General features: G+C 43.8%; 2 protein-coding genes across 2 annotated transcripts; both read right to left on the reverse strand.

Annotated features, from left to right (window-relative positions):
* Nucleotides 1–45706: 45706 nt before the first annotated feature.
* On the reverse strand, nt 45707–49238 carry LOC132592589 (dynein axonemal heavy chain 3-like). The gene is made up of 4 exons (XM_060278224.1): nt 48900–49238; nt 48149–48307; nt 47452–47637; nt 45707–46854 (listed from the first exon to the last, which is right to left on the reverse strand). The coding sequence occupies exons 1-4, from the start codon at nt 49074–49076 to the stop codon at nt 46681–46683; spliced, it is 696 nt and encodes a 231-aa protein (XP_060134207.1). The 5' UTR covers nt 49077–49238; the 3' UTR covers nt 45707–46680.
* Nucleotides 49239–50320: 1082 nt separating this feature from the next.
* LOC132592590 (dynein axonemal heavy chain 7-like) lies at nt 50321–52814 on the reverse strand. Its single transcript, XM_060278225.1, has 4 exons — nt 52645–52814; nt 51940–52125; nt 51184–51342; nt 50321–50664 (listed from the first exon to the last, which is right to left on the reverse strand). Exons 1-4 carry the CDS (start codon nt 52735–52737, stop codon nt 50419–50421), a joined length of 684 nt encoding a protein of 227 aa, XP_060134208.1. The 5' UTR covers nt 52738–52814; the 3' UTR covers nt 50321–50418.
* Between the last annotated feature and the right edge of the window lie 19275 nt (nt 52815–72089).

Raw genomic sequence — 72089 nt, forward strand, 5'->3', positions numbered from 1 at the left:
TCTGGGCGGCTTCCAACAGAATATTAAAAATAGAATCAAACATTAAAAACATCCCTAAACAGGGCTGCCTTCAGATGTCTTCTAAAAGTCAGATAGTTGTTTATTTCCTTGACATCTGATGGGAGGGCATTCCACAGGGCAGACGCCACAACCGAGAAGGCCTTCTGCCCATACCTGCCAAGTTCCTGCCGGAAAAATAAAGGATCGGACCGGAAGTAGCAGACCGGAAGTCGCGCTGCCGCCATTTTGGAACTGGGCAGAGCAGCATCAAAAGTAGCTTCTGAGCATGCTCCGCCCAGTTCCAAAATGGCCACCGCGCCAGAATAAACCGGGGAAAAACAAAAAAATCTGTTTTTTTTTCAGTTGGGAACAGCCGAAAAAATGGGGGTTTCCCAGGGAATACAGGAGACTTGGCAGCTATGCTTCTGCCTGGTTCCCTTTAACCTCACTTGCAGTGAAGGAACCGCCAGAAGGCCCTCGGAGCTGGACCTCTACCACCACATTGCTCCTACATCTTTCAATCTGTGCAAACCGCCAACAATAAATCCGTCACTTGAATAATAGAGTCATGCACATCCAGGGGTGACTTATCCACGTAAACGAACCGTCAATAGAACTTTTCATATCACCCAGTGTGCTTTTTTACAGGCATCAGTTCACATATTCACCAGTCAGTCATTTAGTTAGTTATGTACAGTAATTAAGTAATGTTGAATCCTGAAGGCATTGCAACTCTCAATAATAGCTTATGGGCAAGGGGGCGAAGCAAAGGAAGGCCGTTTGTGCCCTTCTCAGAAGCATCTGCTTGGCCACTGTGTAGGAAACATGTTTAGTGGTATGATATTTTGAAATGCACCAGTGGGCTCTGCCTCAGGAAGTCACAAGCTAAATCTGCAGGTGCCGCCACAGTCTTAAAATTTATTTGCCCATATTGTTTCCCCCACCTTAAAGTTACCCATGGCAGTTAGATGCAATGAGAGGTTCTTTATAACCAATCAACCAGCCTCCCCCCCCCGCCCCGCCCCACCATTATTTAAGAAAAGTAAAACTGCTGTATTCTTCCTTTGCACTAAGATCTTCTCTCCATCATTAACATGACCTTTGCCAGCAGGGGAGGAAAATGCTGAGTCCCACCCAACAAGCAATTGATGAGAAAGTAGAATCTTCCGTTCTGCCAATTACAGATAGTAATTGCTATGTAATGAAGTTAATGTTTTGTAGAATTTATAACCTGATATTAATGGAGGCTCTGTTCTATCCTCTGTCTTTCTACTTCATTTTCACCCAGCTTCTTCACAACAAAAGAAACAGGACAATATGGGAAGGCTCATTAATTCTATTCCGTTTTGATTTCCCACCCCCTTCTTCCCTCCCCGCACCCCAGTTCCCCAGGAGGTTAAACAAGAGCGATGTCATCAGGTCTTTCCATAAAGTCTGGTTCACGTGAGGGTGAAAGTTTGCCTCTACAGAGAAGCGACCACTGTATAAATACGCTCCTTTCACTTTCAATTCAGGCCGTTTTAATAGCAGGGCCATTTTATGGCTTTCTTGATCACCAATTACACCACCAAGAACAATGGTCCCAGAGCTTAAATAAGCTGGCCTCAAATTTGCCAATGTGTTTCGTAGCAACACTTTCTTTGAAAGTAAGAATAGCCTCATTACAAGGATGAAGATGGATCAGGGCTTCGAAAAAGCTCTTAACCCCAGGACAATATGCTAACCTAACTGCAACCGTCCCCCCGCCCGGCATCCCTCCCTCCCACCAATTCCTACTGTATTATTCTGACCCCAGGCTGCCCCCTTAACACTGTGTCTGACCTTTGCATTCTAAAAGGAACCACATAGGCCTCTGCTATCTTTAATGTCACTGCAGAATTTGGGAGGGTGTCTTTGACTTCGCTGACAATGGGATCTAGGAAAAATAAATCATAAGGCCGCAGTGCCACAAGCTGAGGAATTCCAGAGTAACTAGAAAGCATTTCCATGTTAATCTGTTTCTCTCTTAATGGACGACGGAAGCATTTAAATCAGGAAGTGCCACCTCCTATATCTTCTTGCTTAGGAAGTACAAGCTGGACGAGGATACGACACAAAGCTGATTAGATACCAATCCCTACCAAGGACTGAGAGAGCAGGTCCTGTTTTAATAGGTGAACAACACACAAATGTATCATTAAACTGCTGTAGTAAATAAAGTTGTTTGGCAGAAAAATCAGGAAGCCATGCTAACTAGGAATGGACAAATCTACGATGTCCCCATAAACATTCGCATGCATTTTTGTGCCCATGTGAACTTTTTTTTGTTCACAAATATGGAATTAGATATAGATGTGTTTTTGTGCTGAGAATTGCATCACAACATTTGGAAAGATAGCTGTGATTTGGCTTCCTTATAGGAAGATTTTCATTAAAATGCAAACTGGATGGACTTGTTCCCCCATTGATAAGACCCACACAAGTTAGGCTTCCACCAACCTTGGGCTGTTTAACTCACTTCATGCCACCAAGGCTGAAGAAATGCCCTGCATGGCAACAGCAGAAGGAGTAGGTCCTCAGCAAGGAGGGCTGAATCAGAGGGGATAGGGATGGAGGAGGAATTCCATTCAGTATACAGTTAAAGCTAAATCTAGCAAATTCAAACTGCCCGAAACAATATGCAAGCTGGAACACAGCTATCTGTCGCTACTTGCACTTATTTGACTATTGTGGTGTAGTTGTCTGACCAATCCATGTGTACAAAATCACAATTATTGAGGAGAAGTGCATTAAAAAATGAAAATCATAGAGTCATAGAACTGTAGAGTGGGAAGATACTAATGAAAATAACATAAAAATGACTTTCTAAAATGGTATAGAACTCCGGCCCAGCTAGCTAATATGATACCAGGATTGAACCCTAACTGCTGGCACTGTGAACAAGCCAAGGGATGGTTCTCCCATATGTATTGGGAATGCCCAGAGGTAAGGGGATTTTGGAATAAAATCCTTAAGGTTATTAATGAAGTTTTTAAAGTGAAGTTACCTATAGACTTCAATCTTATGACAAGGAAACACGGCCATAGAGAAAGGTGACCAGCACACCTTCAAAGCAATGATACTAGCAGGAAAGGCAACAATAGCTTTAGGTTGGAAAGATAGAGAAAAATGGACAGTAGAGGTCTGGACTAATTATTTGTTTGAATTTATTCAGTCAGAATTGTGGCAGTAACGTCACAGGAAATAACATGGAGGGCCAAGTCTACTATTATAAGGACCAGATGGAACCCCTATCTTCAATGGATAACAACTACTGGATCAGAAGACATTCAGTGGATATTAAAGACATTGTGCCCGTGGCTGAGGACAACTGTTTGAACCCTCCCAATTGATTATGTGTGGGTGAGGGGGTGGGAAGGGAAAGGAAAAATGGTACGGGAAATTAAAATTTGGAAGGAGAGAATATAATGTATGTAAAAATTCTCGTACTTTAATAAAAATCTTTTTTTAAAAAATGAATTATATCTCTGAAAATTGCAAAAAAGTACATTAGTCAAATTTGTTTATTGATGGGGAAAATTCACACTGAAACGCGGATATACACGATGCAGCAATTGTATCGTCTTTGTAAAAAATAAAAAAAGCAGTGTTCTGGTTGTGAGCGAGATGTGGCACACAGCCAGTAATTTATTGTTCATGTATGTACATATTAATAACTATCAATGCTCGCTGGCAAACTTAAGATGCGTGGCTCTGCCATCCAGCACAATGAATCATACCCAGGATTTAACTCATAATTATTTCTGCAAACAAGATAGCTTAATATTAATAAAGAGATGATCAAAAGCAGATAAAACAATGCCCAATGGAGAATTTAGATCAGTCTTTCCCAACCTGGTGCCCATCAGTTCTAGCCAGTATATCCCTACTGCCTGGGACTGGTTGGAGTTGTAGACAAACAACATCTCACTGACACGTGGCTGCCTTGGATTTTCAGACTTCCTGCAAACCATCCTTGTAAACAGTTAATTCCAGCCATTAAGGTGACTTTGGACAGTGTGCTCATCCTTGCTACGCAGAGAGCTTGATCCACAAACTCATTCCCCCATTTATCAGTCATTATCTACAGACCTGCTGTTTCAGGAGGAATTTTGGACATAAATCTGATGTGCACATCTAAATTCACATCCAAATGCAGGTCAGACTGTGGCTGCTAACTGTCCACCTTGAATTGCTTTCGATGGGATGCATTGAAAAGTGCATCTCTACCCAGATTTGGGGGACGCGGGTGGCACTGTGGGTTAAACCACAGAGCCTAGGGCTTGCCTATCATTAGGTCAGCGGCTCAAATCCCCACGACGTGGTGAGCTCTCATTGCTCAGTCCCAGCTCCTGCCAACCTAGCAGTTCAAAAGCACGTCAAAGTGCAAGTAGATACAGCGGGAAGGTAAACAGTGTTTCCGTGTGCTACTCTGGTTCGCCAGAAGTGGCTTTGTCATGCTGGCCACATGACCTGGAAGCTGTACGCCGGCTCCCTCGGCCAATAACACGAGATGCTGCAACCCCAGAGTCGGTCACAACTGGACCTAATGGTCAGGGGTCCCTTTTACCCAGATTTGGGGGCAACTATTCATGCATAACTGCTTTTTAAATTTGCAACTGGAATGGATTAGGTTAGTACAGTACATGTAGGTTGCAATTTATCTGGAAGTAAATCCCATTGAACTCATAAACTTGTTTCTAGGGTGACATGCATAGGATTGCATAGTTTGTATAGGACATTATATCCTATGGTTCACCACCACCCCATTACAATTTTCTTAACTCTTATCCAGGACTTTCCCCCCAAAATTTTGGATGACATCCCTTTTTGTTTGGGTTATAATTGTAAGAATATAATGATCTTTTTTTATTGCATATGGAATGATAAACCACATGGGTGTCAGTTTGCCCTTACATCCACATTTAAAGAAAAACACTCACAAGGTATCTACTTGTGTATGTCTCTTGTATCTTGAGCTCATTTCATCATAAATCTTTTCATTTCTCCAAATTCACAGTCACAGAGGGGTTTATAGATCTTTGACACCCGGACTGGCAGCTTGATCTGAAAAAATGTCTATGTTAACAAGAACTAGTTGGAGCTGAATGTTGTTGAAGGATTCTAACCTAGGACTGGCTAAGATTGCTGAAACAATAAACCCCTTTATATACAGTTCACCTTAGGAGAGATTTAGCAATGTTGTGATTTACGAAGGGCAGGCATCAACAATTCAGTAAGTGAAAGCATTTATACCTAATAGCTACTTTTCAGTGTAGTTTATAGTGGAAAGTAATGTTGCATTTCGCTGTGCCTGGGAGATGACTTTACTGAAGATTAGTTATACTTGCTGATGACTTCAAACTTCAGCAGGCTGAACTGTATCTCTACGCTTATCTGTACTTAACCTTATGTGCCCTTTTGCTGCTATCTGGGGTGTGCTTTTGGCAGAAAAACAGGACGCTGTCTAACCACACAATCATTTCCCATTGAAAATGAAACATGAAACTAGGCTGAGGCGCACACTTCACAGGGGCACATGAAGCAAACGTCCTTTATCTGCTATGTCCAAAAATCAAGGCCACCCATTGGTATGGGGAGATGGGTCACTACTGGCAATGCAAAGAAACAAAATAAAGAACATGGAATTTCAGCTTTTAACCATCTAGTTTTCCATGGCATCTGACTATTTGGAATAGAGCTGCCACCTCCATTTTGCCAAAAGCAGAACCTGGCACACCCTTTCGACATCCTTTCCTAGATTTTGGCAGACTCCTTTCTGTATGACATCAGTAGTTATTTCCCCCCAAAAAAGACTTAATTAAATGGTGCTTACACAGGTTGTCTGAGTTAGCAGTAATACCTTAGCAGGGAACCAGGAACTGAAACCTCATTAAAGAGATACTTTGTGCAATGGGGATTTAGAACTATTGCTGTTTTGGTGCTAAAGTAGCCCATTCTCCCAGGCAGATTCATATTAGACTAAGAGAACGGCAGGCAGCATATTTGCTAAACAAGCCCACTGGGAAAATAACCTTCTCTGTGGCTAAATTCCTCTTCCTGGCGCTCAAGTGTCAGAAACGTATAATCGAATGTCTTGATGTGGGTTACCTGCAGGAGGTTTAGTAGCGCGGTCATACCCCATTTATGTATCCCGCTGATGCCCTCAGTTTTATATATTTATATTTTTATGTATCCCTCTGATGTCTTCAGTTTTATATTTTTTATATTTTTATGTATCCCCCTGATGCCTTCAGTTTTATATGTTTATCTTTGTATTGAGAAATGTTTTTGTTCTGACTATCGGTCGAATAAAGTATATTGATTGATTGATATTAGGCCCAGGTGTGTCTGTCCATCTTGGTTTCTCTCGGTTTCTCCTTTTTCCAATCTTAAGTCCAGTTCTTCACATTTCCACTTTGCTTTTTTTTAAAAAAATGCCCTCATGAACATGAACCAGCATTTTATTGTGAATTTCTCCAAATAAAGCATTTTGCATGCAACTTTGTGAATGCAACATTTTTGCAAAGCATCCTTCTCTAATATATAAGGCATTTTGGTGTGTTGTTTCTAATAATATATGCTTTTTAAAGAAACACTTTATCCTAGTATATGCATGTCTGTACAGATTGTCTGGCTGGAGAACTGCATTTCAAAATTCAGGGAAGTGTGGATTTTGAAGGTTAGCTGCATTTGGGGTTGGCTAATTGGGTTTAGAAAAAGTTCTGATTGGGTAGGTTCACCTTTAAATGCAAAGTGAATCCAATTTCTACCCCATCCTTACTTCACAGCACACACATATGCACATGCTTTGAAATAATGTGTGAGTAGTTCTAGGTTAGCGCTTACTGTGACATGCACTGCATGTCCTCCCCCACCATAGCTGCCAAGTTTTCCTTTTTCTCGCGAGGAAGCCTATTCAGCATAAGGGAAAATCCCTTAAAAAAAGGGATAACTTGGCAGCTATGTCCCCCACTATCCCCCACTATCTGTATATCAAGTTGTCATGGGGTGAGAAGGGATGCTATGAATGTACATTGTTACACATGTAGCAATCCTCCATGTGACAGGAGGCAAACCTGTCCTATTGGAGATTGATATTAGAACAACAAAGGATAGGGTGCAAGGGATGCATACTTGTTAATTATTGGACTATGCTAAGGACTTAAATGGGATGTGGGTGGTCTAAACCACTGAGCCTCTTAGGCTTGCCAATCAGAAGGTCAGCGGTTCAAATTCCTGCGATGGGGTGAGCTCCCATTGCTCTGTCCCAGCTCCTGCCCACCTAGCAGTTCGAAAGCACGCCAGTGCAAGTAGATAAATAGGTACCGCTCCGGTGGGAAGGTAAATGGCATTTAGGTGCACTGCTCTGGTTTTGGTGTTCCGCTGTGCCAGAAGCGGCTTAGTCATGCTGGCCACATGATCCAGAAAAACTGTCTGGAGAGTGGACAAACGCCGGCTCCCTCGTCCTGTAAAGTGAGATGAGCGCTGCAACCCCAGAGTCATCTGCAACTGGACATAACTATCAGGGGTCCTTTACCTTTTCCTTTTTAAGGACTTAATAAGACTGGACTGCATTGCTAGTTTGTTTTAAGAGCACTGTGTCCCTTTGTATTTTGCAACATTTATTTTGTAACTGGTTTAAGACTGTTTACAGTAAAGCTTTCCTTGTGGTGGAGATCACATTCATTTCTACTCTGCACAAGGTCCAGACCAGGGATTCCATTGCAACAACTCTAACACTATCGTGATGGCGTATCACTTCTAACAAACAGCAAGTCCTTTCATTTGAGCAAAACCTCAGATATTCCTTTTGAATATCTTTGTGGTACTCTCAATAATCACTGCTCCTTTGAGGAGGAAGAACTCACGGAACTCTAGCTCAAGTATCTCTCCCCCAGTTGCTGTCTCCCCAAAGGTCAAAAGTTAGAAGATAACCTTCTTCAGCTGTTCAAGAAGCACAACATGGAATGCTCCATCAGATACCTCCGTGGTACTGTACAGTGTTTTGGTACAGTTATGCCCACAATGGATGACAGATTCATGACTCATTGGGCATTTACCAAGTAATCAGAATCCAAGCCCCATTAAACTGAATCTGAAATGAACTTGCTCCAAACATTTCTTCTCTGTGTACTTTGATGTTAAATATTCTTTAGGTAACCAGTCTTGTTGGCTTTCATGAGCGGCTTAGTGAAAATGTTTGCAATTCACCATGGTTTATTTTTATTTTATTGTTGCATTTTAGTAGTACGGTTGCTTTGCCGTGAACAACAACAACAACGGTGATAATACTTACTTATCAAACCTTTATTAGGCATTTTGCAAATAAAACCATAAAAGAGAAAATAACATATAAAAGCCTTGAAATATATATTAAAAAGGCAGCAGTTGGCTACATATATATAAAAAATCTGTGTTTTTCCTTGATAACCTGCTCCTTGGAGGACTGCTACCAAAAACTCGGCTACCCCCGCCGTTACCCTTTGGTCAACATCAGATAGGCAGAATCCCACACTTTCACCTTGCTGGGGTTCCAGACCACCCAAAAGAGGGGACAGCACACATTGACGGAGCGTACTGTACAATGGGCAATGAAAGAGAATATGCTCTACAGTGTCCGGGACATTCATAGAACATCTGCAGAATCTCTTGTTTCTAGGAATGTTTTGATATCTTCCCCTGACAAATGCCAAGGGAAAAACATTCAAACGGGCCAGCATAAAAGCCCCTACGTTGGGCTGGGATTATTAACTTAGTGACGTAATTGGCTCTGCTATCTAAGATATTTAAATCATAGAATATAGGGGAGCAAATTTTGTTTACAGCTGCCATAATATTTTGTCTCTCGACATCCTTTAGTCTAGTTAGGATATTATGGGAAATGTATTGCTCGTTAGAATTGTACAGGGGCTCCAGCTCGATGCCTAAAGATTCAATCTTTTTTTCAAGGTACAGATACCATCTTGATTTATAGGCGTCTTTGAGCAAATCGGCGAGCAGACTTGATGGGGAGCAGCGAAAATGGCAGCGTAACCAGTATTTTATTGAGGTGGTCCAAGCCCAATATTCCATTGGGTGATAATAATAATGTTGTATTATGCTTTCTTAGGCAAATTGCACAGAAATATATCAGGTGATAATTTTTTACAAGCTACTTCTCTGGCCTATGTAGAAGCAGGATTAAAAGGCTACAGATAAGCTTAGGTAACAGATATTTGAAGCACTGGAATTCTTAGGTCCTCATCTCACAAGTTTCCAAGGTGGTGTAGTTTTAGATGTGCATGGTACAGGGCCATTATTAGGTTTGATGAGGCCCTAAGCTACTAAAGATAATGGGGCCCTTTATATGTCCAGCTGTCCTTTGTCAACGACAAATTGTCACTGTTTTTTGTGTGTGTTGAATATATGCTATACTGTAATTTATGGACCTAATAGGTCCATGTACAACACAAAACACTGTTGCTGTATGTCGGTTTTATTTTGTTTGTTTTTTATCTCATACATCCAGGGTTTTTCCTTTAACTTTTTTTGGGGGGGGGGCAAGAGAGTGGGGCCCTAAGCTATAGCTTGTTTAGCTCATATGTAAATCCAGCACTGGCATGGTAGGAAAGGTCACTGCAATTTAAATATGGCAGACATATTTGGAAAAAAGAAACACAATGTGGGGTGCTATTTTAATATGCAATGCACAGAAACCTGGAGGGCCAAACATTGTGAACAGGTACTATTGGGCTGGTATAGAAAGGACCTACCTCACATCAAACTATAGCAGTGGTTGTGGGAATATAGATTTAAACTGAGGGAATAAGGCGTAGTTCAGACATCAGGGTTTTGTTTTTTTAATCCATTGGTGACCATCAGGAAACATTTACAATCCTACAAGCTAGTTCTCTGTTATTCACCCACAGCATCTCATTAGACAGGTATACTACCTCTGAACACGGGTGCTTCATTTAGCTGTCATGACCAATAGATCTGTCCTCCAAATTCCAACCAATTCACAACTCTGCTCTCTTTGATTTTTTGCTAACAGAGGGTGTTAATAAGAGTGGGGTGGGGATTTGCCCCAGGTATTGAATAAACTATTTTTTTTAAAAAATATAATTTAAATGAATAATGTTAATCAGAACATAACAATTTACATTCCATTTCCTTTGCCCTTTACAAAAAAGAAACATCTGGCAAGTTAAAGTGGATAAGAAGTATACACAGTCTGCAGCGCATGGTGCGCTCCGGGTAATAATATACTGCAGCAAGCAGTCATATGATGCAAAACACCTGCAGTACACAAACACAAATTAGCAGAAGCTGACCTAAACAATAATGATCTTATTACCTATCAGAGAGCCCTAATTTAAGGGTACTCCAATTAGAGTTAACCTAAAAGGTTAGCGGCTTTCAACTCTATTGCCTTTGTGATCATGCTGTCAGAGCTATTGTGGCATCATGGAAATTAAATGCACCATAAAGACACAGCTAATTATCGCTGAACTTGTCACTTCCCGTGTAGGAAAGTGTAATGCTTTCAAGACAATATTTGTGACCTGTTGTCTGACAACACTGTCTCTTGTTGACCTGTGGCTCGAATTCTGCCTTTTCCAGCTTCGCATCTGACTAGGTGGTTGCCACCTTGGTCTAACTAAGAGAGAATACAGTGTGTGTTATTTAAAGATTAACGGAGGAGATCAAGAATTCATAAAGGTACAACTGGTTTGTTTTGTTTTGGATGCATCTGATCTGAATCTTCTTCTTCTTCTTTGCAGATGTAGTGGCTGAAGTAAAAAGCACAGAAGAAGAAAACTGGGGGAAGAATGTCAAATGCAATGTGTGTGTGTGTGCGCGCACACACACACTTCCAGCTACAATTCCTGCTGTGTTACTATTGGGGTGGGGAAGCTAACATTTGCTACAATATACAGTATGCACAAGTATATCATGCATGCGCATTAAAGGTGCCGTTCCAAAAAAAAAGAGAGCAAAGTTCTATAATCTTCCTCTCTCCAATTCGAGCAGAATTTTAGCACTTCCCCCTACAGTTTCAAGGAGCATCTCCTGCAGCAAATTTATTAAGGGAGAAGAGAGAAGTGTTACACAGTTGTAAACCAAATACCGACGTGACGTTTAAGCACATCGCTTTAATACGCTGATCTTCCTGGAACAGAAGCCCATCTGCTCCCTTGACTTCCAAATGTGAAAATGTCTCGTTCTGTGGAATGACGGCAAATGATTAAGGTTACGGCAGCAGAACTGGGCAATTTGGGATTCATTCGAGAGCCGCTTAACCAGTTGGTTTTAAGTCCGTCAGATATGCCGATGATCTTATTAGCTTGTTTTGGGATGACAGCTCTAGAATAACCCACAGGGTGTTATGCGAGTTAATTCTAGATAATTTAAGGCCTGAGATATAAAAGAGAGCCTCCCAAAGCACTTTAACAAAACACATGGAACGTAATGCGGCACCTTATCTGCAAGGGAGATTTTGATATTTAGGAAATTCTCAGAGTGAGCCATCTCCTTTTCATACTTAATAAATATCTCCCCCGTTGGCTGCAGTGGATGATAAAAGTTGTAATACCTCTAAATGGTTAATCCCAGGATCAGACCTCTCAAGTGCTTTATGCCATGAGGTTCGGAGCAAGGAAAGCTGCGGCTAGCATCAGGACGCATTTCATATATAATATAACACACAAATTCTCCTTTTTTTTTATTTGGCTTTCTGCTATATCTTAAATGTTTTATTTTTCAGGGGAGAGATAAGGCCTGGTTCTTCACATAAAACTACAGCATATCCATTACTTAGTCTCTCTCTCTCTCTCTCTCCCCCCCCCCACCTCTGCTACAGGAAAAAAGGTCCTCTCTGAGTCTCTGTGCACAGATGTCTCCGATTAAATTGTATCTCACAGTCCTAACAGTGTTGAGTACTAGATGAACTGCCAGAAAGGCCGTAGGCAAGATCTAAATTGCTTTGGTTTCAGTACACAGTGAATTTGGCTCAGACAAGCTGAATCAGTACATTAAATGCGAATCCCTCGCAGATTTGAAAGCAGCCTTTAGCACAATTATTGACTGTGAGTGATGATTATGTCTAATTGAAGGAGACTTCTGCTACCTGTAGCTCAGTTGGAGTCCACGGGAGCCACGGCGAGGCTCTGCATCTTAATTCAATGTTCCAGCTTGGAGAGAAGCAATTGAGCCTAAATCCAGAAATGTATACACATGGTCGATAAACTTTAATAAACTTTAAAGCTTCAGTAACTAGGCTGACTGTATACAATTCAGGGGTGGCTTTCCCCCCCTCCCCTTTCCTTTTGTTTTAATCCAGGGAAGGAAAAGGACTAATGAGGGGCGTTCGGCTGCAGTAATGTATTAGTTCGTCTCATGCAGAGTCCCTATCAAGCCACGGGAAAATATATTGTTTCATGCTTGTCTTTGGTACAACTCATAAATCTGCCATTCTGTACACCATATTAATGCCCGACAGGTGGGAGATTACCAGTGCCGAGGAGGTGGGGAGCAGCTTTCAGCAAATTTGCAGGAAATCTTTGTGCAGGAAATAAATCTACTGGACAATGTTGGGTGCATGGAAGTCTTGCTATCCTCCACCCCCAACTAAGGAAATGAATATTAATAGGTTCTGTCAACACACATTTTGACAACACAGTTGAATTCAATCACACAGGGGTGGTTTTTTTTAAAGGGTGGGGGCTTGTCTAAAATGCCTTAATATCTTCCCCTAAAGGAATTTATTTTACTTGGTCAACAAAAGTGTGGGGTTCTTCCCTCCCCCAAAACTGCTGGGGGCAGTCAATGATGCAGAGTGGTGGCAGGCAAATGTACAATGTGACAGAGGTGGCAACTTGAAAAAAAAATATGGGGGTGTGTGACAAGTAAGCTCTGCCCTGCATAATCGATCACATGACAGAGTGCATGGACACTATTTGAATTGAATTCAAAGCAGGGCCGTCTTACCCATAGGCGCTAGAGGTGCGGGGCACCCGGGCTCTCAGGGGCACCAGGCCGAGAGTCCGGGGCCTGAGAGTTGAGTCCAGGGAAGAGCCCGTCCATTGGTTGGAGCACCATGGTGGGCTCTTCTGCTGCGGGAGGCTCTGTGCTGTGAGCTTGGGGGTGCCCAAGCCAGCGAGACGCTGAGGCGGCCAGCTGGCTCTACCCTCCTACATGCCTGGGACTGGGCAACCTGGGATGGGGGGGGGGGGACTTGCTGGGCGGATCTTGTACCCCGCCATCGCATATGCTTAAGACAGCCCTGATTCAAGCATTTTAGGAGGGGGTGAAGACTCTTCGGCCCTGAGGAGGTGGCTTCTATGTAATGTGATGAGATTAGGGCATGAGGTAAGTTTTACCACACTTTGAAGAAGAAGGAGAATAAGGGAAGGATATACCCAATGGATGCCAATTTCCCAAGTGTTTCTGGCAAAATGTAGCTCTGCGCTTAAGTTGTGTCCATTTCTTTTTTCTTTCTAAATAAGAATCCACAGCTTCTTCCAATCCACCCTCCTTGTAACACACTGGATCTTTTCTAGCCACACGATAACACATCAGTTTCTCCTGGTCATTGTTCACACAGCAGGGCTAGCGTCCCAGGGGGGCGACGTACACAGCGAGTGTCCCGGGGAGAGGGGCGGCAATGTCACCCCCCCTCAAGGATGACACCCAGGGCAGCCCGCACCCCCCTTCCTCTGCCAGTGGATTGAGTGGGATTTTGACAATTGTAGGAAAATAAACTGTGGCATAGCCTCGATATGATAGAGGTACTGTTAGAATAGAAATCTATTCTGGGTCTAGGAGTGTTTCCTAGTTTGGACAGAGTTATACTCCCTTTGGAAGATCAGGTTTATAGTCTGTGGGTTCTTCTTAAGTTTGCATTGCTTCTGGAAGTTACTGTTTACATTTCCGAGCACAATTCAAAGTGTTGGTGCTGACCTTTAGAGTTCTAAACAGCCTCGGCCCAGTATACCTGAAGGAACGTCTCCACCCCCATCATTCAGTCCAGACTGAATGGTCCAGCACTGAGGGCCTTCTGGCGGTTCCCTCCCTGTGAGAAGTGAGGTAACAGGGAACCAGGCAGAGGGCCTTCTCAGTAGTGGCACCCGCCCTGTGGAATGCCCTCCCATCAGATGCCAAGGAAATAAACAACTACCTGAATCTGAAGGCAGTCCTGTTTGGGAAAGTTTTAAATGTCTGATATTTTATTGTTTTTAATATTCTGTTGGCAGCTGCTCAGGGGGGCTGGGGTATAAATATATTATTATTATTATTATTATTATTATTATTATTATTATTATTACAGTACCTTTGCGCAGGTTCACTCACCTAGTTCCTTTTTCTGGAAAAAGCAGATCCTGTCATAGTTACAAATGACTTGGTCACATCCAAGTTGGGTTACTGGTCTATGAGGGGTCACTCTTGAAATGTATTCAGATACTTCCGCTAGTGCAAAACGTGGCAACCAGGATGTTCACTGGGGTCCACTTCACGAAGCACATAATTCTGGTATTGTGCAAGATGCAGTGGCTTCCCATTTGCTCACAGAAATTTCATCAAATATTCAGAAAAGTGCACAATCTGATTGATAGCTTTGGATATAAATCCAGGACCAGTGAATGAGATCAGTTCACCTCCAAATACGGACCAAATGAAATTCCCCTCCATCAAACAGTTGGGTGCTGGGCTTTTTCACGAGGGGTGCCAAGGCTGTTGAAACCATGCCGTTCCTCTGGCTTGTTCTCTTTCAGTCCTTAGATCAGGCACCCCCAAACTTGGCCCTCCAGATGTTTTGGGACTACAACTCCCATCATCCCTGGCTAACAGGACCAGTGGTCAGGGATGATGGGAATTGTAGTCCAAAAACATCTGGAGGGCCGAGTTTGGGTCAATGCAGTATTGTTTTTAATATTTGGTTGGAAGCCGCCCCAAGTGACTGGGGAAACCCAGCCAGATGGGTGGGGTATAAAGAATAAATTAGTATTATATTATTATGGGGATGTCTGCCTTAGATGAATGGTCAGTACCAAGGGTGTCGGCTCCTGGGAACCGAGGCACTATGGGCCCCCTGATCTTTTTTTGAGGGAGCTGGGCCCCCTCAGTGTTCAGAGAACCTTGCATGTGGTCTCTGGCCAGTATATTCTTATTTTGGCAGAGTTTGGGGTTCTTGTAACATGTTGTAACAATTGGTTTACTGTTGTTTCCATGGTTTGGGTGTGTGGGTATGTGGGTGTAGGTGTGTGAGAGAGAATTTGTTGCCTAAGTTTTTTCATCTTTACTGTAAGCCGTCTTGGGTGCACCTGAAAGGCAAGATGTAAGCCTTCGAAACAAAAAAATATATGATACCCGATAGGCAAAGTTAACATGGATTTTCATATGCAATTTTATTTTAAAACTTAATTTTTTAAAACTACTGATCTTATTTATATTTTAGGTTACCATGCTTTAAACTTTTTTTCAGTAATTTAAATGTATATTTTATTTTTGTACACTGCTTGGGGGTCTTTACGATGAAGCAGGATACAAATTCTGTTAAATAATTTTGAAAACAATTCAGATTGGAAGCAGCCCAAACAGGATGAACATCTAAAGTCAGATCAGTTGAACCCCAACCAGCAACACCTTTCTCTGGACTGTATTAAGTTCCATCTTGTTTACTCACATATATAATCACCAGCCCCACTTCTCAGTTAGCTATAAGGTTGGATAAGCTTGGCACTCATTGGCCATGGCTTGCATGGATTATTTGAAATTGTAAAATAATTGGGCAGTGTGGGGGGACTTACTCTCACTTGTCTGTAAAAGAATTTAGGCCCACTACCACCACTGTGAAATTTCCAGAAATTTCTCCCACTCCATTCCAAATTGGGCAGGATTTTCTTTTCATCCTCTCTCCCCACGAACGATTGAAATTGGCTCAACCGAAAATATTGGCTCAGCTATTTCAACCATGTTGCCTCCACTTGCATGCTACAAAGGCCATAGCCCAGTGTAAAGTACTTCCTGCAGCAATGCCATAGCTGCCCTGTTAGTGATTATTTCCAGAATTAATCCGAAATAACAAACGCAGGAGATATTATTCTCTTACGCTAATTGTTACTTGGCCTAAATCAGCCAAGAGAATTCCCCTCCTTTAAAAAGAAACAAAAGTAAGATCACCTTTCACAAACTATTCTAGCGTAGTTCAGCTATATCTGGAGAAAGCTGAGCACCATCACAAGCTGTTTTTTATGTTATTCCTCCCCATGAAAATGTGTCAGTTCAGTAAGCAGTCCCCCATTTGATAAAGGTTTTATGGGAAGTATTATGAGCTCTTTCATTTGAGCAAAGAGAAATGAATCACTGTTTTCTCCCTCTTTTCTCAGTGGCATCCAGGCTACCTTACGCTTGCACATTATGCAAACTTCAAGAAAGAGGCAGCGAGCATGTCAGGGAAACAGCCGGGATAACTCCGGAGCGCTGCAGTTTGCGGCAGCCTCTTTAATTTCGAGACAGGCACATTAGCCTGGATGTTAGCTTCCTTCCCCTTAATTGGATTGCTTGCATAAATTGCAATACAAGGCGATCATGCGCTGGCTACTTTGGGGCAAACAAACAAACAAATTCCAATCAGCCACGTTGAAGGAACCGTATGCATTTCATACAGAGAAAGGGGACGGGGGTGGAAATAATAATTTGACGACGATGATAAGGTGAGGCAGGGTAAAAGCTGATATTCTCCCTTTATAACAGATAGCCCCAAGTTGTAGAGGCCATTATACCATGCATTTTCAGAGCAAATGAACTTGACAGATGGCTGTGTCACCTAAACCCCTACCTACCAACTTGATTATGCAGAAAACAATACAATAGAAAAGAAATCATTACTGAAGGAACCTGGTTAGTCCACAGAGGGCTGAGCGATGCAGAAGAACAAAATTACAGTTGTGGAATTGAACAGCAAGAATGCATTTAACATAAAGTGGGTTACAGCGAGGCAATCAGTCATGGCTACGGCTATTGTCTGGGCTTGCTTGCATGCAATATGAAGTAATCTGTCATCTCCCACTGAATTGGTGTTTAGTTTATAGGAGAAAACTACAAAGGTTTAGCTAGGGCATGTTTCAGTAGCCTTAAGTAGCTCAATGGAATGAAATCGGGGAGAATTCAGGGTATCTTTTGGAGTCTTGTGGCATTTTTGTGAGTGCTTTATCATTATAATATCCAACATATGGATGGTCAGCTTATGGCCTACAGATATTGCACTCAAAGGAAGTTTACCTGGCTTGGGCACTACCCGATTTCATCATCATCATAGACTTTCATTGCGCTAGCCATAGGCCATGGCATCATTCAGAAAAATAACAAAAGGGAAAACAGCAATAGCCATAAAAATCATCAGGCACCACACATACAATATAAACCACGGTCACAACTACTAAGATGGTTTGTTGCCTAAAATAGAATAGCAAAAGATTCTCTAGTAAAATGTGCCAAATTAAATATCTGAATCCCCTTTGCAGTTGACCACTATTTTATCTAGTTCTTTCCTCCTGATCTTCTTAGCTGCCAACACATAGAGTGCTACTTTATAAGTTACAAAGTCATCAGAATCGCTCAGCAGCCATTTCACCCTTTCCACCCTATTCAGGCGAGTTTCATTCGGAAACAGGTTTTTTATGAATTGTTTTCTTGGGCACTGCAATAAATAGTGGCACAGGTCCTCCACACAGGATTGCCCACACAGACAAAGTCTCTCTTCATAATGTACTTTGCCGTAGCGTCCATCCAACACTGCCGAGGGCATTGATTGGAATTGTAATTCTGTGAAAGTGATTCTAAGCACAGTAAGTGGGACCTTTGACAGGTAACTGGCCTGGGTATCAGGGCCGGCCCTACGGCAAGGCTGGGTGGCACAGGGAGCCAGGGCGCCGGGCTTTCAGGGGGTGCGCCGCGCTGCTGAGCTTGCAGCAGCTGCGCTGCACCCTGCGCCCGCCATACAGCCATGCTTGGAAACAGGGGGGGGGGGGCGCTGGAGGGATCTTCGCACCACGGCGCCAGGGCACCAGATATGCTTGAGACAGCCCTGATGGGTATGCTCCATTTTAATAAGTGGAAACAATGGTGAACTCTTGGTAGAAGCCATCATGGTTAGATCCCTTTCTGCATCAGACCTAAATAGACAATCTCTTAAGTGCCTCTTATCCATCTTCATAGTCGCATGAAACTCTTGTAATTGGTATTGGGACAAGAGACGTTGGATACCATCCTTCCAACATTTACTACCCGATTTTGTTTGATGAAAAGTTCAAATTTCATGCCAGGAGTGGATGTCAAGCTGCAAGAGGTATAGACACACACCCACCCCATATTTAAAATCTATTTTAATAATGTTTATTGGGTTTTTTCCTCTAACAAAGTTCCTTGGTAAAACCTGGGGAAATGGCAGGGATGAAAGATGAGGGGGGATGAGTACTAAACAGAGTTCACTTCTATTAGCTTCCTTGTTGTTGTTGTTTAGTCATTTAGTCGTGTCCGACTCTTCGTGACCCCATGGACCATAGCACATCAGGCACTCCTGTCTTCCACTGCCTCCTAGCTCCAGTTTAATCAGTCTGATAGAGGCCCAAGATCATGTAGTTTTACACAGTTCTGCTTTAGTTCTGCAAATAGGAGTCCATGTGTCTAGATATTTTTCCTTCCTGTTGTCTTTACCAGAAGGCACAGAGAGCACAGAAAACTTAGACCAGGCATCCCCAAACTTCGGCCCTCCAGATGTTTTGGACTACAGTTCCCATCTTCCCCGACCGCTGGTCCTGTTAGCTAGGGATCATGGGAGTTGTAGGCCAAAACATCTGGAGGGCCGCAGTTTGGGGATGCCTGACTTAGACAGTTCATGGTAGCAACCTTTTTTTCCCTCAAGAGAGCAAAGAAAAATGAAGGTGCAACATTTTAAATCGGGTTGAAATGCTTGCAACATACATTCAGTGCCCTGGCAAAATAAAAATAAAAATGCATTGGTGCATTGAAGTTGTGACACCACCACTACCACACTTGAAATGGTACATTGGGTCAGGGGTTTGATATTTCTGATCTATCTAGCACCATAACTGGGATGTTGAGCTGTTAACTGGCTACTGTGAAGGGCTTGACAATGCGTAAAATTGTAGGTACTCTGTTTATTTTGTCGTAAACACCCCCCCCGAAAGAGTAAAATGGAGGAAAGGGTGTTTAAAATGGCCAAGGTGGTCCAAGATCAGGAATCCAAAGAAATCACCAATTCTCAGGAGACATATCTCTTCTGGGACCTTATCCTGGAAATTGTCCAATCCTTTCCAGAGTTTGGCATGCCCATCTCTCCATAAGATCAGGTTAGAAGTTTGTAAAATGTTGTACCAATGCAAGTCTAATTAAAAGTGGGGAAATTAGCCAAGACAACCTCTCCCCCCCCCCCGGAAATGAATGAGAGCAATCCTCCTGAGAGTACCTCATTTCAGTAGGATTGCACAGAAAAACCTTTGGTGGATTGTATCCTTACTATTGTTCCCCAGCCCTGTCCCTTGAAATGTGGCAGTTTAGAAATCAGAGATACTAAAACCATAAGCCTGTATATCCAACAAACTTTAAGTCTCATTGATTTCAGGAGGTGCGATTTAAGCTCACACTTAACTCCTCCATTTATATCAATGTGAATCCAGCAGGCTTCACTTTCACCCCGAGTCTTTATAAAGCATGACCTATGACTCACTTAGCAAGTCTAGAAAAGTGCCCTTGTTTGCAATATACCACCATAAAGCACTTCTCCCAGAAAACAAAGTTACAGTGGCAATGGGGTATTTTTTGGTTGTAAGCAACATTCATTTGTCACTGTTGCATCTAGCTGCTCTATGTATAGCTGACTGCAGAAGTTTTATTAATTGTGTGTCTCCCCCGACCCAAACATCAGCGAAATTGTTGAGAGCCTGGAAATGGCCTTAATAATCAATTCATAAATCCACACTTCTGTTGCCCACGTGTGAGTGCAAGATATATTAACAGTTACGTTGTAGCAGATATGCACAAATGTTTTGAATCAATTGATAAAGACCATGGGTCTGATCCAGTTTTCAATATGAGCTTCTAGTGGAAGCCCCAGATACTGAGGTCCATAGAGTATTCATGAGACATTTCCTCCATTCTCATGGAATCGTAGAATTGCAGAGTTGGAAAGGACCATCCAAGTGGGGCTCAGTTTGGATTCGAACCCTGGTCTCCCAGATTCTAGTCCAACATTATGAATCAATTTAGAATCCCCCCCCCTCTGATCATTTGCACATGCTTCTCACAAATGCTGGCCTATTTGTGGCTGTGAGTTAGGGCAGGGGCTATCTGCACCACTAGGCCAAATTGCCTGAGATCCCCCGAGACTAGAATTGGTTCTGGCCATCAGGGTTGTATTTGGATCAAATCACATGGGAGAAACTCTTGCATTATTCACTGCTTAAACCACACTAGCTAACATATACAAAGCAGGACTTCCCAGACATTATTTGCTGCGGTATGGTGAACAATTAAAATATCAAAATGATGTGGATCTATTTACTTGAAAATTTCTTTTGTAATGAAAACAACTGGTTACTTATAGCTTGTTCCATCAAAGGTAAATTCATAAAATAGATGCTGAAAGTTGTACGCAGCAATATATGTATCAATGGAAAAAGAGTGTGAGAGAGAGACATAAGTTATTTGGTGAAAGGCAAGGCAGTCTTAAAAGCTGACCAGGAGGATGGAATTTCTGGCCAAGTATCACCCAACAAAGGAAGAGGATGTTCATGCGTGATGGTCAACAAAACTGGCTATGTCTACCTAGTCCCATAATACAGACACTCACCATCAGAACCTTTCCATTGAGAATAGTTACCAGTGAGAAGGACTCTTAAGACTGTTCTGTCACTTACTTGAATTCTATATTGATCCAATTTACTTTCCTTCTTGAAATCCCTTCTTCTTCTTCTTCTTCTTCTTCTTCTTCTTCTTCTTCTTCTTCTTCTTCTTCTTCTTCTTCTTCTTCTTCTTCTTCTCCTCCTCCTCCTCCTCCTCCTCCTCCTCCAACCTTCTCCTTCTTCTTCTTAAAAGGAAATAAATATATTTCCTGAACGATGCTCCAAGAAAGGCAGTTATAAGCCTCAGAGAGATAGAGAAGCTAAGATACTTGTCTATAATGCAGGAAATTTAGACATATTTCATACAATAACTCAGTGAGATAGCCATTAATGCAGTGCGTCCCAGAGAAGTCTTTATAGTAAGGGTTTACTGGGTAAATATTGAAGATCAGAAATTGAAACCCATTCAGTTCAGTCCTGATGTGAATACAACTTTTGTACTGAAAATTAAACAATAATCCTAACATTTTTTTCTGAGAACAAATCCTTTCAGTGAGTTTTTTTTAAGTGTTCCATGTACAACACACATGAATCAACCACACATGAAACTTTATTGAAGAACTGTACTGTATGATTTTAAAATCCCCCAGTTGTGCTAAATACAGTGATTACTCCAAATTACTGCCTACTTACCATGACTACATAATGCAGAAGCGCATGGCAAAAACTCAAAATAAGCAGAGGAAGGAGATTAGCTTTCTGCCAAACAAAGCCACTGCTGTGATCATGAAATTACTAACCCTTGTGGCATTTTGTCTATAACTCTAGGAGGACGTGTCAATAGCAAACATCAAAATTCATGTTGAGATTGCTGCTAGCCACCTCTAAGAGAGCTGTGCCCCTCTCCTCTCATTCCCATGTGCTGTGAAAATTGCTAATAGCCAATTCACTCAGAGCCCTTGTAAATTTGGTATTTAGCTTTGGAAGCTTGAGGACAAACATTGCAGGCAGAGTTGCTCCAAGTTTCTTCTGCAGACAATGAATTCTATGCGGACCACAGTGCTCTCCAAGGTCAAATATTGGAAATAATAAAAGCCACATTTTTCCGGCTAAGAATAATATTTTGAGGTCACCTGAATCAACTGGGTGCTGCACACAAATCAAAATAAAGACAGAGGACCTTTATTCAGGTTTACAGCTCTAATGGTGCATGTCCTATACATACCTACTGAGATTTAAGTCCAATTGATTTCAGTGGCGATCAGTTGCAGCCAGCAGGAGAGGATACAACAGCATTGCTTACCTGGCTTTCTAACATGGAGGTCACTGCCAGTAACCAAGGGAGAGGAATGAGGTGGTGAGGAGGTTGCATTGAGAGTGATGGATTATCTACTGATGACACTTATGTCCAGGTTAAGTGGCCATAGGATTGCAACCCAAAAGTCCAGATGCACAAAGGAAGGAGAAGGAAGAGACAGGGGGTGTTTGACAGAACCAGAAGTAAGAGTGGCAACAGCATATAAATTCAGCTGATGCTGGTATTGGCATCTGAGCATCAAATTGTATGGTAACTTCCAAAGCAACTGGAAACCAGTGTTTTGTTTTCACATAAAAAGGCTTATTTAAAAGAAACATTACAGGGCACATATAGTACAAATAGGGATAGAAGAGAGCGGCCCTTTAGTGTGCTCAAAGGTACCAATCCATACCCCAGTCCATCATGCGCTGTTATCCAAAGCTGCTAATGGCACCAGGTTGTTCAGGGTGGCAAAAACAAAAGGTGATTGCCATGAAAAAAATTCCTTCAGTAGCACCTTAAAGACCAACTAAGTTTTTATTTTGGTATGAGCTTTCGTGTGCATGCACACTTCTTCAGAAACACTTGAAACAGAAGAGTCAGACCCTTATGTATATACAGAGGGTGGTGGGGGTGGGTGGGAATGGGTGATGGGCTGATGGGAGTGGTAAACCTGTAGATGGCTGTTAACAACTGCTGATGACTGCTGATGACTGAGGCGCTAAAGAAAGCTTGATCATGCATAATGAGATAAGAATCCTATGTCTTTGTTCATCCCAGGTGGCTCCATGGTTTTAAGCTTGGTAATGAGTTCCAATTCCAATTCAGCAACTTCTCTTGCCAGTCTGTTTCATAAATTTTTCTGTAATAAAACAGCTGCTTTGAGATCTTGTATAGAATGTCCTGGGGGATTGAAGTGTTCTCCTACTGGTTTCTCTGTCTTGTGGTTCCTGATGTCAGATTTATGTCCATTTATCCTTTGGCATAGAGAGCTGAAGGTGCCATCTACAGGTTTACCACTCCCATCAGCCCATCTCCCATTCCCACTCACCACCACCACCCTCTGTACTGTACCACCCCCACCACATAAGGGTCTGACTCTTCTGTTTCAAGTGTATCTGAAGAAGTGTGCATGCACACGAAAGCTCATACCAAAATAAAAACTTAGTTGGTCTTTAAGGTGCCACTGAAGGAATTTTTTTATTTTGCTTCAACTCAGACCAACACGGCTACCTACCTGTAACTGATTGCAATGAGTCGGAGCTTCAGGATTTCTTTAATAAATAAAGTGTGTGGAATACTGGAAGACTGAAGTTCCTGAATGGTGAATTTCTGCAGTAACAGAAATGTTCAAGGGCTCCGAGACAGACTGCAGAATTTGCCAGTTTCCGTGGACTTGCTGTTAAAATGAAAATCCCTTTAACATGCCCCACGGCCAGCACTAGGACCCAGTTGGCGTGGCACCCCCAGCTGCAGCAGTGGCCCAGGTTGGTTTCCCATATCCTTTAGACAACTTGTAATACAATCACACAGATTGGCTTCTGACACAGCTAATGCTGCCCTGCTGTTCGCATTAAGATTTATTGCTGCTTTGCAATTTCCCTGATGTACAATAGCAGCAGGCCAAAACTAACACGCATGTTAGCAGGCTTACCGAGTGTTTGGGGGAAAGCCTTTTGGAACAGTCACTGGACCTTTGCCATGTTAGGCGGCCACTCGGGTTACTTTAATGTAGGGCACAGAAAGGGTATACAAACACCCCTCGTGGCTCACTTCCAAAAGAGCCGTCTGCTGATCACGCCCTGAAGACCATGCCCTTTGCCTGTACTGAACACACCTATTGAAAGGAAGTTGGTTAAAGCATAACTGACCTAGTCGTCATAGCATTTTCACCAACATTTTAAAGCTGAAAATACAGGCGCTCTGGGTGTACTTCATGTGAAACTCCCAGACTTGGGTAATATGGTGCCCTGTGTGAGGCCAAAATTTGACACACGTGTACCCCAGCTCTTGCACTGCCTTCCCAAAACTGGGTAAGAGAGGTGGAGGGCTTTGGGATGGAAGTGCGAGGCTCGGGCTGGGTCACAGAGCCCTCACATCACCTTTCAAAGCTGGGAAAGTGGTAACGAAGTTTTGGGAAGAGGGAGGACTTTAGGAGCGCTTCTACCCCCTTCGCCTCTTGGCTCAGTGCATGCGCAATGCTCACATAGCTCTAAATCTGACCCTGCCCTGACACTCCTATTCTCTCTCAGAGGATCACTGCACATCCAACCCACCATTACACACAGACATGGGCTCTTCTTCATCAGCTTTCTGCCGTATCCATTTGTGGTAGGCTCTATTGCCATGCAGGACGCAGTTTTCTATGCATGGAGATATCCAAATAGATACGGTAGCTTGAAACAGAATGTGGCTCAAGCACATCCTTGCATCTATGCTTGCACCATGTTGTTGTTGTTGTTGTTGTTGTTTTGTTCTTTAGTCGTGTCCAACTCTTCGTGACCCGATGCACCAGAGCATGCCAGGCACTCCTGTCTTCCACTGCCTCCCACAGTTTGGTCAAACTCATGTTGGTAGCTTCAAGAACACTGTCCAACAATCTCGTCCTCTGTCGTCCCCTTCTCCTAGTGCCCTCAATCTCTCCCAACATCAGGGTCTTTTCCAATGAGGCTTCTTTTCTCATGAGGTGGTCAAAGTATTGGAGCCTCAGCTTCAGGATCTGTCTTTCCAGTGAACACTCAGGGCTGATTTCCTTCAGAGTAGATACGGTAGATTTGATCTTTTTGCAGTCCATGGGACTCTCAAGAGTCTCCTCCAGCACCATAATTCAAAAGCATCCATTCTTCGGAGATCAGCCTTCTTTATGGTCCAGCTCTCACTTCCATACATCGCTACTGGGATCTCCTTCATGGATCAATGACTTGTCATGGTGAAGGGGCTTGAATAACTCACAGAAGCTATGAGCTATGCCATGCAGAGCCACCCAAGATGGACAGGTCATAGTGGAGAGTTTTTACTAAATGTGATCCACCTGTAGCAGGAACTGGCAAGCCACTCCAGTATCCCTGCCCAGAAAACTCCATGGACAAAAACAACTTGCACCATACTCACACCTATAGAAGGCTAGTTTGGGACACATTCCATCTAGGGAATTCCAAAATGCATGCACGGAGAAATGTGTCTGTGCTAAGTCTCTCTGCAAATACCTGAAATGGACTGTGAAGCCCATTCCAGGTTCTACAACCCACTGCAGAGTTTGGGCGAAGCAGAATACATCCACGTCTAGTTCTAGTAAAACTTTCTAGAGTGAAACAAGGAGGTTTTACTCATCCCTGCTCAAATTATGGTGGGTGATAGATATCCAATTTGATCATGTTCAGAGCAGACCCATTGCTATCAGTGGACTTAAGTTGTCCATTTCCATTTAAGTAGTCTGCTTGTTTGTTTGTTAATCTGAAAAATGAATCTAATAACTAAATAGGCCTCCACTTCCAGGGGAAGATAGGGCTTCTGTTTGACCAATCTGAACTGTGGGATAACTAGATGTGTTTGGAACTTAAATAAACAATACAAGTCACGGGTGCATGCCTCAGAGATCAAAACCAGATGTGAGCCTCAAGTTCCTCCATGGGTCAGTTCACACTAACAGCAGCTCTCAAGTGAGTGCGTCTGGAGCTTGTAGACTCATATCTGAGTCGTGCTCAGACTAATCTATTAGGACAGAACTGAAAGATCTACCTGGAGTCAGTGTACTTTGTGGAATTGCGGTGCCTCCCCCCAAAAGAAGAAGGGTTACCAAGTTGCTCAAATCATATGCTCAAATCAGGTGGAAGCATGAGTTTTTGTAAGTGATGCTTTCACCTGTGAGCATGGCATCCAAGCACACACAAAGCACCCTGATCCCTAGGTAGGTAAGGCTGCAAAGTCACCTGAGGTTCTAGACTTTGAGACTCAGGTAATGTTGCCTGAGAGCATAACATGGGTGTTTGTTGGGTGGCGGAAGGCAGAGCCTGATGTAACTTTGTGGGGTTTTTCCAAAGGTAAAAAAGGTAAAGGTAAAGGGACCCCTGGCCATTAGGTCCAGTCGTGACCGACTCTGGGGTTGCGCGCTCATCTCGCATTATTGGCCGAGGGAGCCGGCGTATAGCTTCCAGGTCATGTGGCCAGCATGACAAAGCCGCTTCTGGCCCGTTTACCTTCCCGCTGTAGCGGATCCTATTTATCTACTTGCACTTTGATGTGCTTTCGAACTGCTAGGTTGGCAGGAGCTGGGACCGAGCAACGGGAGCTCACCCCGTCACAGGGATTCGAACCGCCGACCTTCTGATCAGCAAGCCCTAGGCTCAGTGGTTTAACCCACAGCGCCACCTGGGTCCCAAAGACTGCGCACAAAAATGTTCATGTTAGATGTTAGTGGAAATAATATCCAAAAATGCATTCTATTAAGGAAAATTGCTTTGCAAAGATTAGACAGAACCAGGCAGAGGGCCTTCTCGGTAGTGGCGCCCGCCCTGTGGAATGCCCTCCCATCAGATGTCAAGGAAATAAGCAGCTATCTGACTTTTAGAAGACATCTGAAGGCAGCCTTGTTTAGGGAAGTTTTTAATGTTTGATGTTTTATCGTGTTTTTCATATTCTATTGGGAGCCCCACAGAGCGGCTGCGGAAACCCAGCCAGATGGGCAGGGTATAAATAATATTATTATTTTTTATTATTAGGCAAGCATATGTACAGTGGTACCTCGGTTTACAAACACAATTGGTTCCGGAAGTCTGTACTTAACTTGAAGCGTACTTAACCCGAAGCGAACTTTCCCATTGAAAGTAATAGAAAGTGGATTAATCTGTTCCAGACGGGTCTGTGGAGTACTCAACCTGAAGCGTATTTAATCCGAAGTATGAGTGTAATTGGTTCCGGAAGTCTGTACTTAACCTGAAGCGTACTTAACCTGAAGCGAACTTTCCCATTGAAAGTAATGGAAAGTGGATTAATCCGTTCCAGAAGGTCCGTGGAGTACTTAAACTGAAGCGTACTTAACCTGAAGCAAACTTTCCCATTGAAAGTAATAGAAAGTGGATTAATCTGTTCCAGACGGGTCTGTGGAGTACTCAACCTGAAGCGTATTTAATCCGAAGTATGAGTGTAATTGGTTCCGGAAGTCTGTACTTAACCTGAAGCGTACACTTAACCTGAAGCGAACTTTCCCATTGAAAGTAATGGAAAGTGGATTAATCCGTTCCAGAAGGTCCGTGGAGTACTCAACCTGAAGCGTATTTAATCCGAAGTATGAGTGTAATTGGTTCCGGAAGTCCGTACTTAACCTGAAGCGTACTTAACCTGAAGCAAACTTTCCCATTGAAAGTAATGGATTAATCCATTCCAGACAGGTCCGTGGAGTACTTAAACTGAAAATACTCAAACCGAGGCGTACTTAAACCGAGGTATGACTGTATATCAGGAGAAATGCACACTAAAGTGCTGGTGAATTTTCCTGAGGACACACATCACAAACTGATGCAGAAATGTGGTGAACTGAACTTAAGAATGGAAAGATGAGAAACTGAATGAAGCCAAAATCGACAGATTCATTTATTCCTATCTCGTTGCCAGGGGTTCACAAAATAAATTACCGGGATGCCCTGTTCTGGTACCTTGACCTGTGTGGTTCTCTCGCATGAAAAGAGATATAAAGATACTGGAAAAGTGGGTGAGAGGACAAGTTTGACCATCTAGAATGGGCAAGGAGGCTGGTGGTGATTCTAATTCCTTACACTGCAATTTTAACTTCATCCCTTGGAGAAGTTGAGAAGGGGGCTAAAACCCTGGGACCTTGGCAACACTAGGCTCATAGGTGTGATGCCGCTCTGCAATGGATTGTCTCTTTCTGTGCTTCTAAGTGTCCTCGTGGATGAACACCGTACATTCCATCTGCAGTCACCAAGAGGGTTTTATGCAATAGATCTCCCAACAAAAACACTGGGGGTAATGAATGCATTTCAGGGCAGAAGCGGTCTTGTTTTCATTCTCAACAAAGATCTGAAATTAGTACTCATATTTGCCTTGTAATATAGTAACACTGCTTTCCAAACAACTAAAACACAGAAGAAATTCAGCTGTGTTGGCAATACTGAAATCCTTTTATTATTGTTGGACTCAATTGTAAAAATTAGGCCAGATACGCAAATTACCAGTGCTAAACATAGTACAATGGCTGTCTGTAAAACTCTGAACAAACCACAATAGACAGTCTTTTATTTGCTCAATACTTGCTGCCTTTGATTCATAATAAATTTCATAAAATATTTCCATCTTTACATAGAATTAAATGAATATGGGTTTACCATAATCAGGGGCAGATGAAAATTCATATAACATGTTTGTCTTCATCAACAGTGTGGCACATGCTATTATAAAATAATATCCCACATTTCTGGAAGTTGATTGTTTTATTGTATGGTTTTTTATTGTGATGTATTGTTCCTTTTTTCTGATTTTATGGTTTGCTTTATGTTCATAAAATTTGTTAGACAATGTTTATGCGACAAAAGACTAATGAGCAAAATAAAAATATGTCTGTAAAATATTATATATTTATATGTACATTTTTATATGTAAGTAAAATTTTATACATAGCACCACTTTCCTTCACTTAAGAGTCATGCAACAGGTACTGCTATCGGAATTTCCCCCCCAAAATAATTTTTATTGGGTTTTACATTTTTGTCGCAATCACATCAAAACAACTAAAAACAAATTAAATTCCCAGCTCCACCCCCCCGCCCCCCCATGACTTCCCTCAACTTCCCCTTCTGGTTTTTGGCATATTGACTTCTCCTGCTTTATTTTGCTTTTATATTATATTCTTTAAATTAAATGTTTTTTATGTTTTTATCATTTTAACATCACCTTTGTAATTTCTGTATTAATTTTGTGAATTGTAAGTGTTTCTTCAAAACCTGCTAGTGAGTCCATTTCTTTACATTGTTTCTGTAAATACAACATATATAGTTACCAGACTTCTTTAAATTCTCTACAGTGGTACCTCGGGTTAAGAACTTAATTCGTTCTGGAGGTCCGTTCTTAACCTGAAACGGTTCTTAACCTGAGGTACCACTTTAGCTAATGGGGCCTCCTGCTGCCGTCGGAGCACAATTTCTGTTCTCATCCTGAAGCAAAGTTCTTAACCTGGGGTACTATTTCTGGGTTAGCGGAGTCTGTAACCTGAAGCGTCTGTAACCCAAGTTACCACTGTATTGTCTTTCTTTATCTTTAAGTTTTCCGATTAATTTTGCCATTTCAACATATTCCATCAGTTTTTCTTGCCATTGTTCTTGACTTTGCTGAATTATGCTCCATTGGCAAAAGGTCTTCTTTCTCTCTCCACAGTAATCTGAAATTATTCCGTGGTCACTGATCTTTCTGAAATTTTTTAGTAACAGCACAGAATCATTTGCCAGTTGACTCCCTCTCCACTTAAGATTGCTCTGGAATAGCTCAATCCTATAGCTTCTTACCTAGGAGTAATCCCCATTGAATTTATCTGAGTACCTTCTTTGTGTGCCTCCTCCACTTAGAGGTCTGGAGATAGGCAACACAAGAAAGGGCCTTTTTTGTGGTGACTCTCCACTTACAGAATGCTCTCCCCAGGGAGCCTGACCTGGCACCTTCATAACATATTTTTAGGCACCAAGCTAAAACATTTCTCTTTAACCAGCCCTTTGCCTGATTAACATTCTAATTCCTTCTATATGTGTTTGTGGGGGTTATTGGTTTGTTTTTGTTTTTATTATGCATTTTATGTTCTCATTTTTTATGTTGTGGTGAGTAAAGTACATGCTTAAGCAACAACACATTTATTCACTCAACCACCATTCTCAAAGTATGATAGACCACACACAGATCTACTGAGTTCATCTTACTGTGGAAATGTTCAGGGAGGCAGGAGAGGATATATTGTTTAATTACATCCTTCCCAACTTGTGTTAACAAGTTCTATAATTTAGCAGAATAATATTCCCCTTTTTAAACTTATACAGCAGATAACGTCTTTGCCAGGCTTGTTTAAGCCTCTAAAATAAGTCTCCTGGTAATTCCCCTTTATTCCCTCATAAAAGATTAGGCACAACACAGTCTTGTATAAAAGTATAAAAGAGTTTACTCACACACATTCTGTTCACAGATGGATCCCAGAAGGCAGACTTAGGTTGCAAAATACATACACCTGCAATCTATCCCATAAGGAGATAGTTCCTTTGTCCTCTCTTTTTTTTTTTAAAAAAAAAATATTTTTATTAATTTTCCAATTAAAACCAATTATATCACATTCAATATTTCAAATTATACACATATATATATCAATCAAACCGAATGTTATGCCAAATCATCTAAAGAATTTTTTATTTGGGTTCCCATGCTTCAAGAAATTGGGAATTCCTCGCAACTGTCCACTGCCGTCTTTTTTCTAAAGTTCAAATCGTCCTCCAAGTTCATAATAATCCAGATCTTCCCCTTACAGTCACATAGATGTTTTCCACTTTCATCCGATTGTTTCCCAGCTGCTGAGATAAATATCAAACAAAGTTTCACAGATGTTCTTTCTCCTGTGTGAGTTAATCAGTCCAGCCTCCCCATAAATCTTCTTAATGGAGCTCCCTGTTGCGTCGAAGCAGCTCGAGCAGCGCCATCTTAAAAAGCTCAAATCACTTTCGTTTTCTCTCATAGCCATGAAGATTTACGATCATTATAGAATTTACAGCTTTTCCAGGCAGGAGACCCAAACATCAAACCATAAACTCTTGGTAAATTAATGGATCTCCTTGCCCTATAGCTGAACTTAGCTTCAGGTCGCTGCTCCAATTTAAAGTGCGTCACAGCTCATAAATCCTCCGAACGCGTCCAGAACTCCTTCCGTCCGACTAGGGGGGGGGGGGGCTTTTCTCATCGGCAACTCCACATCTTTAAAAAATATGCTCAGTAACAACAGTTATAAAGTTCAACTCACACAGTCTTTTACTTCTCTTTCACTCCAAACAAGCCAGGACATCGCGTCCGGGAAGGTACGAGGCAACAATATGAAGAAAAAAATAAAAACTCACTTCCCTTATCGCTCCGTCCCCATCAATCCTTCTTCCAGATGCAGTACAGTCTTTGACTCCTCTCCCTCAGCAGCATAAATTTCTCAGCAGTAAACAGCGCTTCTTCCCCTCCTTCTGAAGTATGTCCATAGATTTAAGCCTAATTATCTTCTTTAACCATGGAAATCCCCGCCATGCAGATTAGCGTCCGGGAGTCCTGGCCCTCGTAAGTGCTCAGCCCAAGCTCCCCCCACTCCAAAAACAGTCGGAGTGGGTCTGGGGGCATCGCGGGCCAGCGGCCCCTCTCCGTAACCCCCGGAGAGGGTAGGGGGTTGCCATTTACTCCCCTAGCAACCGCCAAATTCCTTACGAAGGTCAGAGAGATGGAAAACAGGTCCGCCATTCCTGCAGGCGGAAACCGGAACCGCAGTTCCTTTGTCCTCTCTTGGCTGCAAGCATCTCAGACTAAGAAGATGTTGCTTCTTCAAGGAATGGAGTCAAAGAGAGAGATGGCTGCCTCTCCTGAGGTATTTTGTTACCTGCACAGGTGAGGCCACGTCCACCTCTGGTCACATGCAAATTCCTATGCCCCACAAATAACCCAGAGATGCATTTTAAAAGAAATGCACACATTCTACTCATGAAAAACACCAGACAGGCCCCACAAATAATCCAGAGATGCATTTTAAATAAAAGGACATATTCTACTCAAGTAAAAACATGCTGATTCCTGGACCATCCTGCTCAAATCAGGTGGAAGCATGATATATTCACTGGATTTAGAAGGTGATTGGGCCCCTGGGCCTTAGTTTGCCTACCCATGCCACCAGAATACATGGAGGTGCCTCCTCTCAACAAGCAAATGCCTTGGATTCTAGTTACAGGTAGGTAGCCGTGTTGGTCTGAGTCGAAGCAAAATAAAAAAATTCCTTCAGTAGCACCTTAAAGACCAACTAAGTTTTTATTTAGGTATGAGCTTTCGTGTGCATGCACACTTCTTCAGAAAGCTCATACCTAAATAAAAACTTAGTTGGTCTTTAAGGTGCTACTGAAGGATTTTTTTATTTTGCCTTGGATTCTGTAACACTTGTGTCTCTGCACTGACCGCTTGTGTATGTTTGTTTTCTGCTTCCTTCAGAACCAAGTGCCTGCAATTCTTGCACATGGACAGTAGGAGCATCAGTCTGGCTATGTGCTATAAATGGGCAACCTCTTGAGAGACAACCGCAGGCTAGGAAAGTGGTCCCTTGCTCCTGAACTGGGTCGTGCATATGTGTGACCCTGACTCCTACAGGATTGTCATCACCCTGCCACACTGGCAAAGAATCTGCAGCTGAAAATGAGAGGTGCTGATTTGACACTTGCAAAAAAGAACGCCAAACAAGGTAAGGGGTTTCATCTCAGCCTTAAGGAAAATGCAGTTTGGCTTTGAAAGGGCTCTCCCTTCATATGACTTTTCTGCAAGAGAGCGAACATGATGCCTCTTTTGCCGGCGAGACCTAGACTTGACCTGTCCATACAGCTATGCAAATAGTCACCCAAATTTCCCATCCCAAGTTGAGCACACTCTTTAACGGGCTGCTATTAGAGCCATCATGTCACCGAAGCAGTCAAGGGATAATGAAAGGCTGCTTGTGTTGCCGCCCGCCTGCTGCTCTGTTTCGAAGAAAATGGGCTCTTGAAAAAGGAAATGTCACACCATGGTGTGAAGATAAACAGAGGTATATCTTTGGAGTAGAAGGCAGAGCCTGTGGAAAGAGGCCCTGTAAATGACTTTGATTCCCCCTGGTGTGATGAATCATGGAGTCGCAAATCCTTTTTAGCTAATTGCTATCAGCTTGTGAGATTCCACCCCCACCCCCCACCCTTCCATGTTCAATATCAATTTTCAGGGCCAAGGGAGATAACACCTCTCCCCTGAGTCCACTGGCGACTCACCAATAATACATAAAACACACACACACACCCTGAACTAGCACCACTTAGCAATCGAAAGAGGGAAGTCATCTAATATGCAGCTGCCCCTGTTAACTAAAAGGAACAATATTAGGAAGAAATACAAGACATAACCAGGCTCTCCAGTGCTAAAATGCCCGTGACCTTCCTGTGAAAGCTGTCCCTTCTTTGTAAATTCATTGATAGCTCAGCCAGGAGGCACAAAAAAGAGATGCTCATACGCAGAAATACTGGGAAAGGTCTTTTGAAGGGCATGATGTTGTATTTGCAGCCTAATCTTATCAGACCCTCCATCAGCACATGCATATATACAGAGAGGCATGAGTACTTGAATTGGCTGAATCAGCTAAAGAACTTTGGACCTTGGCCACAGTTACATTTCCTCCACTCTTTCCAGGCATGGTCCATACTTAAAAGCTCAATGCCGAATTGACGTTTGTTCCAATTGAGCTTTAAAGAGTGGGTTTCAGCAGGGAACGCTCAGGGCAAGAACAATGCTCGGACACTGAGCTTTTGAGCATTGACCGGTGCCTGGAAAGAGCAGGGCAAAAGGTCAGTGTGGCTAAGCCCTTACACTGCCATTAGTTCCACTCTACAATATATCAATTGTTGAGATGTGCTGGATTTCCTGCATCTTCCTCTGTACAATCCTGCGGCATTTTTCAGAGCAACGCATCAGGCTTGCAGTGCTTCTGAAGTTGTGCTGCTCAATGTCAGAGCCATGTATTGTGTTTTATACTGTCCCTCCCCCTTTGTCAGTCTCAAGCAGGAGATCTAGCGCCCGGTAGGCCACCACACAAAGATGGCAAGATGTGTTTGGTTTGGTGGGTCGCAAGATGTGCAGAGTTCATTTAGTGACTTCCCCTCTGGTGACTGCTCTAGCTGGAGGGTGAGAAATTCATCACAGTGATGCTAATAATCTTGTCAAATATAGCATCTAGACTGGCTGTAACCTTTTGGTAAACCTGCTTAGCTACCAGTTGTTTTTGCACTTTTAAATCCATCCATTTTAAGACAATCACCACCAGCCACATAGGGCTTACTTTTTCCAGCCACGGGCATCAGCGGAAAAGACAGTGTTGTGCCATAGCTTAAGCAGACCATAGGCCTTGGGAGAAATTCTGTTCTGAAGAGTATATCAGAGTTTTGAGGTCTAGAGCTTTTACATTTATTCAGATTTGTTTTAAGAGACAGATTAAATATGGCTCCAAGTGCTTCTCCTTTAGAGGTTAACCTAGGGACAGTCACTAGCCAGTCTTGTACTAAGAACATATCTGAACAGGTGGTTTTGGGTAGCCAGTCTTGTACTAGGAACATATCTGAGGTGGTTTTGGGTTGCCTTGATAAAGGTTTGAAGAGTCATAGACACTTACAGTGGGAAGAACCTTGGAGGTTACTTGTCTAAATCCTTCACTCAGTATAAGAACTGTACTTCTGGTCGCAGATGCAGAATTCTTGTCTACAGGTGGGACTTTCTGGAAATATTGATGTTGAGCTTATCCACATGGATTTTGACAGGATTTCTTCTTGATTTCAACAAGACGTCTGCTGTTGTTTTACCACAAACACTAAAAATATTAACAATGTCCACACATTATATTCACTGTTATATGTACAGTATGCTATTTTGTACAGTGCTCTTTTGTTTTGGTAAAAAAATCGGTGCCAGTGCTCTTGATACAAGTGCCATGGGCAGCAAAAAAGAGAGAGGTGCTTATGCATTATACCCGTAAGTACTGTCACACACCAAAAAGCCCAGAATATATGTCTATTATTTGCATATGCTCTCCAGGTTTCCTAAAACAAACAGCAACAATCCGTACAAATGAATAAAAATGTGTATGTACTGATAGTTACAAAACTGTATTGCAGAAGTATAGTACTGCGTAGGGTGTGACTATTTCATACACGTTCAAGTACTGTACTACCAACTTTACTGTATGCTTGTGAAACATGCACCACTTCCAAACACCGTCTCCAACTCCTCAAAAGATCCATCAAAGGTGTCTCCGAAAATTTTTACACATCACTTGGGAAGACAGGCGAACTGTTACCAGTATGCTGGAAGAAGCAAAGATCACCAGTGTTGAAGCAATGATTCTTCAACATCAACTTTGTTGGACTGGTCATGTTGTGCGGATGCCAGATATTCGTCTTCCAAAGCAACTATTCTATTCCGAACTTAAAAATGGAAAGTGTAATGCTGGTGGCCAACAAAAGAGGTTTAAAGATTCTCTGAAGGCGAATCTTTAAAAAATGTAGTGTAAACACCAACAATTGGGAAACACTTGTCTGTGAGTGCTCCAGTTGGAGAACAGCCTTTACCAAAGGTGTCATGGGCTTTGAAGACACTCGAACTCAGGACGCAAGGGAGAAACATGCTAAGAGGATGGCAAGCTTAGCAAATCCACACTGTGACCAACTCCTGTCCAGTAACTAATGTTCCCACTGTGGAAGGACGTGTGGATCCAGAATTGGCCTCCTCGGTCACTTACGGACTCATTGTTAAAACCGTGTTTATGGAAGACAATCTTACTTGGCTACGAGTGATTGCCGAAGAAGAAGAATGTTCCTTCGTATAATATTGTGTATAAGTTGGGCTTTATTTAAAAACAATGCATAAGTGGCTTAAACAAGAGATACTTGACATGGTCCAATGTAGGCAAGCAGTAATAGTAAAAAAAATAAAAAAATAAACAAAATATTTGGTCTGAACCATCATAGATATTTCTTATAACCCAAGAAGGAAGGAGTCCATTAGTAGTGGCTGGTTTCTTAATAGCCTTTTTATATGGCCTAGTCATTCCTCTTAAAAGGAAACACTTGCAGTTAATGCTGGAGAAATGTGAGAGGCAGCAGATCAATGAGGAATTCTGAAATTGTGAAAATCAACAGAGAGGAAAGGGACTCTAGGAACAACTCCTGAGTTTCCGAGTAACATCATGTCCAGTGGCTCACTTGTGTTAATGTAGGGCTTGCTAATGCGCCTACAGGTGTGCTAAGAGGATGTGTCAGAATAAAAGCAGCTCTTTGCTTGAGCTCAGAAAGGAAATTGATGTTTACTCTTGTCTGGGGTTTTTTAGGCTATAAATCTGATGAGGAAGCTCTAGTGTCCTGGAGAATATCGAGACACAGCTGCCTATCCAGTTCATCAGTGCACAGGCCAAAAATCCATGGCATCTTTAAAAAGAAATTGGGTGCAGAGCAGCAATGAGAGTGATTCATACACATCCTGGTGCAGCCAGTGTCCAGATTTGTACTGAAGGAGACTTTCACTGTGGATGAGGAGCCACACACACAAATAGACACAGCTACCCCCATGGTCTGCCCCACTGCCAGTCCCTTCAGATGAACATCTGCATTCCATGGGGTTTATCATTGCCATCACCTGTGCCGTGTGAGGCATCCACTCATTCTTATCTCTGTGGTAAGACCCTGCATCAGTTTTTGCTACCCTATTTCAGCCATCAAATGTGTAAGAATAAAGAGGCCTTGGATTTCTTTCATATACTCTAAAAATAGGACCATTAACCCACTTCTTCAAGGAAATCAATCGAGATCTTGGGGCTATCACCAAGAAGGCCATGCCCATCTGAGCAACCATCCTAGAACCTTTGATGGATGGAATGTTGGACATAGCCTAATTTGAATATTTGAATGAGAAGGAGCATGCAGGAACAGACCATCTCTGAGACCTGGAGTCCCAGTTTATATAGCCAGCCATCCCTTGCCTATAGGAATATATGGGCCCTTGTAATTTAAAAGGTATAGATTTGACTGTAAGAGACATAGGGGTATGCTTAACTGCAGCCAAACTGTCCAGAAGATGAGACACCCTGCTCACTGAGGATATTGTGAATCTGTGGTTTCCCCACCTTGTCCAAAAATCAGATCTTTGTTGTAACAGATAAGGGTAACAGGTATGATATGTCACAATGATAACTGTACATACGATGAACAGGCCCGCCTAGAGATGTCTGTGCTTTTGAATGGGGAACAAGATGTGTGATGAGGTCTATTGTTGCAGACAACAGGTGTGAAATGCACAACAGTGATTCAGATCTGTACTGCAAAACAGCATCTCCTCTTTTGTGGGCGAGGGCCCTAAAAACACAACGCCAGCATTTGGGGAAGGCGAAAATATATCTGTGGAAATAATAAAGGGACGGCTTTTGCTAATCCCTGATATTTATTCCCTTAGCAGTGAATAAACTGAGCCAACCTCCCATTTATGCTGCTGTCAGGGAGCCCCTGGGGCATAGTTGGACTGTGCAGGATCAGGCCACCAGACTGTGAATTTAATGGGAGGCTGCTAAATGAGGCTGTTTCTAAAAACAAAAATAAAATAAATGGCATTCTTTTCTTCCTCAGGGAGATCTAGAGGCAGTGGTTTTTGCCTTTGAACATCCTCAAGTCAACCATCAAGAAAAGGTGATGAAGGTTAGGGAGGCTCCCCTGACATTTGGAGCCCTGGCATCAGCCTTTGCAATTATGGGCCACCTTTCTAGCAGATGGTAATTGAAAAGTGCGACCCACATGGGCTCCAGTCAATAATGGCGTCAGCATACAAATGACACTTAGCTTCCCTCACTCGCCATCCTCTGTTCTCCCTCTTCACCTTTTATCCTTCTCAGCATCGTGACTTAATCCACTCTAATGAGGTGAGCTTTATTGCCAAAAAGACAGCAGCTACCATAGCGCTTTCTCTTTCCCGGCACCACGGGGTTTGCGAGGAAGTCAAAATAAAAGAAGTGACTTTGTAAGTCTTCCAGGAAGGAGGACAATGTAGGCTTTGAAAAGTTACTGCGCAGCCTTTTCAACTGTGGGCTGCTATTTTTTCCTCCCTCCATCCCTGCCCAGGAACACTTTCAGGCTTGGTAAGATGCAGCCATCATTAAGGCAACATCAAGTCAAGGTATTGACTTTATTGTTGCACAGGCTTCACCTGGCTTGAAGGCCATTACTGCCAGCCACATGTCACTCTTTACGAACAGTAGGCAACGGCCGATATCAGGAAGTGTGTGAATTTCATTTACTCCCCCCACCCAAGTTTCTCTGGTCACAGTAGACTGTTTAAAGGTAGCCAAATGGCATGATTTCACACACAAACACACACAGGAAGTATTGCAAAAGGGGAGTGGTGGGTATTTTAAATTTATTTATTTTTTTGCTTTATTGAGGATTCCCCCACCCAACCTTTTGGCAGTCACTCTCAGTCAATATAGAAAACTCAGTCTATTCACATGTATGGCAGAGTCTACTTCGCTGCTGTGCTTTTGTCATTATATTTCCTTCTTTAATTGTTTGTTTGTTTGTTTTTTAAAAGTTATTTATGCTTTTCAGATTTATACATTTCACTAATTTTACAATTATTTTAACATTTCAAAACTTGACTTCTTTCCCCCTCTTTCTGCGATTCCTTATATTTATTTTTAATATCTTCTGTATATCCAAATTAACTTAATTTGCTCCTTTATTCATCTACTTTAAATATATACGCTTTCAAAACTGCAGGTTATTACGGCTTCCGGTTCAGCGCCAGCGCCGTCCAGCGGAGTCCGTCTCGAGCTCCGAGGCGACCCGACTCTGCAGGGGGGGGAGCAGCGGGAGCGCCGCTGCACCCCATAGAACCCCAAATTGAGCATTTTGGGGGCAGAATTAGCCCAGCAGCGCCCCAATCCTGACTCCCCAACTCTCCGGTAGGCTCTAATAAGAGCTCCGGAGTGAGAAGGGTTGCAGTCGCATGGGCCATTTTGGAGCGCCATCGCTACCCTTGCAGGGAGAAGCTCCGTGCCGGAGGCGGAGAACGCTGGATTTTTCTAAAGAAGGATTTGGCAAATCGAGAGACCGTGAGTAAAAAAAAGACTTAAAGATTTAAAATTGGACTTAAAATTTGGAACAGGGGTGAGATTTAAAAAACGGAAGCCGATCTCCCCCCTACTGATTCAAAGAGGAAGCAGCTTAAGGAAGACTCCCGGTGCCGGGGCAAAGAACTTTACCACTTGAATATTTCCAAAAACTGACTTAAGATTCTTCCCCAGAGGCAGGGTAAAGGGGGAGAACATTTTTAGACTGTAAGAACCCTGCAAGCATATGTAATTGAAGTAGAGACCCTCTCCATACCCTGAAAATTGGCCCCCCGAACAGGACAGCGAGTGGAAAACAATGGGGTGAGGGAAAGGAAGGAACTGACTTTTAAAGACTTTCGGTTTGATATTTGAGGGCTGAACGCAGCCTTTTGGAAATAATTAAAAAGTTGAAGATAAAATACATGGAATATAATGCATCCAGTTTGGACTATATGGAATAATTATAACTTGTAACCACTTCCTGCTTCCCAAGTTTTGCTCTGACCTTGAAAAGCTAGAAAAATGTCAACAAAAGATTACACACCTGGCTTCCAGGAGAAAGTTTTCAGACTCTTGTGGGAAATAAAAATTAGTATGCATAAGACTCAACAACAATTGGAAGGAATAAACCAAGATGTACAGAAAGACGAGACCCTTCAAGAAATGGTCCAAGAGGATAAAAAGACTGATGATTCGAACTACAATAAAACCGAAGAAAATGGGGATGGAACACAGGATTTGGAAAAGAACAAAGATATAGCCGAGAGTTGGAATACCCCTCCTTTCGAGGGGGAGAAGCAAGAATTTTTGAAGAGACAGAAAACCCACAAGAAAAGCATCCTGCAAAGAAGAAGGGACTTCTGGGGGGAGGAGAATAGAGAAGCCTGAATCATCTTTGGATGATTTTTGGTAAAGTTTAAATAGTTGGGTGGACACTCACCTGCTCTCTTCTTACCCTAGGACCCCTCGGTGGCAGGGGGGGTTGCCGGGGTGAGGAGGGAGGGGTGGGGATAAGCCCAATTATAAAATGCACCACCATCGACTGCGCACTGTTCATGGGAATACCTTGTGGCAGGAGGGATCTCGTGGAGGGTGGGTTAGAAGAAGGTGGAAATTATGTTACCTAATTGTATATGTGTCTTTGTTTTGTTAACATGTAAAATTAATAAAAATTATTATAAAAACAAAAACAAAACTGCAGGTTATTACAATAATCCTGCCAATGTTCTTATCTGTTTACAATTTATCTGTAAATATTCAATAAACCATTTCCATTCTTTTATAAAAAGTTTGTTATCTTGATTTCTTATTCTTCTGGTAAGTTTCGCCATTTCTGCATATTCCATAAGTTGTTGTATCCATTCTTCTTTTGCTGGGACTTCTGCTCCTTTCCATTTGTGGCGAGTAGCATTCTTGATGCTTGTAGTAGCATACATGAATATGTATATTCAGGCAGTTCTGTCCCTATACAGCGGACCCTCGAGTTATGTACCGCTCTAGATACGTAATTTTCGGGTTACGAACACAGCAAACCAGGAAGTGTATACTTCCAGGCTACACTGCACGCACATGCACAGAAGCGCTCTATCACACTCCGTGCGTGCGCAGAAGCAACACCTCCATTTACAGACTTTTCAGGTTAAGTACGGACCCCTGGAACGAAATTAATTCGTATCCGGAGGATCCACAAAAGAAAAGCTTCTGGATTATTATTTTTTACAAACTTTATTTTAAACATCCTTTTCAATTCATTATATATCACTTCCCAGTAAGCTTTAACCTTACTACAAGACCACCACATATGATAAAAAGAACCTTCTTTGCGTGGATAGGTGGAGTCCCCCCCAACCCCAGGCAACTTCTGAGCAGAATAATGACTCAAGACAACGTGCTATGGGATTAAAATTGGCCACAACTTTATCAAGTTTCAGACATAGGGAGACCTTGGCTAAGGCATTGGGCATTTATCCTTCCCAGTCCCCAGCCGGGGATCTGGGACACTTCAGGGTTATCCAGAATGTGTGGGGATTGGGCTGGCTCTGGAGAACATAGGTTCAAGCAGAGAGCCCCCCCCCCCCGTTCACCGCTGTTGGAAGGGAGAGCAATGACAACCTCTCGGTTTATGGTCAATGCCTCCCTTCAAGACCCCTTTAATGGGGAACCCTGGTATCACCGCCGCAAAGGGGACGTGGGACAGCGCTTCACGCCCCCCCTCCAATTTAGGAAGATAGACTAAAGGATTCCGCCCAAGGCCCGAAACCACAAAAGTTGTGATATTTTGCTATGGGGAAGGCAAAACTTGCCAAGGCAGGAAAATTTCTTTCCGGCCCTTAAACAGCAACCTTGACATAGCAGCACCTGCGTACCTGTGGAGAAGAGGTTAACCTGCACAAGAAGATTTAACTGAGGGAGGAGAGGGTGGGAGAAGCTCTGGAGCCGACTGCCGCTTCGCAGGTAAGATTCACCTTCTGTTGTGTGGGCAGCGTGATTCCTCCCCTTACCTGGCCAATCCCCTGGCAACGCCTCCCCAGGTGGGATTGGGCGGTTGACTGAGGTAGGCGGAGACCCCAAGTATCCGGACTGGGGAGGATGAAGCCAGTCCAAACTACCAGGAGCTGCACTGGGATCCAGGGGGCTGCACGCGGCCATGCAAAAGTCTGATGTGGGAAGCGGTCATTATCAGCCTTCTGATCCTAAATCAGCTGTTCCTTCAGATAACAAACACACAACAGTACAGGATTCTGTAGCAAGAGCAGTGGCAGTGGTAGATAGTGGCTAGATGTGGTTGGGGGAAATGTGTTATGGAAAGAATGAATGTGGTTTGGAATCCTAGGATGTCACCACTGCAGGCAGTTTTTTCAGTTAGGTCTGTTACCAAGTATAGAGAGTAAGAGAGTGAGTTTTACTGTGTGTTTGTTTTATACTGCTATGTGCCTCAGAATAAGTCTGTGAAATCCCATAAGTCTGCCAGTTTCATGTGTATGTGACGTGTGTGTTTTCAGTGCTTTTTTCTGGGGGGGGGGGAACGCAGGGGTACTCATACCCCTAAACATTTTGTGAATCGAACGGGAGAAGAAACTAAAATTTTTAACAAAATAAAAAAATTCCTTCCAGTAAATATGCACCTTAGAGACCAACTACGTTTGTCATTGGTATGAGCTTTTGTGCGCATATTGATCCAGATGGTTGATCCATATTGCTTTCAGACTGATTGACGTCAACGCAACTCTCTGAATCTGAAATTAGAGGGGGAAAGCTTGAGAACGGCTGTCCTATTGCATTTAATCTGACATCATGCTGGTAATATTCCTTCCATCGTAACAGTTATAAAAGCCCTCAAGCAACCTGCCCCGTCTTTGCAGCAGGTTGGCAGTCCTCTCGCTAACGATATGGCAGTCCTCTCGCTAACGAAGTTAGGCCTTAACAACATGATGAAAGGGCCTATGCAATTTTGTGAGGAAAACTTCCTGAAAATCAACTGTTCCAAAACAAAAATCATACCCTTTGGTACGCTTAAACCGAGTCCTTCGTGGAATCTCGAGGGCAACACCATCGGACAATGACCCGTATTTAAATACTTGGGCATTACTTTCCATCATAGACTATCGTGGTCAGCCCATCTAAATGTGATCACTTTGGCCGGCCGCCGAACGGTGGAGGCGCTGGTAAAAATTTTCTATGCCAAAGGAGGCCAGCTGGTGGCACCAATCAGAAAGGTCTATATCAGTAAAATCCCTCCAATGCTGCTATACGGGGCGGAAATATGGGGGTGGAATTTGAAAGCACTCCAATGCCTGGAGACCCTGCAAAACCACCTAGCAAGAAAGATCTTGGGCCTCCCTAACGGGACCATATCCGCACAACTAAGAATGGAACTGGGACTGCCATCTATCGTTGCAAGAGCCCACATCAGGATAATCACTTACTATAAATCTCTTGCAGAAGCTCCAAATGGGGCTGCTGATTCTTCTAGACTTGTCAGCCGCCTTCAACATCGTCGATTATGAGCTTTTAGACCACCGCCTTGCCGACGTGGGGATTCAAGGCACAGTCCAACAATGGCTGCGTTCCTTTATCTCAGGTCGGGGACAGAGGGTGGCGCAAGGGAGGGGGTTGTCACTGCGGCACTCCTTGGTGTGTGGAGTCACACAAGGTGCAATCCTTTCCCCGATGCTTTTTAATATCTTCATGCGCCCCCTTGCCCAGATTGTCCGGAGTTTTGGGCTGGGTTGCCATCAATATGCTGATGACACCCAGATTTATCTGTTGATGGATGGCCGTCCTGCCTCGGCCCCGGACACACTGACCAAGTGCTTGGAAGCTGTGGCTGGATGGCTACGTGGGAGTCGGCTGAAGCTAAATCCTTTGAAGACACTTGGACACAGTCTCCCTCCCCATAGTGGGGCGTATTGCAGTGTGGTGTAGTGGTTAAGAGCGGTAGACTCGTAATCTGGGGAACCGGGTTCGAGTCTCCACTCCTCCACAAGCAGCTGCTGGGTGACCTTGGGCTAGTCACACTTCTCTGAAGTCTCTCAGCCCCACCCACCTCACAGGGTGTCTGTTGTGGGGGAGGAGGGGAAAGGAGATTGTTAGCCGCTTTGAGACTCCTTCGGGTAGTGATAAAGCGGGATATCAAATCCAAACTACTCTTCTTCTTCTTCTTCTTCTTCTTCTTCTTCTTCTTCTTCTTCTTCTTCTTCTTCTTCTTCTTCTTCTTCTTCTTCTTCTTCTTCTTTATAAAATTATAATTTTAGTACTTATGTCTAAATTTGCATCAACACATTTTAATTAGCATATGGAAATTTTATGAAAATCTATGCCTGGGGGGGGTGCATTCACCCTTCTTTTGATGAAGTATACTAGATGTCATGCTAACAAAGTGACAATTACCAGACAAGACCCTCCTTGGCTAGGAGACATAAAGGAGAGCTATTACATGACCGCCCATGTCTTAGGACAAGCTTACAAGAGATAGTCCCTTCTTGGCGGTGAGGCCAAAATGGTTACATTCTTAAATGGCTCTACTATCAATATGTTTCTCCTAATGTGAAAACAAAGCACTCATTCAACATGTTACCCACCCAACCCATTTTAAGGCTCTTATGCCTGTGATGAAACCCTTGTCCCATACAAAATAAACAAAAAGAAGTGTGTAAGTGTGTGTGTGTGTGTACCCTGACTAATCAATCAGCTCAACATAAAACAAATAAGGGGGGAAATTAAAATAAAAGTGAAGGTAGCAGACTCAAATAAACTTTGTGATAATTCAATACATGCCCAAAATCTAATAGCTACGTTCCCCTCACAGAGCTGCAAGCCCCAGAGTTCCCTAGGAAGAGGAACTAACCTCTCCGCTCCCTTCATAAACTCCAGTTCCCAGGATTTTAGAGGGGGAATTCATGACTGTGTAAATATGTGTGATATTGCTTTAAATGTGTAGAATATTGGGTAAGAAGGATGAAGACACAGCTCTCAAAACAACCAGCTCTTTATTCTAGCTCTGAGTCCAGACTGAACAGTACCTTAGCCAACTGGCTTATACAGTGGTACCTCGGTTTATGAACACAATTGGTTCCGGAAGTCTGATCATAAACTGAAGCGTTCATAAACTGAAGCGAACTTTCCCATTGAAAGTAATGGAAAGTGGATTAATCCGTTCCAGACGGGTCCGCGGAGTACTCAACCTGATTTGAGAGGGATTTTAGAGGCGGAATTCATGACTGTGTAAATAGGTATGATACGGCTTTAAATGTATGGTGCAGATGGGCCCTAAAACCACAAGGAGATTAACATCTGGATCAGAGAGGGGAAGGCAGAGGGCAAGGAAGACCTTACATAGGAATGAATGGATTATGAAGTCACAGAATCAAAGAATCATAGAGCTAGAAGGGAATAGAGGGTCATCTAGGCCAACAGCCTGCAATGCAAGGGCTCGAACCCATGACCCTGACCTGAAAATGAAAGCTATGGTAGGAACTGCGGACAGCCAGAAGCGAAGTTGAATGAAATGCCAAGGCAAAGAGTTGGGCGAGAGATCTGGCAGTGGTGCCTTTTGCTTCCTCTTTCTGGGAACACCCTCCTGAGTCACCCTGAGAGCAAACGGGTTGCTGTGAGTGTGGCTGTTAGAAGAGCAGAAAGGAAGGGCCCCCTTCTCAATCCTCAATACAAAATGGCTTGACCCAAGAGAGAAAGCAAACTGGGAACAAAGCAAAGAGGACCTCCAGACCAGCGTTAGTCGTGGGTGAGATTCAGCCACATCCCAGCAGATCCCGGTTGTGTAGTCAAGGGCACAACAAACCCACTCCACCCAAAAGAATTGACTTTTTACACTAAGAGATGAAAAAGTGCACGGGAAAGTGTGGGATAATGACAGCTTGAAGCAACATCGCTCACATGCACTGCATACATTTAAGCACATGGCCTCCTCCACAGAACTAGAGAACTGTAGTTTACCCCTCATAGTGCTACCGTTCCTAGGACCCTTAACAGGGCCGTCTTGAGCAGATCGCGCGCCCTGGTGCTGAGGGGCAGAGATCGCTCCGCCGCCCGCCCCGCCCTCGCAGGGCGCAATTGGTCTCCGCACGGCTTCGCAGCGCGGCGCCCTCCTTCGCCGCGCGGTGCCCTCCTTGCCAGGCCGGCGCCCGGCTTACCAGCCCCGCGCCATGGTGCACTGTGCCACCGGGGGTCTACGAAGAGCAGGCCCTGACCCTTAACAAACTACAGATTTGTTTGTGAGATTGTCTTCCCTCATACATGCCCTCTCGGACTGCTTTGGTCTGTGGAACTGGGACTGTGACAAGCGCCACATAATACCCATTCTGCATCTGTAAGAAACGGATCTTTTAATGTGGTGGCCCCTACACTTTGGAACTCCCTGCCAATTGATATCCTGCAGGCAGCTTCACTGTACTCTTTTTGGTACCGACTTAGATCATTTTTGCTTATAAGCCTACTTCTCTGTCTGAAATACTGATGTGTTTTTAGTTTACTGGTTTTAATTTTCTGAACGTTTTAATTGGTTTTACTAATAATTTTATTGTTGTATTCATTTTTAAACTCCCGAGGGGTTTTTGTCTTTTTTTTTAAGCAGCATATAAACTTTATGAAATGCATATATGCATAGATAAATTTATGGTGTAGATGCAGCTGCCTTCTAAACTCCCTGGAAAACAAATCAGAATAAGTGTGCAATCAAACAAGTTGCTCAAGACTTTAAGACTCCTTTATTTTCCAAGGGGCGATGGTTGTAGCCCCAACTTAAGGCTTCTTGATTTTTGAATGGGTGATGGTAGTAGATTGTAGTGATTGTAGATAATTGGGACTGCAATAATTTGGCTTTATTTTTTAATTCCTTATCCTTTGGATTTTTGTTTAATAGCTTCTCATTTAGTTCTATCTCTTTCTGTATCTGTTTTAACTTAAACTCCTTCGCTCTTTTCTGTATTATGTTCTGTTGGATGTACAAGCCCCTTATATATGCTTTCCCCGCACCCCAAACCGTTCTTATATAAATATCTTGAGTCATATTTATTTCAAAATATTCCTTCATTCTTTTTTGTGCCTCTTTTACTATTTTTTCGTCATTAAATAACCACTCATTCATCCTCCAACTGTTATTCCTTCTTTTATTCCATGCTTTTTCACTTTCCTCCCAAGCCACTGAACAGCTTTTCAGCCCTGTCCAGGTTCTGAGAGACTTTGTGAATGATCTTTTCAAGTACTTTCTTCTGGTTATTTAGTTCTTCGATTTCATTCTGCAGGTCCTGCAGCCAGTCAATCACATGATTCAGATCTGCTCGCATTGTACTGAGCTCCTGTAATCATATCAAATATATTTTCACCACATTGTCAGGATGAACAGTCCAGTGAAACAATAATTTGGCAAGAACCACCCTTTCCTTTCTTATTCCAGGTACTGCCACTGAGTGTGCCTTGATTGGAATTGATTGAGGGCCCTCTCGGTGGCAGTTCCGCACCTGTCAAATGCACTCCCTTGTGCAACGGGAACATGGTCACCCACCCAGTGAGTTTTAAAACTCAATAAGGGTTTCAACCCTGGTCTCCCCAGGCCTAAGGTTCAACTGCATCATACTCACTCACTTGTGACCCCACAAAAGGAGGGCATTTTCAGCCTAATATTACTTTCAACTGGGGTAAATAGCAACCCTGGGGAGGCAGATCAGAACTGTGCAGGGGGGGGGTTGAATTCCCCCAGGAACATCATGTGTGAACATCCCCTCTTAATTGCCACTCTTTAGTTCAAAACCAACTGTGGAAGGGCACATCATGTGCTGACAGTGCAGCCCTGTGCGTCTTTTTTTAAGTCTTCTGGGGTTCCACGGGGCTTACTCTCAGGTAAGGTGGCAGCGCAGAGGATGGAGAGGGGCCACCATGCTGCACAGCACAATTACCTGAATACCCTGGGCAAGAGCTGCCACTTCATTGGCTTCCTTTTCATCTGCACCCACAAGCTGCTCCTTGGCATCAGAAACCTCAATGGTTTCTTTTTCTAAGAGGGTCACGGTTTTCTCCATTTCTGCGGAGGTCTGAATCTGTTCCAGATGAAGAGCTGTCAGCTCCATTGGCATCACTGCAACCTAAAGAGGACAACCAAGAAAGAGGGATAATCAAGATATTAATTCCTTACTGTTCCAATCTTCAGTTCCCCACATTTCATAATCAATTTCAGATACAGAAAAAAAGTTAAGAAAATGCATCAACATTTTAGTGGGCAATTAGGTACCAGAATCTGCCAGTGATTTTGCTTTCTAACTAATCAGGAACTGTAGTTTGTTAAGGGTGCTGGGAATTGTAGCTCTGAAAGATACAGATCCCACGATTCTTTGGAGGAAGTCATGTGCTTAAAATATATGGTGTGTATACAGCCATTGTCTTTGAACAGCCCTGTTAATAATACTGAGCTTGCAATCAATACAAGCAGATAATGAAACAGTTACAAGTTCCCATATAATCTACCTGTTTAAACACAACCAGAGACATGGGCTCCTTGCTAAGCTGCTCAAACTCCTCCTCTTCCGTCCCCCTAGCTTTCTCTCCTCCCAAGCCACTGTTTAGCTTTTCAGCCCCCTCTGGCTTCAGATAGCATACCTCAGGGTTATTCCCGTGTTCTTTCTTCTGGGTAATCCCCTTCTTGTGTTCTGATTGGACCTTGAGAAAGGAGGTATTTGCCGGGTTCAGCATATCGGGAGCCAAAAGGGCATCTTCCAGGACTGGCATTGCCTCAGCAAGGTCCCCCTCGCACTGCTCCTGTAATCATATCAAATATATTTTCACCACATTGTCAGGATGAAGAGTCCAGTGAAACGATAACTTGGCAAGAACCCCCCTTTCCTTTCTTATTCCAGGTACTGCCACTGAGTGTGCCTTGATTGGAATTGATTGAGGGCCCTCTCGGTGGCAGTTCCGCACCTGTCAAATGCACTCCCTTGTGCAACGGGAACATGGTCACCCAGTGAGTTTTAAAACTCAGTAGGGGTTTCAACCCTGGTCTCCCCTGGCCTAAGGCTCAACTGCATCATACTCACTCACTTGTGACCCCACAAAAGGAGGGCATTTTCAGCCCAATATTACTTTTAACTCTGGGGTAAATAGCAACCCTGGGGAGGCAGATCAGAACTGTGCAGGGGGGGTTGAATTCCCCCAGGAACATCATGTGTGAACATCCCCTCTTAATCGCCACTCTTTAGTTCAAAACCAACTGTGGAAGGGCACATCATGTGCTGACAGTGCAGCCCTGTGGGTCTTTTTTCAGTCTTCTGGGGTTCAATGGGGCTTACTCTCAGGTAAGGTGGCAGAGCAGAGGATGGAGAGGGGCCACCATGCTGCACAGCACAATTACCTGAATAACCTTGGCAAGAGCTGCCACTTCATTGGCTTCCTTTTCATGTGCACCCACTAGCTGCTCCTTGGCATCAGAAACCTCAATGGTTTCTTTTTCTAAGAGGGTCACCGTTTTCTCCATTTCTGCGGAGGTCTGAATCTGTTCCGGATGAAGAGCTGTCAGCTCCATTGGCATCACTGCAACCTAAAGAGGAGAACCAAGAAAGAGGGATGATCAAGATATTAATTCCTTACTGTTCCAATCTTCAGTTCCCCACATTTCATAATCAATTTCAGATACAGGAAAAACCCATGACAAAAATGCATCAACATTTTAGTGGGCAATTGGGTACCAGAATCTGCCAGTGATTTTGCTTTCTAAGGAACTGTAGTTTGTTAAGGGTGCTGGGAATTGTAGCTCTGAAAGATACAGTTCCCAGGATTCTTTGGAGGAAGTCATGTGCTTAAAACATATGGTATGTATACAGCCATTGTCTTTGAACAGCCCTGTTAATAATACTGAGCTTGCAATCAATACAAGCAGATAATGAAAACAGTTACAAGTTCCCATATAATCTACCTGTTTAAACACAACCAGAGACATGGGCGCCTTGCTGACCTGCTCAAACTCCTCCAAGCTGTATTCCACATGAAATCCATTGAGTAAAAACTTGAAATTCCCTGAGTTCTTAATAATGTTCTTTCCCAGTCTCATGTTCTCTACACCTTGCTGTTTAAAAGTTGCCACTAGCAGCACTGGCTCTGAGTAGGCACCCATCTCTTCACCGCCGATGTCAAGTAAGACTAGGATTCCAAACTGGATGGCGTTCTCCAAAGTTCTTACAAAAATGGAGTCAGACAACTTGGTAATAAAGAGCTTATTGCCCTTTTCCATATTTTGGACCCACTTGTTGGCTTGCCCTTGAGGATCAATCATATCGGGAGCCAAAAGGGCAGTTTTCAGGGCTGGCATTGCCTCGGCAAGGTCCCCCTCGCACTCCTCCTGTAATCATATCAAATATATTAACACCACATTGTCAGGATGAACAGTCCAGTGAAACGATAATTTGGCAAGAACCCCCCTTTCCTTTCTTATTCCAGGTACTGCCACTGAGTGTGCCTTGATTGGAATTGATTGAGGCCCTCTCGGTGGCAGTTCCGCAGCTGTCAAATGCACTCCCTTGTGCAACGGGAACATGGTCACCCAGTGAGTTTTAAAACTCAGTAGGGATTTCAACACTGGTCTCCCCTGGCCTAAGGCTCAACTGCATCATACTCACTCACTTGTGACCCCACAAAAGGAGGGCATTTTCAGCCCAATATTACTTTTAACTCTGGGGTAAATAGCAACCCTGGGGAGGCAGATCAGAACTGTGCAGGGGGGGTTGAATCCCCCTCTCAGGAACTTCATGTGTGAACATCCCCTCTTAATTGCCACTCTTTAGTTCAAAACCAACTGTGGAAGGGCACATCATGTGCTGACAGTGCAGCCCTGTGCGTCTTTTTTTAAGTCTTCTAGGGTTCCACGGGGCTTACTCTCAGGTAAGGTGGCAGAGCAGAGGATGGAGAGGGGCCACCATGCTGCACAGCACAATTACCTGAAAAACCTTGGCAAGAGCTGCCACTTCATTGGCTTCCTTTTCATCTGCACCCACTAGCTGCTCCTTGGCATAAGAAACCTCAATGGTTTCCTTTTCTAAGAGGGTCACCGTTTTCTCCATTTCTGCCGAGGTCTGAATCTGTTCCGGATGAAGAGCTGTCAGCTCCATTGGCATCACTGCAACCTAAAGAGGAGAACCAAGAAAGAGGGATAATCAAGATATTAATTCCTTACTGTTCCAATCTTCAGTTCCCCACATTTCATAATCAATTTCAGATACAGGAGGGGGAAAACCCATGACAAAAATGCATCAACATTTTAGTGGGCAATTGGGTACCAGAATCTGCCAGTGATTTTGCTTTCTAACTAATCAGGAACTGTAGTTTGTTAAGGGTTCTGGGAATTGTAGCTCTGAAAGATACAGTTCCCAGGATTCTTTGCAGGAAGTCATGAGCTTTAAACATATGGTATGTATACAGCCATTGTCTTTGAACAGCCCTGTTAATAATACTGAGCTTGCAATCAATACAAGCAGATAATGAAAACAGTTACAAGTTCCCATATAATCTACCTGTTTAAACACAACCAGAGACATGGGCGCATGTCTGACCTGCTCAAACTCCTCCTCTTCCGTCCCCCTAGCTTTCTCTCCTCCCAAGCCATTGTTCAGTATTTCAGCCCCCTCTGGCTTCAGATAGCATACCTCAGGGTTATTCCAGTGTTCTTTCTTCTGGGTAATCCCCTTCTTGCGTTCTGATTGGACCTTGAGAAAGGAGGTATTTGCCGGGTTCAGCATATCGGGGGCCAAAAGGGCAGTTTTCAGGGCTGGCATTGCCTCGGCAAGGTCCCCCTCGCACTGCTCCTGTAATCATATCAAATATATTTTCACCATATTGTCAGGATGAACAGTCCAGTGAAACGATAATTTGGCAAGAACCCCCCTTTCCTTTCTTATTCCAGGTACTGCCACTGAGTGTGCCTTGATTGGAATTGATTGAGGGCCCTCTCGGTGGCAGTTCCGCACCTGTCAAATGCACTCCCTTGTGCAACGGGAACATGGTCACCCACCCAGTGAGTTTTAAAACTCAGTAGGGATTTCAACCCTGGTCTCCCCTGGCCTAAGGCTCAACTGCATCATACTCACTCACTTGTGACCCCACAAAAGGAGGGCATTTTCAGCCCAATATTACTTTTAACTCTGGGGTATATAGCAACCCTGGGGAGGCAGATCAGAACTGTGCAGGGGGGGTTGAATCCCCCCAGGAACATCATGTGTGAACATCCCCTCTTAATCACCACTCTTTAGTTCAAAACCAACTGTGGAAGGGCACATCATGTGCTGACAGTGCAGCCCTGTGCGTCTTTTTTTAAGCCTTCTAGGGTTCCACGGGGCTTACTCTCAGGTAAGGTGGCAGAGCAGAGGATGGAGAGGGGCCACCATGCTGCACAGCACAATTACCTGAATAACCTTGGCAAGAGCTGCCACTTCATTGGCTTCCTTTTCATCTGCACCCACTAGCTGCTCCTTGGCATAAGAAACCTCAATGGTTTCCTTTTCTAAGAGGGTCACCGTTTTCTCCATTTCTGCCGAGGTCTGAATCTGTTCCGGATGAAGAGCTGTCAGCTCCATTGGCATCACTGCAACCTAAAGAGGAGAACCAAGAAAGAGGGATAATCAAGATATTAATTCCTTACTGTTCCAATCTTCAGTTCCCCACATTTCATAATCAATTTCAGATACAGGAGGGGGAAAACCCATGACAAAAATGCATCAACATTTTAGTGGGCAATTGGGTACCAGAATCTGCCAGTGATTTTGCTTTCTAACTAATCAGGAACTGTAGTTTGTTAAGGGTGCTGGGAATTGTAGCTCTGAAAGATACAGTTCCCAGGATTCTTTGGAGGAAGTCATGAGCTTTAAACATATGGTATGTATACAGCCATTGTCTTTGAACAGCCCTGTTAATAATACTGAGCTTGCAATCAATACAAGCAGATAATGAAAACAGTTACAAGTTCCCATATAATCTACCTGTTTAAACACAACCAGAGACATGGGCTCCTTGCTGAGCTGCTCAAACTCCTCCTCTTCCGTCCCCCTAGCTTTCTCTCCTCCCAAGCCACTGTTTAGCTTTTCAGCCCCCTCTGGCTTCAGATAGCATACCTCAGGGTTATTCCCGTGTTCTTTCTTCTGGGTAATCCCCTTCTTGCGTTCTGATTGGACCTTGAGAAAGGAGGTATTTGCCGGGTTCAGCATATCGGGGGCCAAAAGGGCAGTTTTCAGGGCTGGCCTTGCCTCGGCAAGGTCCCCCTCGCACTGCTCCTGTAATTATATCAAATATATTCTTACCTATTCATCTACTTGCACTTTGACATGCTTTTGAACTGCTAGGTTGGCAGGAGCAGGGACCGAGCAACAGGAGCTCACCCCGTCGCAGGGATTCGAACTGCCAACCGTCTTCTCGGCAAGCCCTAGGCTAGTCACATTTTTTTCTTACCTCAGCATGCTTGGTGCCAGAAATTGACACCAAGAGAATTATCCAGAAAATAGACATCGTAATCTATGAAAAAAGAAAAGCATATGAATATTGTTTTTAGACATATTTTAAATCCCAGAACATTTTCCCGCCCAGTCTGTTCACCTAACAACTTACATCTTCACAGCTGATCAGCTCAAGCTGAAATGCCCTCTGTGCACCAGAAAACCTCAATATATACGTAACATTGGTTTGTGATGTAAACTCACCCCCCTTTCTTGAATCATTATGCCAAGATGGGAAAAGTTAAAATTGTCACTGCTAGGCAAACTTTCAGTGATAAAAAAGGGTATTTTGCCTAGAATGATATTTTTATTTCAAATAATACCTGTTGTGACTGATTTACTATTTAAAGAATGGCAAAATGGGTTTATCTAAGTGTTATGGCAATGAAAAAAACCACAAGTTAAAATGAAAGTACTGCAAGATGTAAAGGAAAGGGGAGGATTGGAACTGCCTGATTAGAATTTGTATTTTTCCACCTATTGCTTAGTGTGGATGAAGAAGTGAGTGATCCTAAGACAGGCATCCCCCGACTTCGGCCCTCCAGATGTTTTGAATCAATCCCCATCATCCCTGACCACTGGTCCTGTTAACTAGGGATCATGGGAGTTGTAAGCCAAAACATCTGGAGGGCCGCAGTTTGGGGATGCCTGTCCTAAGAAATAGGAGGATTTCGGAATAAGAAGATCATGATTTAAGGTTTGGATGACATGGATATCTGTGGTATGACAAGGTCAAAGTGAATGTGGACTTTAACAATCATTTTGTGAGATGCACTATATTGAGAATCTGGAGTAGATATAAACCTAGGTTGTAGGTGAAGATACCCTTATGGACTTCAATGCAAGACGCACTTCATACGGAAAGAGGTGACAGGTAAAGAGAAATGGTTAGTCTAGGGGAGGCCAGATGACTTCACCTATTGCAGCTTTCCTTCTATAGGTTTGTTAGATTTGTGCATTGCTTCCCACTAAGAAAGTGCCAATACAGTCCAGCTGTTCTTCTGGTTTGTGCCAGAGCATTCCTACATCCCACTCTTCCTGAATTCTGAGTGAACTCGAAGAATTCCAGAACAAAAAATTCAAGAACAGTAGCACATGTGCTATACTACAGTTTTAAGTTTCCCCAGTTCATTCCTTTTCATACACATATCAGTGTGTTCTGCAGTTTCAGCTGGACGCAGCTCAACATGGGCTTCCTCAATGACACTTCCCTATCTTTCTAGGGCACAAATGAGTTGGGGGAACTAAAGCAGTTGCTCCCAAAGGCTTATGGCGCAACAAGGTGGAGGTGGGCAAACGGGAAGATGAAGCTCACAGGATCCTTTGCTGCTGCTCCTCACTCTCCAGGACTTTCTGCCTGAGGCAGTTCCCTCATGCTGCCTCGTACATGGCCAGCTCTTCCAGGACAGGTGGCCAGACTACCATCACAAAGCTAGCGTGACCATGGGACCCTCAATGACTGCTGTTCTGATGGGTCTAGAAGTGGTTCTCCTAGAGGGGCACAGCTGTAACACTGGCTTCCCGCAGGGGTATCTCTGCCATTCACCAGGAGGGAGAGAGGGAGGTTGGCAAGGAGATTGGCGCAGTGCAAGGGGAATGTTAGGAGTGCTGGGCTGAGCACCCTGCTGCACCTGCACCCCCCTGATCTCCATGCTGCCTCCCATGCTGCCCTGTCCCCCTGGGAACTATTGTTACAGCTCCACTCCACTGGGTTGGTTATTGGCTGTATACAGTTGCATAAGCATTGGATAGAGTGTAGGTTGGTCATGTATTCTGCTATACAGAGGACAGTCCCCGTTCGGAACAGCTGTCCAGTACAAGTTCAATTTCAGTTTAAATAACCCTTAAAAGGAAAACAGGTTTGTCCCATCGACAGGTAGCACCTGAACAGCAGAGTGAGTATGCACAAAGGACACTTGGACACAGTCTCCCTCCCCATCGTGGGGTGTAATGCATTCTTTATAAAATTATGATTTTAGTACTTATGTCTAAATTTGCATCTACACATATTAATTAGCAGATGAAAATGAAAGCTATGGTAGGAACTGGGGACAGCCAGAAGCGAAGTTGAATGAAATGCCAAGGCAAAGAGTTGGGCGAGAGATCTGGCAGTGGTGCCTTTCGCTTCCTCTTTCTGGGAACACCCTCCTGAGTCACCCTGAGAGCAAACGGGTTGCTGTGAGTGTGGCTGTTAGAACAGGGGAATCCTCAATACAAAATGGCTCGACCCAAGAGAGAAAGCAAACTGGGAGCAAAGCAAAGAGGACCTCCAGACACTGGTCTGGGTGGGATTCAGCCACATCCCAGCAAATCCTGGTTGTGCAGTCCAAGGCGATTGGGAGGCCTTGAACAACAAACCCACTCTTCCCAAAAGAATGGACTTTTTACAAAATATTCCCCCTCTGGGGAAAGCTGATAAGTTTTCCAGGACTTCTACATCTTTACAATAAGCAATTGGAAAGAACAGAGAGCTGGAGGAGCCTGTCCTTGTCGTCTGTTACTCTCCTACCATAGTTACATTCGCCTAGGAATACAGTGGTACCTCGGTTTATGAACACAATTGGTTCCGGAAGTCTGTTCATAAACTGAAGCGTTCATAAACTGAAGCGAACTTTCCCATTGAAAGTAATGGAACGTGGATTAATCCGTTCCAGACGGTCCGCGGAGTAACCGTTCATAAACTGAAGCGAACTTTTCCATTGAAAGTAATGGAAAGTGGATTAATCCGTTCCAGACGGGTCCGTGAAGTACTTAAACTGAAGCGTTCATAAACTGAAACATGGGTGTAATTGGTTCCGGAAGTCTGTTCATAAACTGAAGCGTTCATAAACTGAAGCGAACTTTCCCATTAAAAGTAATTGAAAGTGAATTAATCCGTTCCAGATGGGTCCGCGGTGTTCATAAACCGAAAATTCATAAACCGAGGTGTTCATAAACCGAGGTTCCACTGTAGAAACAACGCATTGGAATGAAAATGGAAAGATGTTTATGGAGAATGCAGATACCTTCTGTTTAAAACAGAAGACTAAATAAGACTCCTCACAAGGTGACCGGAGCCCACATACAGCAGGCTCAGGGGGAATTGGAACCTACAGGTGGGACACATTTAATAAGCAGCCATATGTTAGCTGGCCTTGCCTTACTAGGGATGGTGGAGTTTTGTCACAAATCCCAATATACTATGGGGTTTGTGAGGGCGTTTAGTGACAGGGCTGAGGTGGGGGTTGTGAGAGGGCTGAAGTGGGGTTTGTGACTCAAACCCTTAGGATGAGTCCCCAGTAGCATTTCATCTTTCAGCCTTGGAGATGTTAGCAGTCATGGAACTGGACAATAGCCCTTTAAAGAACACAGCCAGCTCCTCCGCAAAGGCAGGGCTAATTGCAGGACCGGGTTTGCCAACCTCAACCTCTTTGCTGAGACAACATCCACCCATTAACCACAGTCAAGAGAAAACGGCAGCCACTGGAGGTCACAGGACCTGTCCGTGGTCCTGATAGGGCTTGCCTAAATCTGGGTGTATATTTAATTTTTATTTATTTCACAAGATCTATATACCACTTGACTGCAAGAAAACCTCAAAGCAGTTTACAAAAAGAGTAAAACCATAAAATCATCTAAAAAAGGGAAACAGATATTGAGAACATTGAAAAACAAATTCAATGATGGGGGAAGCAAATATGTATGTTAAGATTCCACATTTATGGATGTGTTTTTAGCTGACCAACCAAAAAGAGTACAGTGAAGGTACCTGCTTGGGAGTTCCATCTGAAAATATCAATTTCTAACAAATGCGGATCAAGTATTATGTGGCGCTTGTAACAGTGCCAGTTCCACAGATCAAAGCATTTGCATGGGCATATATAGGATAAGGCGATCTCACAAGTAAACTAGGGACAAGCTGTCAAGGGCTTTATATTCTAACATGTATATTTGACCTTGGCCCTGAACTTTATACTGCTACGGAGCCCGACTTTACCTGCATGGCCCTGTTGTTCACTGTGAGATTATCTGACATGGCCACACTGGGAAGAGATATTTACCTAATATTGCCTTTTGTAAAAAAAAAGAAAAAGAAAAAAAGCCTCCTGCCACTTTCTCTGTGGCCCCAGGGGATCAGAACTTTCATTGCACCCCTTTCCTGATCAGCAAAAGAGGATGTCTGGAGCCCAGGAAATGAGATTTCTACTGCATCCATGTAGACTGATTAATAGATACTGAATTCTTGCCTGAACTTGTCATCAGTACTCTCAGGTAGTATGACCTCTTCACAGATTTCTTTTTCCCTGAAGCAGACATCCAGCTGGTTGCGAGATGGCAGTTCTGCAGCACAACCCAAGTCCCATCCAAGATAGCCTGATTAACCATCTTTGCTGTGATTGGGTCTTGGCCAAGTGAAATAGTCTGGATGCTTTCCATGCCTAGTGTCAAATATTTAAATAGAAATTGTTTTAATAAACGTGCAGGGTTTTAGTGTCAGGAACGCTATTCAAGGAACCCAAACCAAATCATCTCATTTAAAGTAACTGTCACCTTTAGAAGACATCTGAAGGCAGCCCTGTATCGAGAAGCTTTTTAATATGCAATGTTTTATTATGTTTCTATATATGTTGGAAGCTGCCCATGGTAGCACCAAGTCAGATGGGTGGGGTACAAAGAATATAGACTCAGATATTATATGGAATTAAAATTAGGCCACAACTTTATTAAACTTCCGAATGTAGGAAGACCTTGGCTTAGGCCTTGGGCGTGTATCCCTTCCAGCCCCCCAGCTGGGGGGAGGTGGAGCTCATCAATTTAAATGGGATACGGGACTGCTCAGCGAGACTGCAAGTGTAGCAGGCAGCCAGGCCCATATCCTCGCACGCAGAGTAGTTCACTGATGACCTTTTAGTGTATGGCCAGTGACACCAATATATATAACCCCTTTAACTGGAAAGCCAGTGTGGTGTAATGGTTAAGAGCGGTAGACTCGTAATCTGGGGAACCGGGTTCGCGTCTCCGCTCCTCCACATGCAGCTGCTGGGTGACCTTGGGATAGTCACACTTCTTTGAAGTCTCTCAGCCCCACTCACCTCACAGAGTGTTTATTGTGGGGGAGGAAGGGAAAGGAGATTGTTAGCCGCTTTGAGACTCCTTCAGGTAGTGATAAAGCGGGATATCAAATCCAAACTCTTCTTCTTCTTCTTCTTCTTTATAAAATTATAATTTTAGTACTTATGTCTAAATTTGCATCAACACATTTTAATTAGCATATGGACATTTTATGAAAATCTATGCCTGGGGTGTGTGTGCATTCACCCTTCTTTTGATGAAGTATACTAGATGTCATGCTAACAAAGTGACAATTACCAGACAAGACCCTCCTTGGCTAGGAGACATAAAGGAGAGCTATTACATGACCGCCCATGTCTTAGGACAAGCTTACAAGAGATAGTCCCTTCTTGGCGGTGAGGCCAAAATGGTTACATTCTTAAACGGCTCTACTATCAATATGTTTTTCCCAATGTGAAAACAAAGCACTCATTCAACATGTTACCCACCCAACCCATTTTAAGGCTCTTATGCCTGTGATGAAACCCTTGTCCCATACAAAATAAACAAAAAGAAGAGTGTGTTTGCGTGTGTGTACCCTGACTAATCAATCAGCTCAACATAAAACAAATAAGGGGGGAAATTAAAATAAAAGTGAAGGTAGCAGACTCAAATAAACTTTGTGATAATTCAATACATGCCCAAAATCTAATAGCTACGTTCCCCTCACAGAGCTGCAAGCCCCAGAGTTCCCTAGGAAGAGGAACTAACCTCTCCGCTCCCTTCATAAACTCCAGTTCCAAGGATTTTAGAGGGGGAATTCATGACTGTGTAAATAAGTATGATATTGCTTTAAATGTATGGTGCAGATGGGGCCTGAAACCACAAGGAGATTAACAACTGGATCACAGAGGGGAAGGCAGAGGGCAAGGAAGACCTTACATAGGAATGAATGGATTATGAAGTCACAGAATCAAAGAATCATAGAGCTAGAATGGAATAGAGGGTCATCTAGTTCAACAGCCTGCAATGCAAGGGCTCGAACCGTCCCTGAAGATAACAATACATCCTTGGTGGGTCAGTGTGCCGAATTCTTGGCAAGCATGCCTCTTCCGTCCCCCTAGCTTTCTCTCCTCCCAAGCCACTGTTCAGCTTCTCAGCCCTCTCCGGCTTCAGAGAGCATATGTCAGTGTAGTTCCCGTGTTCTTTCTTCCGGGTATTCATTTCTTCAAATTCATCCTTCAGGTCCTGAAAGTGGTCAATCACCTTCTTGCGTTCTGCTTGCTTTGTATTGAGCTTCTTCCTTCGCACAGGGAGAAAACCTTCAGCTTCTCTGATTGGTTCCTGTTTTGGGGCCACCACCGTTGTGACACGGTCGTGCTCTTCCATGGCCCTCACCCCTTGGCACAAGCCTTCATAGGCGGATGATACAGGGAGGCCTGGAGCACGGGGCCAGTGACCCAATAACCTTTTAAGCTCCCCTCTCTGTTAGTGCTGGATGAGGTGGAAGTACCTGAGGAACTAAAAGTGGACGACGACTCTCTACCGGATTTGCGAACCCTCCTCCTGGATCTATGAGGTCTCCATCCCCGCCGATGCGACCTGCATGACTCAGGGCTCACAGATCTATCACATGAACCACCGCAGGGAGACCCACCTCTGCGTTTTGCGATAGGTGATCGCGATCTGTCTTTGTGTTTTTCTCGGCTGCGCTGAAGGGAGCATGAATCTTTACCTTGGGGCCTCAAGAACCTCCAAGCGGCGTCTTAGTTGGGCAATCGTCCTATCCCTGTGGTCCCTAGCAGCCCAACGTGGTGAGCATTCACTGGAGGAGGAACAGACAAAGGAGGGAACGGGAGAGGGGCTCACCTGTCACCTTGATGTGGGTGCCGTGAAGATTTGTCGAATTGCCGCCCATGCCTTCCCCTTTGAAGCGGCCTGTGGCGGCCTGAAATGCTTGTTCCTAGTGGAGCGAGCCTCTCCCCTGCTGCCTGCCTCCGCTAGGACAGCCACATTAGGCACACCCTTTACGGTGCCCCGCGAGTGCAGGGTGGTGAAACGACCACCCACTGACCGGATTTCTTAGCAGGAGGCATGATGTATAAATTGGTATGTGTGTAAAGGGGACTAACTGAGTGGTGTAAAACTGTGTGATAAATGAATAAGGTCAAAAAGTGAAACCACTGAGCCACTAACAATGTCGCTAAATTATGCTACAAAATAAAACAAACAAGGAGTTAGAATGCTCCTAAATTCTTGGACGTTCAATGTGGCAGGACCTCTCGATGAAACAGCATGCCACCCCACTTTAAACGAAGTATCGACGGTCAAACGTTCATTCAAATGCTATCTGCAGCGAAGCTGAAAATATGGTCCCACAGACGGCCTGGTGAAAAATTGCGCAAATACCATGCGCCGGGAATAGCACCCCAACAGTGGCTGCCCAGGAACAAAGGGAGGCTTCACTAGGCCTCACTGGGCTACAGCCCTCTCACTGCAGTCTAGCATCCGCCAGGGAACAATTGGAGGCTTCACTAGGCCTCACTAGGCCACAGCCCTCTCACTGCAGTCCAGCATCCGCCAGGGAACAATTGGAGGCTTCACTAGGCCTCACTAGGCCGCAGGCCCCCCACTGCAATCCAGCGGCTGGCAGAGAACCAAGGAAGGCCCAATAGGCCTCACCAGCAGTGAGCAACGGGGTGGGGTGGGGGAATTAGTAAGAAAGAGCTGTGCAAGGCAGCTTGGTTCCATGGCAGGAAGCATAAGGGAGAAGGAAACATGGAAAAGGAAATGGGGCCCCAAGTACTCGCCACTCTGTCCCACAAAGCACAAGTCAGCAAATCTTCTCCTCTCCCTGAATCTCCAGAGCTGACTGCCTGGCTATTTTGCATACATAGCAACTTCATTGTTAAGATTGGGAAAGTGCAAAGGATTTCCTTTTGCACAAGTCCTCCCTCCAGGATCTATCCCAAACCCTCCCCAAATCTGCTCCAAAGGGTTGGAGGAACATATTTAGGGGGAGTTCCATTGCACAAGCAGAAATCCTTGTACTGAGACAATGGCTTCGTTGGATACAGCTCATTATTTCTCCCCCATCCCCATTCATAATTCAATGGCAGAACACGTGGCTTTACACTTTAGTCCCTGGCATCTCCTACACCTGAAACCCTGGAGAGCTGCTGCCAGTCAGTGCAGACAGCGCTAAGTTAGATGGACCAACGACAGCTTCCTATTTTGCTAACCATGGAGGTTTTTTGCATGGACAGGGGGAGTCTCCCAAACCCTAGGCGACCCCCAAGCGGAATAATGACTCAAGGCAACTTGATATGGGATTAAAATTGGCCACAACTTTATTAAGTTTCAGGTGTAGGGAGACCTTGGCTCAGGCACTGGGCATTTATCCTTCCCAGCCCCCAGCCGGGAATCTGGGAGACTTCAGGGTTATCCAGAATGTGTGGGGATTGGGCTGGCTCTGGAGAACATATGTTCAAGCAGAGAGCCCGCCCCCCGTTCACCGCTGTTGGAAGGGAGAGCAATGACAACCTCTCGGCGTATGGCCAATGCCTCCCTTCAAGACCCCTTTAACGGGGAACCCTGGTATCACCGCCGCAAAGGGGATGTGGGACAGCGCTTCACCCCCCCCCCATTTAGGAAGATAGACTAAAGGATTCTGCCCAAGGCCTGAAACCGCCACAGTTGTGATGTTTTGCTATGGGGAAGGCAAAACTTGCCAATGCAGGAAAATTCCTTTCCGGCCCTTCAACAGCAACCATGACATAGCAGCACCCGCATACCTGTGGAGAAGAGGTTAACCTGCAAAAGAAAGCTTAACTGAGGGAGGGCAGGGTGGGAGAAGCTCTGGAGCCAACTGCCGCTTCGCAGGTAAGATTCACCTTCTGTTGTGTGGGCAGGGCGGTCCCTCCCCCTACCTGGCCGATCCCCTGGCAACGCCTCCCTAGGCGGGATTGGGCGATTGGCTGAGGTAGGTGGAGACCTCCAGGTATCCAGCCTGGGGAGGGCGAAGTCAGCCCGTACTACCGGGAGCCGCACTGGGATCTGGGGGGCTGCGCGCGACCAGGCAAAAGGCACACACACACCCATTTGATGTGGGGAGCGGTCATTCTCTTTACATTCTCTTTACATTTCCAACACTTATTTGATTTAGATTTATACATTTTTTCCCCATTTACTCAGTGTTAGATGCCATCGATATATCATTTTCATATAATTTTCTCTCAGACCATAACATGATGTAAACTTTATATCCATATTCCACTATCATTCGTTTGTCAATATATTTCAAGGCAGGTCTGTGCACAGATTGCAAGTTTGCGTACTCAGCTGCACACTATGTATGCCACTCGCCCACCTCACCACTGCAATTTTGAGGGTTAAAGATTGCACATTAAAAGGCAACAAATGGTGCAATGGGCACATGCAAGCTGCACATATCAGTACTGTAGTTGGCAACCTTTTCAGAACCAGGACCTACTTTCACTCTGGCCTGAAACATGGTTGCCATTTGAACCTCTGCCTTGTTTATTTGTATCATTTATGTTTTTCTCCTCTTCTCCACATTTCCTATATTCCTCCCCCCCTCTTTCTGCCTTGCCCCTAAACTTCTAGGGCAACCCACCTTAAGTGGAAGCACTACACAGTGGACTTTTGCAGAGCAATGACTTACCGGTAGATCTTATGGCAAAGGTACGTCCATGAAGGGAAGGGCTGCAGTGTTGTGGCGTCATATGTGCTTTGTGTGCAGAGGATTCCAAGTTCAATCCCTGGCATCTCCAGTTGAAAGGGCCAGGGAGCAGGCAGAAAATAAAACCTGCATCAGAGCTGCAGTGTTGCCAATTAATGTGGACCAAATTGGACTCAATGGATAAATAGTCCAACCCAGTGCTTTTTGGGGGCTGCAGGTGCCAGCACAAAATGGCTGCCAGCAAACAAAAATACAGTAGATGGTGGTACTTTGTTGTTTGGGGCGATTTTCAAAGCTCAAACAACAACAACTTTGGCCAAAGAAAAAGCTCAACAAAATGGCAACTATGGGGTTGTGGCACTCATCTCACTTTTAGGCCGAGGGAACTGGATGTTTGTCCACAGACAGGTTTCCGGGCCATGTGGCCAGCAGGACTAAACCACTTCTTGCGAAACCAGAGCACACAGAAACGCCGTTTACCTTCCCGCCACAGCGGTACCTATTTATCGACTTGCACTGGCATGCTTTCAAACTGGTAGGTCAGCAGGAGCTGGGACAGAGCAACGGGAGCTCACTCCGTCGGGGATTCACCACCGACCTTCTGATTGGCAAGCCCAAGAGGCTCAGTGGTCTAGACAAAAGCGCCACCCTTATCCCATTGGTAACCCTATTATGGACACAAACCACCTGAGCTATATATAGTCTAGGCAAAGGTAAAGGTAAAGGGACCCCAGACAGTTAAGTCCAGTCACAAATGACTCTGGGGTTGCAGCGCTCATCTCACTTTACAGGCCGGGGGAGCCGGCGTTTGTCCGCTTTGCAGAGTTTTTCCAGGTCATGTGGCCGGCATGACTAAGCTGCTTCTGGCGCAATGGAACACAGGCACCAAAGCAGTGCACGGAAATGCTCTTTACCTTTCCGCCAGAGCAGTACCTATTAATCTACTTGCGCTTTTTGGCGTGCATTCAAACCGCTAGGTTGGCAGGAGCTGGGACCGAGCAACGGGAGCTCACCCCGTCGCAGGGATTCAAACCACTGACCTTTTGATTGGGAAGCCCAAGGCTCAGTGGTTTTGACCACAGCGCCACCCCCGTCCTGTCTAGGTAAGCACTCTCAAATCTAGTGCTCTCCAGATGTTTTGATACTATAACTCCCATCAACTCCAGCCATCATGGAGAGGTCCAGGTTGCTGAAGGCTGGCCTACACAGGCAAGCCCTGGAAAATCCATCCCTTAAAACTTTATTCAGATCTGTGCAGCACTCATTGGAAATAAATAAATATTTGTTTCAATGTTTCTTCCTAGTGGATCATGCCCAGTATTCCTACTTAGTAGGGTTGTGCTGAAGCAACTCATTTTTAAAAAAAATGCAAACATTCTTGGCAGCGCCAAAAAAATGGCGTCTCCTTTTCAATAATTTATCGGCACTCTTTGAAAAATGTTCACATGCAGTATAATCCTATGCACGTTTACTAAGAAATCAGTCTCACTATGTTCAACAGGGTTTTCCCCCCAGGTAAATCATGGGCATATTTGATTGCAGCCCTATTTGTTTCAATGGCTATCATTTGCTGTCTGTTATGTTTTCACAGAGCCATACCTGATTGGCTATGGGGCATTATTACATCATCCTGTTCACTAGGCAGCGATTGGTGGGATGATTCAGGTGGCTAACCCAGGGAGAAGGAAGTAGCAACAGCCAGAGGAAATAATAGTGCTGAATGAGCTAAAAGCTGAATATTCACTGGACATGTTTTAGCGAGAACAATCCCTCTCACCATAATATATCTAGTTTTGATATTAAAAAAACTAAAGTGGGAAATACTTGGTACAATTTGTTAGTGTTAGCATTTGTTAGTTGATAATAAATACAGAATTAGCCACTTACATTTTCAAAGTGAAAAGAGCAAGATAAAAGTGAAAGACAATGAGAAGGCTTTCTGGGGGATTACAGAGAGTGATCTTAAGACACTGTATACACAACCAAGAAAAACAGAGAGAATCCTACCTCTTATACTCCTTGGACCTCCCTTCCTTTTCTTCAGCTCTAATCTGATTTTTGCCAGATCCTTTTGATCTCCCAGAGGCAAGCAAGCAAGGTCCACCACTACAGATGGAGTAAATATGGAGATTAGCCTCTTCTCGTACTGCATTAGCTCCTAATACCTGATTAAGCCCCCGAATCAGGCAATTGTCTCAGCTTTGGCTATCAGAGAGGCAGAGCACAGAAGGGGGCAGGATGAAGGCCGATTTTGTAATGGATCCTTATTTTATCCCAGTGCTCTAAGAAGATTAGGCCTGGGGGTGTCATATTAGCCATGATCTCTGGGCCTCTGGTTGTCTCTTGCAGTTTTCAAACGCCTCGGCTTCAGCCTTAGAACAAACAGCCCGCTTGGACTCTGCGGCCCCATGTTGTGGCATGAATAATTGCACACAGCAAAGTGTCTCTGAAGCTCACCAAACACTACGCAAATTCACCAGTTTCTGCCGTTGACAAAAAGAGTGACTTGCGGCAAAAAAACAACAACACCCAAATCTTTGTGAAATTTAGGATGAAATTGCATTTGTCCATAGCACTGGACTAGGAACTGTGCACAGATTACACTACCACAGCCAACAATTTGTATTGTTATTGTTATTGACATCCCCACTTTCCTACCCACCGCAGTCGTATCGTGAGCCAGCTTAGTTAGGTTGAGAGTAAATGGCCAGCCTTGGCCACCTGATAAACTTTTTAAAAATGCTTTATTAATATTAAAACAAAGAAACATACAGAAGAATTATCCATAAAGGCAAAAAAGAGAAAATAAAACTTCTTCTTCTTAAGTTTCTATAGACTTCCCGTCACCCTATCAACTTCCCTATCTACCACTTGTTCTATCTAACGCACTGTGTATTTCTGTTTTCTGTCGTTAAATTTCGCCAAAATTATGAAATCTCCTAATTATTCACCATACCGCAAAAGTCATTCAAAGGCTGCCACAGACCTCATGTTATTACAATAATCCTTTAAATATTTTTGATACATATCCCATTTCTTAATAGATGTTTGATTGGTGTGACCTCTCAGTCTTTCTGTTAATTTTGCCATCTCCGCGTATTCCAGCATTTTATTTTGCCACTCCAGCTTTGTCTGTGTTTTCTCTCCTTTCCAATTCATAGCTATTAATACTTTTGCCACTACGGCCACCTGATAAACTTCAGGGCTATGAAAAGATTAGGACCCAGATCTTCTTAGTGCACTACACTGGCCCCTAACAAAAAAAAGTGCTAGTCTGTATGAAACACAGGGAAAAGTTGCACAGTCCCTGTGATTTTTTTTAATCCCCCTGCCCTGTCACTCACTGCCCAGAACATATTGAGAGGTTATTTCTGCACAATTCCAGTCAACCTGGATCAAACTTACCAAAGTCCAGCTTTCACAGCTCCAGGCACTACCCCTTCTGTGCCCAGCAATCCCCAGGACCGATCATGCGACCAGTAGAAGTGATAGCACTCCATACTGAATGTAAGATAAACCATACCATATCAGCAGTTTCATTATAAACCTGGTCTTTTAACTCACCACAAATTCTTTGAGTTTTCACAAAATACTTACCAGATATTTAGTATTGTTACTTGCCCACCTAATGAGGCTTTATCTGAGTACTTAACATCTGAAGTTTGGGTGAACAATGTAATTAATAGGTGGAAATCTGCCATGGGGTGTGACTGGGTGAACTGGCATCAAAGCTGGCTATAAAATACAGTGGTATCTCTGGTTAAGAACTTAATTCGCTCTGGAGGTCCGTTCTTAACCTGAAACTATTCTTAACCTGAGGTACCACTTTAGCTAATGGGGCCTCCCACTGATGCCCTGCTGCCGGCATGCGATTTCTGTTCTCATCCTGGAGCAAAGTTCTCAACCCGAGGTACTACTTCTGGGTTAGTGGAGTCCGTAACCCGAAGTGTTTGTGACCTGAGGTGTTGGTAACCCGAGGTATGCACTGTACAACACTTCAAGTGGACTCCTGTTATAGGAAAAAGGATAGAACTGATGCACAATTATGTGTCCTTAATATAAAATAGGGACCCAGGTGGCTCTGTGGGCTAAACCACTGAGCCTAGGGCTTGCTGATCAGAAGGTCGGCGGTTCGAATCCCTGTGACGGGGTGAGCTCCCGTTGCTGCTCTGGTTTGCCAGAAGCGGCTTTGTCATGCTGGCCACATGACCTGGAAGCTATACGCCGGCTCCCTCGGCCAATAATGCGAGATGAGCGCGCAACCCCAGAGTCGGTCACGACTGGACCTAATGGTCAGGGGTCCCTTTACCTTTACCTTTAATATAAAATAAACCTAGCTATGATGCTTTGCCAGATTCCTTATACAGTAATCTACATACTCATATGTGAATATTTGATCTATTTCTGTTGCTGGTTGGGGAGATGTACCTATGCCTAACTATCACATCAATCTTTGTGATACTGACATTACAAGTCATTACTTAATTATTTCCAGAAGCTGATTGTTCCCAAACGCAGTATGAAATGTTTCGTTATCACATTATAAAGGTAGGGTGTGTGAGAGAGCGAGAGCGAGAGAGTGCGCGATCAAATGTCACCGCTTTTCAGTAACCTGATCCAGTAATTTCTAAAGCTTTTAAAATTAAAAACCCGTCATAATACCAATTCATATCTAACTGATCTCCAAGGACCAATTTCTGCGCAGAGTGTCTTGCCAAGAGGCTACGTAGTACGCCAGTCTAAGGAATTGGCTTGAGCAGTGCTATGTGCATCAGTGTAGCAGCAGAAGGCGACATCTTCTTGCTTGCCCGCTTCCCAAGAAGCCCTCCCATTCCTCCCCACTGGCTGTGGCTTTGTGTTAGCCCCTGCGCCTACTATGAGGCAAGGGAACCACAGGAGGCTGGAGCAGCCCCTTTCACAAACTGAAGCCTGCATTTGTGTTATAATTCATCCCTTCTGTAACTCTTGCTCTCGTTGGCCTCCCCTTCTCTCAGTTGATTCCCCACTGAGATTCTAAGCTCTTGGGGACAGAGGCTTACATTTTATTCCGCTTATGTTCCCCTGCAAACCCCCATATATATTGGTGACATCCCCATGTCACTGATAATGCTATCAAGGAGCAAACAACATTCATTTTCTCAACTACTTTACAAAATAAGCAATGTATTTAAAATTAACTGTTTGGTCCTAGAGAAACAAAAACAAAACAAAAGATCTTTGGATAGGCTTCAAAGTAATGTGGCATAAGCTAGTCAAGCAAGCTAGCGTAGAGAAAGGAGAGAAAGAAAAAGAAGAGATAAGATTAATATGAAGTTTCTCATTTGTATTTTTACATGATGGATTATAATCAACAAAGCAATCTCATCAGAGCAAAGTCTGTTTTAATTCTTACCGTAAACCGGCATTTGTTTAGTGGATTTCCCCTAGAATACTTATAATGGCAAAGCAGAAATCTATTTTTCTTCTATAAAAGCAAAAGCTGCTTGAATGAATTAATAAGTACTGATAAAAACGAAAGCAAACAAACCATCCTCAGCCCACATCCTTTAAGAAATGGGTGTGCTTTGTTTTAAAATAATAAGATATTCTCAGACAGTTGGGGGGGGGGACAAATCTCCAAATCATTGATTGAGGCAAAGTGGAATGTCGTCTAGGGCACATCACTTCCTACAGGAATTAGGACAAGTGTGCGCTAAAGCATAAACAAACAATGTAAAAAGAAGAAGAAGCAAAGCCAAAACAAATAGCAACATCAATCTGCAGTGCTGATAATCTGGTACCCAAATTCAGCAGGCATCTGCATAGTTATAACCTCCTAAATCGGAAACCGTGAGTTGTATCTGAGTACATCGTGCTCAGAGGATACTCACTGAAATTAGTGAAGTTTGTCTTAAGCAGGGGCGTAGGAAGGGAGGGGCGATGGGGGCACTCCGGCCCGGGCAGCACGATCCCGAGGGCGCCATCGCGGCTGCCCCCCCGGCTGTGCTGAGCGCCCCGCCCACACAGGCGGCAGTCCCTGCCCCCAGAGCACGTGCCACGCCCCCAGAATGTGCACCAACCCCGCCCTGTTTGCTCTCCGCCCCCAGTGCTGGAGCATGAAGCTCCGCCACTGGTCTTAAGTCCATTGATTTCAATGGATCTACTCTGAATATGATTTAGTAAGATACAACCCCATGTGCATAGAAGGGTGCCACATCATCTGTTTCTGATATGGGGTCTCTGTATCCAGAGCTGTAGGGCTACATGTAATGTTCTTGGTACAGGGATGGGCCAAAATGAAATGTGTAGGACTGCATCAAGACCAGGCATCCCCAAACTGCGGCCCTCCAGATGTTTTGGCCTACAACTCCCATGATTCCTAGCTAACAGGACCAGTGGTCGGGGAAGATGGGAATTGTAGTCCAAAACATCTGGAGGGCCGAAGTTTAGGGATGCCTGATCTAGACCTCTTTCTCTCTTCCTCTCCCATCAGAAGAGAAACTGGAATTCACATCTCTCATTGCACCACGAAAGGTAAACCAAAGGTATATTCTGGCGTAGAAGATGACTGGGCATATAAGACGACCCCCAACTTTTCCAGTTAAAATATAGAGTTTGGGATATACTCGCCGTATAAGAAATACGACCCAGCGTATAAGACGACCCCCGACTTTTGACAAGATTTACCTGGGTTAAAAAGTAGTCTCATACGCAGGAATATACAGTAGTAACTACACATTCCAAGTGATCTGTTGTCTCCCATCAAGCTTTTCCCAGCTGTTATCTGGACACGATGACATGATCCTTGTGGAAGTGGATTCTCTAAAGTGTGGACTCTTTCCATCGTTCCTTCGGCAAACATTATTCCAATTTGGGGATCATAAAGGATCCAGCAGGATCAAATTGTTTTGCCAAAAATGCAACCCTGCTGGATCTTTTGATGGAACTGTGCAGTGTTGAAATGAACAGGACTATCCTAAAAGATAAGTAGTTTGAAGACTAATAATTGACCTATAGTATTCTGTGACCTAAATACAGGGAATTGGGGATAGGGGATGAGGATAATGCTTTCTTTTGGATTACTGTGAATACATATGGGGTATGTGTGTGCATATCTACATATATACACGCACATCTTCATGTCTTTTATGTACTAACATTGCCTTGACTTAAATGTTATTTGCACATAAATTAACAAAACAGTGTGAGCAGAACTGACATTATGTTAATAGATCGATATTAGTTATACCAGGGAAGAAATAGCAAAGTTTGAGAGTTGTACAAATGCACAGTAAATCTTTCTTAACACCATTATTATTTGTAAATTGCTTAAATGGATATTAGAATTTAGCAGCTGCCAAGTTAAAGATTAATATTTCCAATAAAACCCTGGTTCTACAAGAGATATTAGAGTATCTTCCACTGGTTCCCCCCCTCTTTTCTTCATGTGAGAAATAGAACATACATTACTCAACGGAGCAACTAAAACTTGTTTAAAGGAGAGATAAGGTAATTTCAGGGAATAATCTTGTTCACATTTTGACAGCTGCTGCAATTATTTGTCCTGCTATCATCACACTGACATTTTTATGAACTATTCTGTCCAAATTTGTTTTAATGTATGATTTAGTTCATTTGTTCAATGGAGTTGTTTAGAAGATGAAGAGAGAGCACGAAAAGAGAAATTCCTATGCAGAAGCAGACTAATACTAATGGGTATTGAAGTGCCATTAGGCAAAACTGCTCCCATAAGCAGTCCTTGATCTCTGTGAATATTGATTCTTTTAATTAAAAGAGATCACTTGGGGGAGGGGAGTCTAGGAGGTAAAAAATACTTGACAAGGCACCTTATGTAGATCTTTATGGACTGTCAATGAGAAAACGGTTTGAGATGTCAATTATTTCGGGCTGGAGCAATTCCAAATATGCTTCATTTATGGAGTCTTCCAATTGGACTCTTCAGATTTTGAATGTGAGATGTTGCTCTGTTCTTCTTTCCCATGAAATCTGCATGCGACATTCAACAAGTTGTGTCATTTTTCGCTGTTGCCCTGTGCACATTTGCTTGGGAGGAAGCCTTTCTGGGTACCTAAATGGGATCTCGCTCTGGTTTCAGTGTCACTCCTTCTAATGGTACCCCCATGCTAACAGAAATGGAACCAAAAATAAGGGCCAGTGGAAAAGCCCAATGAGGACTGAGCATCCTCATTGTGCACTAGATGCCACGGACTGTTGGCTGTTAATTGGAAAAGGAAAATGGAAGGGGTAGGAGCTCAACATCAAAAAAACCAAGATCATGGCCACTGGTCCCATCACCTCCTGGCAAATAGAAGGGGAAGAAATGGAGGCAGTGAGAGATTTTACTTTCTTGGGCTCCTTGATCACTGCAGATGGTGACAGCAGTCACAAAATTAAAAGACACCTGCTTCTTGGGAGAAAAGCAATGACAAACCTAGACAGCATCTTAAAAAGCAGAGACATCACCTTGCCGACAAAGGTCCGTATAGTTAAAGCTATGGTTTTCCCAGTAGTGATGTATGGAAGTGAGAGCTGGACCATAAAGAAGGCTGATCGCTGAAGAATTGATGCTTTTGAATTGTGGTGCTGGAGGAGACTCTTGAGAGTCCCATGGACTGCAAGAAGATCAAACCTATCCATTCTGAAGGAAATCAGCCCTGAGTGCTCACTGGAAGGACAGATTGTGAAGCTGAGGCTCCAATACTTTGGCCACCTCATGAGAAGAGAAGAATCCTTGGAAAATGCCCTGATGTTGGGAAAGATGGAGGGCACAAGGAGAAGGGGACGACAGAGGACGAGATGGTTGGACAGTGTTCTCAAAGCTAAGAACATGAGTTTGACCAAACTGCGGGATGCAGTGGAAGACAGGAGTGCCTGGCGTGCTCTGGTCCATGGGGTCACGAAGAGTCGGACACGACTAAATGACTAAACAACAGCAACAGGACGAATTGCCTTGCATGACCCCCAAAGAACTGATAGTATTTTTGAAGAAGGTGTGGCTGTCTGGACCATTCCTGTTTAGGGACTTGAGGATATACTACAACTTTTATATACTGCAGCATTTCCCACCGTTCTTGTTGACTTTCCTTGCCCTGATCCATTAGCGCTGATCCATTATATGTCCTGGATTCTTTCTCTGGGTAAACATACATAGAATTGGGATGTTTCGTTTGTTGCCATTTCTTGATTATTTTGGCAGACATCAAATATGAGCTTGTAAGCTGTCAGCTGTCAAACAGTATTATATACTAACTTCTATTGAATATCACCACTCCAATATGGCCAGGTGCTGAATACAGTTGCACACCAATAATCAAATATGACATAAATGCCAGTT

The sequence above is a fragment of the Zootoca vivipara genome, chromosome 8 (assembly GCF_963506605.1).
Source record: "Zootoca vivipara chromosome 8, rZooViv1.1, whole genome shotgun sequence".
In the NCBI taxonomy this organism is placed as follows: domain Eukaryota; kingdom Metazoa; phylum Chordata; class Lepidosauria; order Squamata; family Lacertidae; genus Zootoca; species Zootoca vivipara.

Coding starts and splice junctions, on each gene's coding strand:
- LOC132592589 (XM_060278224.1), bottom strand. CDS start 49,076: ATGCCAATGGAGCTGACAGCTCTTCATCCGGAACAGATTCAGACCTCC. Junction 47,638..48,148: donor AACACGGGAATAACCCTGAG/GTATGCTATCTG, acceptor TGTCCTCTTTAG/GTTGCAGTGATGCCAATGGA. Junction 46,855..47,451: donor CTCTTGCCCAGGGTATTCAG/GTAATTGTGCTG, acceptor ATATGATTACAG/GAGCTCAGTACAATGCGAGC.
- LOC132592590 (XM_060278225.1), bottom strand. CDS start 52,737: ATGCTGAACCCGGCAAATACCTCCTTTCTCAAGGTCCAATCAGAACGC. Junction 52,126..52,644: donor AACACGGGAATAACCCTGAG/GTATGCTATCTG, acceptor TCTCCTCTTTAG/GTTGCAGTGATGCCAATGGA. Junction 51,343..51,939: donor CTCTTGCCAAGGTTATTCAG/GTAATTGTGCTG, acceptor ATATGATTACAG/GAGCAGTGCGAGGGGGACCT.